Genomic DNA, 72089 nt, shown 5'->3' on the forward strand with positions numbered 1-72089 from the left:
ATTACAAGGGGTGCTGCTACCAGCAAGTATATTTGCCTTCATGTGATAAGATTGCAGGCGATTGTTTCATTGATGCAACACAGCTAATGGGAAGAAAAGGCACAAAAGCTCCTAAGATTTCAATTTCCATAAATCTTGCCTAAGGCTCCAGCTGCAGCTGTCCTAGAGGGGCCACATACAGTATACTACAGTATATTCCCTGACTGCTTCTTTAGCCAAATAAATTTTGTTGATGAGTCATGTGGGCACTGCAGAACATTTCAAAGACCCATCTGGAAGAATAAAGTCACCTGCCTTCAAAGCGTAGTGTATCTCAAAGGGTTCAGCATTTGGATTTGGTTTGAATTCTTGGATCTTTATCTGAATTCCCTGACACTGTATACCAGGCTTTCTTGCAGATTTTCCATCATTTCAGCTTCTAGTTAAAGCCATGTAATAACACAAGAAAGCTTGTTCTCCTGGTATTTGTGTCAAAACCAGAAGTATATGTCAGAAGGTAAGGAAAGAGGAAAAACCTGAATATATCATAACTTTGAGTAAGATTTGGTTCAGTATTTGTTCCATGAATTGGTTGAGGACTCCTCTATATGACTTGGCTATTATTTAAAAATTTATATTATTTTAAGGAGTGACTAATTTCATTTAACAATGCTTTCATATATCTTCTGTTTCTACTAAATTATCAAGTCAATTTCTGTTTATGTTCCAGCCTGGTAGCCATGTCTCCTAGTGTAATGCTCTTTAATTTGAATGGAGCTCTGTGTTTGCAAAACACTGCTTATAGTCTATAATTTCTATCTTGCTTCAGTTCTTCTAAACTATTTCTATGAAGAATGTGAAATGAAATACATAATCTTTGAAAAAATTATATTTGGTAACTCAAGCCTCAGCTAAAATCTAACTATGCTAGCTTTTTTCTAGAAAGACTTAAAGCAACTGATGAATACTTAAGTATTTTTCTTCTTCTAGAGTAATACTTGTATTTTCTTATCTGCATGACTTTGGCTTATCTAGGAAATTATTATAATTTGCTTAGGTTCCTGTCTTGAAAGAACATATACAGAACACTTAAAAATCTGTGAATGAAAAGTACACCTTTGTTTTAAATTCCTTCTATTGACTTTGTGAATGCCTGATCTTTTTTTGATTTTTATCACTTAGAAGATTAAACCTGAGATAAGTCATGGAATAACTGGAAATATATTGCAGGCTGCCTTTCATTACTTCAAGTTCATATGGATGGCTCATTTTGTTCGCAGCTGATGATCAGTAGAATCTCTAAAACCTAATTTTCAGAAGTCCTGGGTATTTTCTAGCTTTACAAAGTGGAAGTATAGATGATTAATGTTAGTTTCATAGTTCTCTCTACTTTCCCCCATAGGACTACAACTGCTCTAGTATACAAATGTAACAAAATATCTATTGGCTCAGGATGATAACAAGTTAAAATATTAAGAGTACTAGAGGGCTAGGTCGTGTCTAGTGTTTCTGAGGGTATATGTACACCAATCTGCTGTATAAAAGACCAGTTCTAACCATGGTTTCTCCTCCAAAAGCAGAATGAACTGTTGCTTTCTAATGTACCAAGCATCAAGAGCTGATGACAAAAGAAAGTATTTCCAAATACCTAATTTTCTATTAGCTGCAGTTAAGGTTTTAAAAATACTTTACTGTGCCCTACCCAAAAACAACCTCTGTACATGTTCCTCTTATTTCAATAATGTGTAAGCAAAAACAGTTTAGAGAAGCATATTAGAGTTAAAGCAGGACAATAGAACATTTAAAGTCTTCAGGAGAAAAGTGGTAACAGGAGAGAGTTTGGTGCTTATATGCTAAGCAACATTTTACTTTAACGAGTTCTGGAATAATGCACTGTTCAGTATAAGTAAAGATAGTGATAACACTATCAACATGGTCATTTGTGTATACTGAAAAAGAATTGTTAGAATTGCACAACAATATCACAAACTGGTCAGTTCTCAATTTGTCATGAGAGAAGAAGAGAAAAAATAGAGGAAAAAGTTCTATAACCTTGATGTAGTCATCCCAAGAAGGTCCATAAATTAATTGTTAGTTTAATACTGTTTTGCGAGGTGCAAACCAGTGAACATTACAAGTACCAAGGAAACCTTAGGAAGGGGAAAAAAAAAGAAATTTGGTTTTCCAAACACCATTCGTTATGATATTAAGTGGTTTCATGCTTTAGTTTCTTCACATTATACTCTCACTTCTGAGTGCAAACTTTGCCGATGGCAAAGGGAAATACAAAGTGTTGACAGTTAACTATAGCTGGCCACCTGGCCTTCCATTACACCCCAGATGTGAATTGTGAATTTTTTATATTCTTTCTATTTGAGGAAAATGCTTCCTCTGATGTTCTTGAACAACACTTTTTAACTGGAGAAATCCACAGATTCTTAGTTTAATGGATTCATTTTTGCAATGTGGATCTATGGAAGAATGGTGGAGGCACAGAAGAACGAAGGATTGTGTGTCATATTTTTGCCATCTGTCTGCTTGTAAATTATATACTCATTACACTAACTCTCTGGTTCATAAAGGTCCATTTAAACTTGCAAAATAGTTATTTCAGAGGTAGATTTTCTTCTTTGTGTACTGCTCAGTGAGTAGTTCACCTGGGCTGACAAAAATCCTTTCTCAAGATGAAATATCTTAAGAGTGAGCAGAAATATATATTTGTTATAAATCTGGCTGAAACAAGAACTTCTGAAGTCAAAAATGTAATCACTTTTCCTGTACTCTATTCAAACACAGGTACACCACTCATCTAACAAATAGAATGCTGAAGTATAGCTTTGCACTCTGGAGGACTGAGACCAGAGACTTAAGCCTTGCCTCCCACTTCTTGCTTTACCAGGATCTGGGGCTTCCTTCACATGCACTGCTGAAGCTGCTAATCTTTGTGACCCATCCTTAAGGGATCAACCTGCTTATCAGTTTTACACCATTAGACTAGGCAATGAGTCTGACCATGGCATGCTGTTGTTTGTTTGATTTTGGGTTTTTTTATTGTTTATAGAAAAAGAAACAGCTCCAATAGGATTCTCCATATGACCCGATGGTAATGGCAAAAACATGGGGTGCCATTTAGTTTCTTGGTCAGAGTGAGATACAGATAAATGTGAATCTTGATGTCCTACATACTGTGTGAATGATCTGTCATCAGGGCAAAGTTACTCTCTCTTAATAAAATAAAATTTCTGACCAGATTGCATACAGAGAAAGACCAGGAAAATGAATGAGAAATTGTAGTATCTGATTCATGGAGTTGAAATAAAGGAATTGGCTACTACACCAAAATGATGCCGGTTTAGTCTGCCCTCTCTCTCTATTCAGGAATTTGTGAGCAAAAGCAGTGCCCCTATCAGCTTCTGAGGGTATAGGGAGGGGTGTTACTTGGATAGGAAGAGAGTGGAAAGACAGATTGGTTTCCAGTAGTTTTACTAAAGTCAGCTTGTTTCTACATCTTTTTAAAATTCAGAGTTTTTTTAAAAATCCCATATGCTATTAACCATTTATTACCTTTAGGATGTGACTCTTGCTCATTACTAAGACTCCTGTATACATTTTGACCTCAAAGCAGAAAAAAAATTGACAAGCTCATTGGCCCCGTGAGTGGCAGAAAGTATCCCTAAAGTAAAAGAGAATGTCATGGGTCTTTCACTTTTAAAATCCACAGTCATGCAACTCTTCATCTGCTTCATGCCTCTTCATCTAGTTTTATTCAGAAGCTCCACTTAGCAGCAGTGGCACCTACAGGATGGAAGGCAGTGGAGGCTGCTATATCTCAGGCAATCGTTTCGCATGATCAGAGAGATGCTCTACTGCATGCTGACAGTAGGCTTGGCATTCATTCCTAGTCATTGCACAAAATTAAAATACATTTTGTAATTTTGATGCAATATCTGGCACACCAATAGCTTTCTTCTGCCTTAACTTCACGCTTAAGTTATGCATAGCGTTTGCTGGAAGGAAAGGCTCTGTTTGTAGGCAAAGCTGAAAATTTACCACAAGACACAAGCATCATCCAACTGTCAAAACCATTTTTTTTCTTCCTGGCAAAGAGGATTTTCTTCCCATTTTTTACCTTTCAAGCTTAACTATCAAATACAGGTTTAAAAAAAAAAAACGTAAGAAGTGCACTGTGGGATAACCTCATGAGATGTACACCTCATCTGGCATGATCTTTTCCCAGTCCTTAGTTTTTTATCTTCACAATATAGTAGCATTTTCCCTGCTGATCACACTACAAGTGAAGCATGAATTTTAGGGTTTGTAACATTAGACCACTTTATTGATCTTCATGAGTTTGCAGGGGGGACTTTAAGGTCATTTGGTCACCAGAGTTAACTTTGCAGCAATGAAAAGCTATTGCTTTCAAAATAGTTGGGTATTTATTATGAGCATTTAGTTTCCCCAGAACTGCAATATTGTTAGAAAGTATAGAAAAAATAAGTTCTTGTTTCCTTTGACACGTCCTTTCTTTAAGCATTCTTCTTAACTTGCTGCCCCTGTGACCTCCTTAGTAGCAGATACAATTCATTTCTTATGCAGACTGACAAAAAAGATGCATGGTATATGGCACTGCATATCTTTACTTCATTATTTCCTCATAGCAAAGACTTGAAACTGTAATGTGTGAGAAAGAAAAGGTGCCAACATGACATTTACTACTGCTAATATGAATCTGATTAATTCTACAACAAGAAACATCATCTTAACTCTTTATCTTCTTGTGTGTGTTTTTTGTTTGAACCAAATTGATAAATCAGAATATTTTGACAAATAACATATACTTTCAGCTCTTGTTGAAGCAAACAATATCACAACCTAGTCATTTGCAGTAAGTTTATTATAAGGAAAGCAAGAGGCTGTCTTTTAACAATATTTACATTCATCTACTAAGCTGAAATCTGTTTTATATAGTACATTTACAATATATTTAGCCATAGTTACACTTTATTTTTAGGACAGCACAGTGAAAGTTAGAAATAGTTTAAGTGTACTTCAGTATGCCTTATTCCACAGTGTTGTGATTCACCACACTCAGCTAAAAAAGACTTTCTCATAAGGAAGTGTTACTAAAGCCCAATTATTCTCTTTGTGCCTTTTTTTTTAGTAACACAGAATGCTTTCTTTCTGTTTGGAACTTGTGCATCCAAAACCTGACCACTTTATATCTCAATGATGAAGCTTTTTCTTAGTTTATGCAATTAAAATTATTTTAATAATGCACTTTTAGTTGTCTCAGTGTCTCATCGATGACTTACTTTGCTTTTGTACATTAAAAGATTGGTTCTCTCTTCCCAGTTATTGGTGGACAGTGTGAGAATACTTAAATGTTGTAGTTTCACATTCTTCAATCTGATTTCTTGCTACTCACAGCTTGGCTGAATGCCAAAAACATAGAAACTGTGAAAAGTACCATAGAATCTGATCATGTATATACTTACAGTGAAAACGTTTTTCATCAAGGGAAAAAGGGAAAAAAATTGCATTACAAGGAAGGAAAAAAAACAAACAAGCATTTGATGTGTATACATATAATGTTTCCCTTATGTATAACATATATATTTAAACATTTACAAGACCTGTAAAGAAATAACCCAGAACATTCAAACACTATGATATTTTTAAATGTAGGGTGACAAACATTGGATCCTGATGTTTGATGACCTTGTGAGTAAAATATTTTCCTTGGATTTATTTTGTTTTCTTCCTTTATTGGATCAAATTTAAAATGTCCATAGAATTATTACTGAGGAGAAAAATAAGCTGGCTGCTAACACAACTGTCTGATCATAAAATATGGAAAAGGAAAAAAAAAGAAAATGTGAGGAAAAGAATTTATGAACCAGCACTAGAGAAGGATAAACAACATTTTACCTAAGTAAAATAATAGCTTACCATGGGCTATTGGTAAGCAAGTGAGGTTAGGACCAGCCGTTGCTTTGTAATACCAAAGCAATACAAATAACTTTGAATGCAAGCAAATGACACATAGGTCAGGATTTTAAATGTGAACACATGCTCCAGAGGAAACCATACAGGAATAAAAGTTGTTCCTGTTTTGTTAGTTTAGATTCTGAAAGAAGCTTTTGTGTGTAAAGATGTAACACGATCCCATGCCTGGAGCCATGCCCCGTGGTACACAGACTGCTGTGTTTGTCCCAGAGTACCAAAGAGAGAGAAACTTGCAGCCTGTCTATCTCCTGCCTAGCACTGGCTTTTGTGAAATTTGATTTACTTTTGCCAGAATAGTACCAAAAGGGACCTTTCTTATCATTCTCTAGGGGATTTAGCAGGGACAGTGTGAGCCCTGCTGAAGGTAAATCTTGATGATCATTGCTTTAAAAAAAAAATTAAAGAGCATTTCTGTTTCAGTATTATAAACTCTCCTCTTTGAATACCTTCCAGAAATCTGCTGGTTTTATTTCTTAGTCCCATCTGTTTCCCTCTCACTGGCTATATTTGTTAGTATTTCCTCAAGCAGCATGTTGTATTGCCCTTACTGTGCTGGAGGAAAAGGGCATAGATTGATCATTTTACAGGACAGGGAAACATTTATTTTGGGCTGAAGTAGAGTGCATTTCCTTGCTTACTGGCCAGAGTCCTAGAAAAAAAAAAAAGTCACCGGAATAAAAAGGAAAAAAGAAAGCACGGGCTGTTTTGGTATACCAGGGGAAAAAAAAAGAAAAAAAAAAAAGAGGCAGCAATGTCAGGAGGGCCATTAGGCTGCTTATCTGTCTTTCTACTTTGGCACGTGAAAGCTCCCAGCTCAGCATGCCATGTGTCAAATCTATCATTTGATATGTCAGGAACCATTATTCCCTCTTTTGTCACCAGTTTTGACCAAAGGATGAAAAATTGCTGTCTTACACAGACAAAATTATTGCTCAAAAAAAAGGGCAACTATGGCACATAGGAGTAGGCCAAGGTGAAACCTGGGGAAACTCTCCTTAGATTAGGTCTGGGTTAAGAGAATATTGATCTGTGTGCTAAAAACTGTTGATCTCTCTCTGAGCAGAGGATGACAAATGGTAGCAAACAAAAAATTGAGTGTCTCCAAGGACATTTGAGCTGCTCTCTGTTTTCTATGAGTATTTGTTTGGTTTGTGGGTTCTGCTCTAGGGATTTAAACTAAAATAAGCAAATATTAAATGGAAAGGAAACAGCCGTAAAATGATACAGTGAGAAACTACAGGAAGACTACAGTCAGTTAGAAATTACACTGAGTATTAAAACTGATAAATGGCTTAATAGTAAGAAAAAGCATGTGTTCACTGCATAATCTTAGTATCTTGTAATTTTTAAGTATTTTATTATAGCAAATGGGATGTCAACATCATATTATTATTTTATATTGGTTTCTGGAACATTCATTTCAAGCATTTTTAGAAGCATAAATTTCATGATGTTCTGTATGGTTGATTCACAAAAAAAATTATATTCAGGGCAGTAACAAACAATGCTTCACAGCAGCTTGAGCATCTCTTGAAACCAGCAGCAACCTCCCCTTTTCTTCATTGAACATACCGAGACATGAGAAGCGTGGAGAAGAGAATCCACCTCCTGTACTCAGATTGGAGAAGTAGCCATATTGGTTGACCCAGCAAGTACCCAAGCATGACAAATAGTTTTTGACTAATAGGAGAGGCAGGTAGAGACCTTCAAGGAGAAGAGAAAACTTCATTGAGGAAGAAAGCTGTGGCCAGGGTTTTGTTTTTCTTCATCTTTCATCTGTAGAGCTTTGAGTTTGAATGAAGTTGAAAATAATGGTCATGAAAGGCCCTTTTGGCCTTAGGGGAGCTGAGACATGCTATAAACTAGTGCCATATATAACCAACTGTGGAAAAGGGATTTGTTTTCTCAACTTTGAGACCCAGGGCAACTGTGACTTACCAAGTTTGTGTTGACGTGAACCTTAGGACTCCTAAGGCCATCTTGTCCTAGCAATGCCGGTGATTGAGTCCCTTCAGTGCACATTCTTTCCCCCATTTCTGCATACAGCTGCCATGAGTCATGCACCTCCTGTGACCTTTCTGAATTTGTCAGTGCTGGTTTGCCACCCATATGCTTTCCCGTTTTCTGCTGCGTCTCATTGGAGATCATTGCAGTAGAGGAATTATGCAGAGTTAATCTGAGTTTCCCACCACTACAGATACCTAAGAGTAGATGGGGGTACATGTAGCTGACAGGTATCATTTTGAACACTTCAGTGTGCATAAACAGTCAAAAGGTACATATGTCTTTTGAATGGATGTGGCAGAATGAAAAGAAAATGCCTTGGTGTTTTTCAGGGTCCCCACTCAAACTGAGCTTGACCAGTTGTCGCAGAGCTCACCTGAATGCTCAGCTGAAGGGTTTGAAATTGAAAAATGTCAATTTATAAAAACCAAGAGTGAAAAATATCAGAGTTGGAACTTTTTTGATACAGTTGCAGTAGATTGTGCACCAACTTCCTGGCAGATCATGTACCTCCTTCCTTGGAAACCTGCCCCTGAGCTAATGGGGAGCCACAACAGGTCCCCAGATCCTAAATTCCCAGACTCTTTCACCATCCAGCAGCTCCCCTTATGAGTTGACACAGAGCAGAAGCTCCTCCAATGGACACAAACACTTTCTAAGAGAGTGCTTATATTCCAAATGAATGTTGTGCAGTTTTTAATGCTAAGCATGTCACCCCAGCATGGAAAAGTAATTTAGTCCCCCAAATCTTTCACAACTAATATTGAGTTTGACTATTTTGAGACTAAACAGATAAGTTCCAGTGCTTTTTGCAATTGGCCAGAAAAAAGAGGCATGTAAACGCTGCAAATGTTGCATCATTGTGAGCAGATACCAAGGCATGTCTCGCTTAAAGTTGGTAGAAATTCTTTAAATAGCTCAAACATATTTACAATGTAAAAAGTATCTCATTTTAAACTGATAATTTGCCCACATAGTTCAGTTGTGACAGTTTCACTCCCCCTCTCTCATTTTCACAAGAGCATTAAAATATGGTGAAAAAAATACTTTATTGCTTAAAAAAAAATCAAGCCAAATGTCATCTCAGAAAAAACAAAACAAAACAAAACAATGACAAAAACAAAAAACCCAAACAAACAAATAAAATGTTTATTTCATTTCTGTTTTTCCAGACCAGGAAAAAAGTTCTAGTCGTTTGGTTTCTTTATGTGGAGAAGGAGGTGCAAATCAAGTTTGGGAGTTTGGGGAGGGGAGGAGTTCCCAAGAAGACTAGGTGAGTGACCAGGAAAGTGTATTTTCCCTTCTTTTTGTATTGTTTGCAGTAAAGTTAAATCCAGGCAGACAAAGTGGGCAGAAGGTAACTCTAAGCATATTTCTACTGGAATGTTTAGATTCTCTAGAAGCTATATAATGTCCTTTGTTGGCAGTGGCTCTAGAGATCTGTGAAGGGTGTTATTTAACATGTTACTTCCCTGTGAGGCAAAAATACCAGTTCACTACACAACTTAGTCATATATGCTTGTGGGCAGTCACTTTCTCACAGATACTGTCACAACTATATTGCAGTGAATCCCAGATAAAGACCAGAAGCAAACAATTGATGACTGTTGGCCACTGGTTTGGGGTATGAAAAATTTTCCTTTCTGGTCTGGAGTCCCTCATATTTCTCTGGTTTCAGTTTCTCTCTAAGCTGATGGGACAAAGCCCTGCAGCACAGTCTCATTGCTGCATTCCAAAAAGTTTCTTGGAATTTCACAAGGGCTTAATCCCTCCCATACAGTCTTGCCACAGTCCTCCCGAAACTCTCAAAGAGATACAGGGAGATCACTGTTGTTGCTTTCAGGCCTCTAAAAAGGTGAAAACATGTTGCCTTATTAAAAATGGCAGAAACAGTTTCCTCAGCTTTGATGCTACTCCACTATCAAGGAGTTTCTCACAAATGCAACATCCGTCTCTACAGTCTGTATTGTGGTGCCACACAGAGCATTGATACCAAACAGTGAAGGAACACGGGCTGAACTGATGCATGTACGGTAAGAAACTGTACAGCTTCATACTTTCCAAAATGAGCTCCATAGGGTCCCCAAATAAAACATTAATGTATGACACAAATTGTATCTTGAAGTCAAATTTTTATATCAGGACATTCTGAAACGTAACTTGAAAATTGCATATATAAGGTGATTTTAGGATTTCTACTGTATTTTAATAAATTAAGAGAGATACTGCAATGTCATTGTTACCCTTACGAGTGTGAGCATGCTTTCTTCGCTTTTTTCTCCTAAATTTCTACCATTAGTCTCATTTTAAACCTATCAGTCTTTCTTACTGTCAGTAGCTTATGAGTTGCATGTGTTTGTTTGTAAGATAAGTCAGCTCTAGATCACAAATTCCCAAATATTAAAACTCACAAAACATTTATTAGACCTTCATGTAAGTTTTCCTTACAGCAAAGGACTGTTCTCTCCAGCTTCTTGGAAGGCTTCCAACAATATGGTTACTGAGTGTCTTCTAGAAGTGCTTAACTGACAGATGTCATGTATGAATCATGATTTCTTCAGTCTTCTTTTGAAGAAAAATATTTTGTGTGCATTTTAAAGAAGCAACAAAAATTGTAAGGAAAAAGATGTTAGCTATATAAAAGTAATATGACCTTCTCTAGGCAAGCAGCACATCAATAAGTCCAAGTATTGTGAACACAGCAGTTCAATGATAGTTTCTCGTAGCTTGCAGTTGTCTACTTGAACATTGAAAATATTTTTCAATATGCTTTTAATGCATATTTCCTTAATTTATTCACTCTTTTATCTAATTTCTGTTTACATGCTATGGTCTTCATGCTTTTTCATAGAATAGAATCGTAGAATCACTGAGGCTGGAAACGACTTCCAAGATCATTGAGTCCAACCTTTGGCCAGACACCACTATGTCATCTGAACCATAGCACTAAGTGCCACATCCATTCGTTTCTTCAACACTTTTAGGGATGGTGACTCCACCACCTTCCTGGGCAGCCCGTTCCAATGCTTAACTACCCTTTTGACGAAAACTTTTTCCTGATGTCCAACCTGAACATCTCCAACCTGTCTCCTGGTACTGCTTCAGGCTATATCCACCTGTCCTGTCACTAGCTGCCTGGGAGAAGAGACCAACCCCCACTTTGCCACAACCCCCTTTCAGGGAGTTGTAGAGAGTGAACAACCTTAAGGTTGTTCCCCTAAATCTCCTTTTCCCCAGACTAAACAATCCCAGATCCCTCAGCTGCTGCTCATAGGACTTGTGCTCCAGAGTCTGCACCAGCTCCAGCACCTCAATGTCCTTCTGGTAGTGAGGGGCCCAAAACTGACCACAGGATTTGAGGTGAGGCCTCACCAGTGCAGAGTACTGAGGAATCACTTCCCTAATGCTGCCTACCACACTATTTTTGATACGAGCCAGAATGCCATTGGCCCTCTTGGTCGCTTGAGCACACTGCTGGCTCATATTCATCTGGATGTCAACCAGCACCCCTAGGTCCCTTACTGCTGGGCAGCTTTTAACACTTTTTTATTGGGCAAAAATAAAAATTTCCAGCAGAAGCATTTACACTCTTCAGAAACTTAAATTTTCACTAATTTTACTCTCATGTATGTAATAGAAAGCCTAAAAAGTATTCCCTGCATGGCATCCTGTCTCATTTAGCAACATGAAACACAAGCACAACTGACATATAATCTTTGACACTTCATTGTTTCTAGATATTCCCTCAAAAATCCTTTTATATATTGTCAGAATCTCCTTATTCTTAAGATAATTTAGATGTCCTAATTTCTATGACAGCTAAAAAATTGCTTTAAGCAATTATTTATGTGGTAATTATTATTATTCATTATAAAGCTATTTATCACCTATTCAAACGTTAACCAGATTAAGAAAAATGATATCATAAAAATAACTCTTGCAACTCATGGCCCTTAAACTCCAAGGACACAAATTATCTATACAGGAAGATATTTTCCTTCTGCTCTAGGCAAAAAATTATTAAAAAGTGCTGCAGTTCATTTTATTGTGTCATTTTTTTATCTGATGTCACACACTGTGGAGACCTCTCTGTATGGATAGAACCAGAAAATGCTTGATATCCCAATTTTAGACCATACAAATGATTTCTTCTTTTACTGGTCTCCCTCAACTCTTATGCATGAGTATATGAATGTGTTCATACTCTGTTCTGCTTTAAGCTTAATACACTGGTATGTGTTTATTGGCATATGATATGTAACATGATACAGCATATAATGAAATTATTATCAGCATTGATGTACAAAACTTTTATTTAAAAACTTGTAAGTGAGGTGAGGAATTCAGTAGTCTAAGAAATGTATAGGAATAAATTGATAAGTTTTTATTTGTGCCTGAACACTTGTGAGATAAAAAAAGTACTCTAATGTGGTTCTACAAATCATTCGATCTAATCTGGCACTACAGTCATGCTGTGTATTTCTGCACAGTACTTCAGAGAGCAGCTAAAATTATTCATATGTCTTAGCTGCATTTCTGTACCCAAGTACATTGGGGTACCTTTAATGCTTAAGCTGAATTTTTGTATTAAATTGAATTTCGAATTAAACTGAATTTCCTGGAGTTTTGACATTTGGCTTGGGGAAACTACAAGAGCCTTAGAATAATTCTTACTGTGAAATTACTGATCTATCTTTGTTTTAAAATAGTATTTTGGACTGGATTAATCTCAACTGATCTTAATTTTAAAAGAGCTGAATATCTGGTCTAGACGTGGTATCTAAGCTTCTTTTTCTGTGGAAAAAGAGAAGTAGAGGCTGGGCTGTTCCATCTATTTTAGAAACACCTATTTTATGAGTAATTGACCCAGAGATTGCTGCCTCCTGCTGTCAATTCCATATATTACAGTACAAGTATATAGAGAAGTGTTGCATTGCCTCCTCTCCACGTCAACATCACATGGGCCAGACCTGTTCTGGATGCTGTGTGACGGTCTCTCACAGCGAGGCACCCCTTCCCCCAGTCACTGTCTTCTTGCAGGGTGGGCAGAGCAAGGGCACCTGCCTCTGTACCCAGTGTCCACAGAAAACTCTGTCAGGTTTGGTCATTTAAGGGCAACATGTTAGTTTGATATTTTTACTTACAGCTGTGTAAACAAAAGTAGATCTGACCTGGTTCCATTTATAACTCTTTGATGTCAACAACTAGACTACAAAATGCAATGTTTTCCCACATAAATGCAAAATCATGCCTTTGAAACAGTCAATTCAGTAACTTAGTTCATCATACTCCGCTCCTTTTATCACTTGAGATGCACCTAATCTCTCGAGGAGGTGGGTTAGTCTTCCTACTCCTGAACTCATCACCTCAGGAAAGTAATTTTTTTTAGAGAGCAAATGAATTTTTAGAGGGTTTTTAAGAATCTTGTTATCCTTTTTGTGTCAGAGCTGTGGGCAGTACATCATTCATGCCCAGAAGCCATGCTGTGGCTTCATATGACATGCTTTCCCATCTTGCCAGCTCATACCTAGCCCAAGGTATGAAGATTCTTCTATATATTCTGGTCCTCTTATCTCATTAACTCTATTACTCTAAATGCAAAGACTGAAGACTGGAACAGGGCAAGGTATTTTGGCAGAAGCTTCCTCCATGTTAAAGGCATGGCAATGTTAGCTGGCGGAGTTGACTGAGTAAGAACCATAGGTTAGTGCAAAACATGGGGTTTTTTTAAAAAACTTGGAGTTTTGCTTTTCTGTAAAAGCTTTCACTGGCTTATCCAGTATGGATCTTTCTGCACTTGTTTTATTGCTCACAAGAATCTCACAGCATAGGGAGTCCTGCCCAGATGTTTCTACCAGCCCAGGCAACTTTGCAAAGAATGAATTTCTTCTGCTTTCATAGAATACTTTGACTGTTAATGCTTTCTATTCAACAGATACTTGTGTTCTCACCATGCAAGCCTTGATACTTTCAATGGCTTTGCTATTCTTTGCTAATTCTTGGTTTGAGGTTCATCTTACCTGATTTAGGTACCAAAATTAGGCAGTTTAAGCTGGCTAATTTAGCAACAAATACATTGCTATCTAGGATAGATATTTTAGGATGGAATGAATGGCCTTCTGAAAGCGTACCCATTAATTACAGACGCGGCCTCAATGACTAGCTTAAAGCAAACACTTAATATTAAGATGGTTAAAGGCAAGTGAAGTGAGTCCCACTCTTGTGCAGGAATGAATTAATTTAGACAATGAAAAACCAGGTCTCTTCTACTTTAGGGGGAACATTTTCCATCTCACACTCTGCAGCTGGCCAGGAAATGCAGTGTCATAGAGACGTATCCCAGCAAAAGCCACTGCCATACACCTCATTTTGTTGGGTACAAGCATAATTCTGGTAAAACTATTCACTCAAAAAAGATTCACTTATCTATATTTTAATTATTTTCACATGTTTAGTGAAGTCACAGATCCTTGGGATATCTGAAATGGAATGTAAAGAAAGCTAAAGATTTGCTTTTTTTATTTTCCTGATATTGTCTCACTTCACTACAAATCAATCTTAGTTCCTGCTTTGAGCTTCAAACTGAATAGCATAATGACTCCATTTTTGAAATTAGAAAGGTTACTCACCTCTTTCTATCAATTACTCCATCAACAGCTTGGGTAAAAAAAGTACCATGAATCAGAGAGGAAGTTCATTATAACCTCTTGTCTCATGTTTACCAAGTGTCTTACAGTTAAAAAAGACTACTGAAGTGTAAAGTATAATAATATATTATAAAGGGTTTGGTTTTGTTTTTATCTGCACTCTTTTTGATTTCCTGTTTGTAAGGCATGCTAGACAGTGACTCTCAATGTATTCTCAGGCTGTAATATTATTTCAAAAAGATCATTGTTCATATGGTATACTTTTACTGATTCAGTTACTCTGTGGAGCATGCTGCTCCAAACAATAACTGATAAAACAAAAACAGGTAAGATTGTTAAGTTTATTTGAATAAAGGTATAATAATACCAATGTAAATCCATACACTTTATACATTCACAATTCTTTGTTGCAAGAGACAAAAATTTAGTGTTTAATGACATCTTTGGGGACATGTATGTTTCAAAAACTAAAGATTGCTTGTGTGTAGATAGAAATCTGTCCTTATATGTATCACACTTTCTATCCAGAAATCCAATCACCGTAATACAGTTCCATCACTGAGAAGTGGAAATCCTCATAAGTAGCTATCCAGAAAACCTCTCCCAAGGCAAGAAATACTGACATAATGTTTTGGCTTGTTTTGGGGGATGGGATGTATTTGTTTACTTATGCAATTTTAAGTTTGATATGTTTGGTTTTCTTTTTTGTGTTGTACCACAGGACCATACTTAGACTATTTTCTTGCATTTTTCTGGATCCATTTATGATTTTCTGTTGATTTTGAAATATGGGGTAATCTTAGGATATTTTATGTGAAACATTAAAGAGGACTGATTTTGAAGAGGTAGGACTTCACAGCTTGGTATAATTTAAAAAGGTAAATTTATAAAATAACTAAAGTGAATTACTATAAATTAAAAAATAATACCTGGTTATACCTTAGATTTGAAACAAAACACATTATTACCAACATTCTTTTTTCCCCCCTTTTTTCAGTGAATCACTGTAAATCATAATATTGACTACAAAAAGTAACACTAGTGAGCAAAATTCTTCAGGAGTTTGTAGGGCACTGAGAGCAGAGAAGAGTGGTAAAATGTGGACTGAATTTTTTTCTCTTGGAGTGACTTCATTTTGGAGGTTAGCACAAACAAAATTAATCCAAGGGAAACGAAGCCTAAGTGGAAAATGGAGCATGGATCTTAGAAATCATCAGTCATGTAAGAGATACAGTCATGTGTGTATCATGTACAATGCAATCATATATAGGTAATATTATGTATGGCAATCATGAAGAGTTACTGAGCCTTTTTTTTCCTGAGGTTCAAACAAAAGTTTCACATGCCTTCATCTGTAGTTGCCTATATCATCTCCAAGAATTATTAAGAAACCTCTAATCTTAATCACACTTGGCTAATTCCTAGGTCCTCTTTGATCTCATCACAACAGCAGTAAGCTCGTGAGTTGAGCCTGGGGCAAGAGCTGCACTATGATCTGATGTGAGGACAAATATGTTCTGGTTTTCCACCTGAAAGGTAGTGCGATATCTAAACTTATTTGCTGCTGTTCACACTCACTCCCTGACACAGTTTGTGTGGACAGATAAAAAGGGTCTCCCCTTGCAATGAGAAGCTCTTCACAGGGTAATCTTCATTCAGCTGCAGAGCACTTCTGTGGCTCCAAGACATTCTGGTTGGGGGGGCATGGATCATCTGGAGTTCATAAATCATGAGCCCTGTAACTTGTTCCTTAAGGAAATAAACTCAATGCCATTGAAGGAACATTAGGAGTCAGGGCAGGAGAAACTTCTACTGAAAAACAGATGTCTTCAGCCTATCTTTCCACTTTCCATTAGATGGTCTGGAAGACTGGTGCTGAGTGGTGGATCAGTCGTTATACAAAGGCCAAACTAAACCACTACATTTTACCAGGGATATGGGCCACTGTCTTGTGTCCAGAAAGTTCTTTTTGAGCAGCAGCAGGGTCTATCCCTTGACCTTCAGAACAGAACCCAGCTCAAGAAAAAGGCAAAAGTACTTGTAAATAATCTCTATCATTTAGCCAGCTGCTTTCAGTACTTAATCTGTCTCTTAAAACTGAAAAATTACAATTGCACCTGATGTTCCATCCTTTCAGGTTGGCTTTCACTGAGGATGTCAATGTGCCTTTCTTGGCTTAGATAGGATTCTGTGTTCATTTCTTCATTGCAGAAGCTCATTTCATTTAAACTGCTATGAGGTGTCCATTCCTGCAATTGACTTCCCTGCATAATTCCCATTCAAAGCAATGGTGGTGAATTAATGGCAGTGCAGATTTCTGGCTCTAGCAGATTAAAAACCATTAATTGATAAAAATAAGGGCTTCTACTCAGCTGTTCCTGAAATTGTAAAGGGGAATTTTCCTGGTGATGCTGCGTGAAAATGTATGTGTACTTTTAGAGGAGTGACTGCTGCGAGAGCCATCCGACTGTGTGGTGTTGCTACGTACCTACCCACTACTTTTCCCTAAGGAGATTTCCCACACTGCAAAGTTTATAAATGAAATATAAGTGAAGACGATGAAAGGCCAGTTGTATCTAAGTTTCTAAAATGTCTAGTACTAACAGAAATTGTAAGGACATTTTCTCCCTCTTACGTTAAGGTCATGTACACAGCATAGGTAAATAATTGCTTCTACATCTGTTTTCTGAAATTCAGCATTTCACTAATTAAAATCCTCCTTGCCTTCTTCCTCAAAATATGGTGTGAGGCTGCACAAAATCATTGATTTAATATATGAAATAAAATCCTGTCCTGGCAAACTGATAATCTGGATGATGGTCACTGCCCATTAAGAAAGTCTTTTAATTCCCATGGCTCTCGCAGAAATAAGGCTATAGCAAGAGGTAGCCTGCAAAATCTACCTTCTTCCTATGTGATGTTTATTAGTTCTGCTTCTTGACTTGACTTCTACAAAAGGAGACATTTTAATGCTCTGTTAAACACAAAACAAGCAGTTACGCTTCTCAGTCCTGGCCTACCTTCAACTACAACAGGATGCATTAGTAAGGTCTGTACAATGCTTGATGGCATGCCTTGGGGCCCATGGGTGGTTCAGACCCATACAAAACCTATGATTGTGCCTGACCAAACGTAACACATCCACATATGTTTGTTTCAGGGACAAAGCATGCGTAATTGACTGTATAGACACAGAATCCTGCTCTCTCTGCCATACTGTCTGCAGAGTGGAGTGATGAAAAAAGAATGAATGAAGCTGATGTGATAGGAACATGGACAACACTTTTCCTGGGGAATTACTGATGCTGGCTGGGAAGGATGGGGGAAATAGAATTTTCACTTTGCTTCCTGCTTTGTACTGAAGAAGATCTCAATCTTCAGCAAAATCAGTTCAGAAATTCAGAAAAAAAAACAAAACTAAAAGGGAAAAAATATTCAGTGTTGGTTTTAGTACCTTTTTTTTTCTTTACTCTTATACTTCTAAACTCTCTTCCACAATATACTGAGATCTGTTGGGCTCTCTGAAATGATTCAGATGCAGATAGCTATCTCTAAGTCCTACAATATGTGAAGCCTCTGAGGAACCTTATTTAAAGTGTTTGCAGAAGAAAGGTTATTTTTGCTATGACAAAGGGTTATTTTTCATTATCAACTTTTTACTTCGATGGCATTCATTGAACAGAACAAGTTCTTTGTTAAGGAAGAGTAAAGTCCACAGCATCTTTATCCTGTAAAATTTATACACATTTAGTTATACAGATGCATTAATCCAATCAAATATGTACCCTTTCTTCTTAAGACAGCTTACATTCATTTTCTGTTTAAAATCCTTGCAGTCAGCTATGGGTCATTATTTTTTTCACTTCTAAACCTTCTGATCAGTCTCTGTGTATAAGGGAAGAGGGTTTTCCTGCAAAGTTTATTTTAACTTACTTTACATGTATGATATACATTATTCAAGTAATGTAAAAGACTACCTGAACAGAACCAACTTCCTTAGGATGGAGGTGATGAAATGCCGATGCTTACAGTGTGTTCTATGTAAAAAATGAGAGCAGACAGTAGGCCTGAATATTTTGCAAAAAATACCACACTACATTTTTTAAATGCTAATGTCAGAACCATACCTCTAAAACATATATAAGCTCAAGCAAAGAAGGTCTGGAGCATTCCTAGAGGTTTTATTGTACTTTAGGTTCATTTCTGAGAGTATGATATCTCTCCATTGGTGGTCCAATCTTCCTTTCATTGATATCAATGTAAACACTCCCACTGACATCAAAGTAAATGCTCCCATCGACTTTGCTGAGAGTGGCATCTGACTTAATATTCATTTGGTGTTGAAGTTAGGCTTGTTGCAATGGGATGTTCATACAGTGACACACAGTTACTTGCTGATGTGTAGGAGGGATCAAGTTAGCTCAGTATTTGTTGGACACATTCGACAGCTTTTCAGATCTCTTTTGATAGACAAACTCCAATGCAAACCAGACAGTTTACCAGATTACTGTGAGAACACAATTTATTTAGACAAGAGTGGTTTCCAGGACAGACTTTATCATGGAAAATGCATGTTCAGAAACGATTTTTTCTCAGGACTGGAGCATAAGTATTTTCCACTTCAACACACCAAAATGTTGCTTCACCTTAGGACCTGAGACAGAACCACAGAATCACAGAATATTCTGAGTTGGAAGGGACTCACAAGGATCATCACGTCCAGCTCTTAGCCCTGCACAGGACCAACTGAAAGAGTCGCACCATGTGCATGAGAGTATCATCCGAATACTTCTTGAAGTCTGTCAGGCTTGGTGCTGTGACCACTTCCCTGGGGAGCCTGTTCCAGTGCCCAATCACCCTCTGGATGAAGAACCTTTTTCCAATATCCAATCCAAACCTCCCCTGACACAACTTCAGACCATTCCCTCAGGTCCTGTCACTGGTCACCACAGAGAAGAGATTAGTGTCTGCCACTCCTCTTCCCCTCATGAGGAAGTTGTAGACTGCAATGAGATCTCCTCTCAGTCTCCTCTTCACCAGGCTGAACAGACCAAGTAACCTCAGCCACTCTTCATACGGCTTCCCCTCAAAGCCCTTCACCATCATTGTTGCCCTCCTTTGGACACTCTCTAATAGCTTAATATCTTTCTTATATTGTGGCACCCAAAAGTGCACACAATATTCACAGTGAGGCTGCACCAGTGCAGAGCAGAGCGGAACAATCCCCTCCCTCGACCAGCTGGTGATGCTTTGCCTGATGCCCCCCAGGACACCATTGGCCCTCCTGTCTGACAGGGTACTGCTGATTCATATTCCACTTGACATCGACCAGGACCCCCAGGTCCCTTTCCATGGCACTGCTTTCCAGCATCTCATTCCCCAGTCTGTACGTACATCTGGGGTTGCCCCATTCCAGGTGCAGAATCGGACACTTTCCCTTGTTGAATTTCGTATGGTTGGTGATTGCCCAGTCCTCTAATTTACTGAGGTCTCTCTACAGGGCCTCCCTGCCTTTGAGGGAGTCAACAGATCCTCCTAGTTTTGTGTCATCTGCACAGTTGTTTAGTATCGCTTCCAGTTCTGCATCCAAGTCATTTATGAAGATGTTGAAGAGCACAGGGCCTAAGATGGAGCCCTGTGGAACTCCACTAGTGACTGGTCACCAGTCTGATATCACCCCATTCACTATTACCCTCTGTGCTCAACCAGTGAGCCAATTGCTCACCCACCACATGATATGTTTATCCAGCTGTGTGCTGGACAGTTTGTTCAGAAGGATCCTGTGAGAGACAGTATCAAAAGCTTTACTGAAATCCAAAAAGATTGCATCAACTGGCTTCCCTTGATCAGCTAGGTGGATTACCTTGTCATAAAGGGAAATCAGGTTTGATAAGCAGGACTTTCATGAAGTCATGCTGGCCGTGACTGATGACTGTGTTGTCTTTCAGGTGTTTTTCAGTAGTTCCCAGAATAATCTTCTCCATAACTTTACCAAGCACTGAAGTGAGACTGACAGGCCAGTCATTTACAAGGTCCTCCTTCTTGTCCTTCTTGAAAACTGGGACAATGTTCACCATCTTCCAGTCAGCTGGGACCTGTCCGGATTCCCAAGACCACCCAAAAATTATCGAGAGAGGTTTTTTGATGACATCAGCTATCCTTTTTGAGGATTTTTAGGTGAATCCCATCAAGCTCCATAAATTTGTAGGGATCCAGCTGGAGCACCAGATCCAGGGTCGACCAGGAGTTGGTCGTTCTCACAGTCATGGTCTTCCAGCTCAGGGTACTGAGACCCCCTTTTCTGTAATTGGTGTTCAAGACAGAGGTGAAGAATGCATTAACACCTCTGCCTTGTCTCTGTCCCTGTTGGTCAGGTGGCCATTCTCATCATGTAATGGGCCAATGATATTTCTATACTGCCTCTTGCCATCAATGTATTTGAAAAAAACTCTTCTTTATCATCCCCCACATTTCTGACTTCAGCTACAGCTGAGCTTTGGCCTCAGGAATTTTTTCCCTACAGAAGCAAGAGTTGTAAGAGATGATTGAAAAACCATAGAAGGCCTGGGATTAGGCTCCATATGTCTTGTTTAGGGTGAGGAAGAGCCATTGTGCCTGTGGACATGAAGCCTGTGAACTTTTGCACGTGAACATTTAAAACACAGATTAAGCAGGTTGGAGTGCACCAAGTTTCAGTTTCCACACAGCTTTTCTGACAGTTAGAACATTGTGATGAAAGAGAAAGATACCTTGTTTATTGTTCATAGCAGCCATTTATAAAGGTGACACAAGGAGTAGTGCCAAAATCTTTAAGAACACAGTGTGTGCTGTTGCTGTTTGCCCACATCCTTGAGGACCATGGTGATAGCATCAAGTATTCAATATACCTTTCAAGAGGGGCTCCGTCTCATCAAAGATCAGACATAGGCTTTAGTGAGGCTCTCTTAGAAACATTTTTCCCCTCATCAGCTTGTCTTTTATTCTATTCAGTAAATATAACACATTAAAATGTGTTATTTTTTGCAAACTATGTTTTTTGCTGTGGCTAATGGGAATCACTGAGAAGTCATCTGCATTTTAACTATTTTAACCCTAGTAGAGGAAGTTAGAGACATTAAGAATTGTGAAAATGCTGTGAAATACTTGTACTATTTTCTTAGTCAGGCTTCTAATAATGAACTTCAGAAAGAGTATGACCTTGTGGTGTCTTATTTATATTTAGTATTAGTTCTGAATGTCAAATTTCTGGTCTTAAAATATATTGAGATATCCATTATTAATCTAACTTAAGTCTGTGGAAGTGTGGATGCCTTCGAAAAATAAAGAAAAGCTGAAAAAAAGGTTGGAAAGGAAGTTGAAGCAGATATTTGTTTCCAGCACAGAACTTAACCAGAAAACCTATATTAGCTCAATTTCTTATACTCCCTTCCTTAGGTATACTTTACTTAGAAAGATAGACTAATGACAGAGACCATGCTTTGACCCCAGATAGCCTTCTTGTGCTCCTGTAAAAGTACCAAGATCATGTCTGCTAACATTTGAAATTCAGAAACCTGTAATTTTGGCAGATTTGTTTGATTCTATTTCCCCTTGAAGCCTGGGGAGAATCCCTTACCCTGGCTCCTTGGGACACAGGACCTTTCTCACTCTAAGAACTGAAAGGAGACCCAGGAGGGCACCTGCAGCTTTCCTGGTCTATTGCAGTGCTAGGGTATGGATTAGCATACGTGGTGATTCCGACAGTCTTAGGGTTAAAGCCAAGTCAACACAAAACGGGCTTCAGTCAAATACAAAGTATATTTGAGATACTACTCCAAGCTTTCTGTTAAGGACAGGGACAGTCACTTTTAAAACATTTCTCTGACCTATTTTAATTATCTGAAATGGACCGAGATGGCTATTCCAAGCCTCTACATTACTTACTAAATTTGGTCATACAAATCATCTCCAGAGTAGAAGAGGCAACTTTACAAAAAGGATATGCCTTGCTAGCTTCATTGCACTTTTTCCACACAGTCAGAAGTGTTGTGGGGATGACATTGGTTGCATACTGGTAACCCACTGCTTTGAGCAGTGGGACAAGCAGAGCTATATGGCAGAAAGCCCTGTATGTGAATGAGCTATTTCTTACATTATCAGACTCTACAGTTCACTGAGGAGAAAAACAAAAATCAAAGCAATTGTTGGCAACTTCTAAAAGCAGTAGTCTAGTGGATAAAAAAGCAGGAAAAGTAGTTTTAAGCTAAGTCGAGTTTGGGGACGTACACAGAGAAGCTGCCAGACTGAAACCAAACTGCAGGTCTGGTGGGACAGTGCAGCACTTCAGCATCTGTTAGTGTAGCCAGATAAAGACTGAAAAATAAAATGGTTAGCAATAGAAGAAAGTTAGATTCCTGGGGGTAGAAACAGTAGAAGGAAAATGTGACAAGTACTGTTGAGCCAATCTTTTTTTGGTGAAGACAGCAGTTGCCACACACACGTACTGCATGCATTTGGCAACAGATATGCCAGATTCATCTAGCAGCTGCCAAACATCATTCTAAATGGAGCTACAAAAAGTACTGAGAGATTAGCTTCAGGCATTGCTGCACATGTGAGGTAAGTTGTGTATGAAAACCCAGAGGGGCAATTATTTACCTTTCTTTCACAGCATTTTCCCCTTTTTCATACTTGCATTACTTTGTTTTCAGCTGAAGAAAGAAAGGAAGCATCTTCCATGAGGCACGCTTTTTACTCTGTATGCTGTCACATTCCCATGTGTAAAGACATATCTATTTAGTAGTCCCAATTGTAACACCTGCTGCCACCCAGGCACTATCAAGGGGACTAACAGCACTGAATTGCTCTCTCTTCATTTCTGTGGTTGTTAGGTATATTCATAAGTCTAATTATTGAGTTACAAGCACAGAGAATTCCTCTGAAGAAAGACACGTTTTCCCATGCAAATATTAGTAATTTAGCTATCTGCCTGTAAGAATGTGTAGCATTAAGGTTAGCCATGAGAACCTGACAATTAAACACATATCTTTGTCTCCTGTAAATCTATTTTTTTAGCTACGAAGAGACAATATGGTATCAGTACTCATTGTGTGTGAGTGGGTTTTTCCCTTTTCAGTTTTTAAAAAGCATAATAAGGAAGCACTTAAAAAGACCAAAGAAAAGAGGCCTGATGTAGCAGGTAGATGTATCACAGGTGGATCCCCATAACTGCAGGGAAACTCCAAAATGCCAAGGCAAAAGCAGTAGAACACATCAAAGTAACTAAACTCAACCGATATTCCAGCAAAGAGCACAGGTACATGCTTATGCAGAGGCTGAATTTAGCAATAACACAGCCCTACCCAAGTAAGGAGTGGAAAGGCGTGGCTGCAAACCAGCTTTGTGAGTTTATTGTTTTGGGAATGAGAAACATTACATTGCCAAAAGAACTCTGAGCTATTATAACACCAGGAGGCAGACAGACAGGCTTACACTCTATCTGTCAGTGTTGAGTTTTGTACATGGAGAAACATAGGTGGTCATCAGAATTACTTGGACTGATTTTAATCACCCAGTGAAATATCCAGGTGTCAAACAGAGACTGTCAAAATATAGGCATGCAACTGGGATCTCAGTCAGGTGGTGACCCCCGTTACCAAGTCATAAGGCTGCTGTAAGAGCCTATGAAGTCAATAACAAGGGTAAATTAGTAGTCTCAGATCCTATTCTAGTTAAAAGCAGCCAGTTCTAGCCGGATTAAATATGCAATGTCACAACAGCCAGTGTGATGACACAGAATGTAAATCAGGGTAAAAAAAATCTGTAAAAGTCCAATCTTATTTCTGTTCTCTGATTCTTATATGCTGCTTATTGTAGTATTTAACATGTAAAACCCCCACAATTACTGTATCATTTTTTAAAAAATTGGATATACGATAGCAGTGACATTGGTAGGAATAACATTTATTACATTTTAGATGATGGCACTCTTATTTGGCTATTGTCAGCGTTATATGCTACAAATTCAAACCTCCTGATTGCCTTGCGGACATCTTTTTACCTTCATCCTTACAATTGTGTGCTGCATTTTTACAGTGCTTGAGATTTCTCAGGATTTTAAGTGGAGTTTCCACCGTACTTTGCATTCTATTTATTCTGTCTCTTCTTTTGAGTATAATAGTGGTCAGAGAGAGGATAATGAAGATTTAGCTAGAACATGATGTTACTCGGGAAAAGTTCATTAATGAGAGAAGTTGGAGAGGTTAAAGACAATGAAACAAAGTTATTTCAAATAAGATCACATATCAACATGCAGAGTTTGTTAATGAAATTTTGAATTTCATTTTAACTTTGTTTAACTTCTTTTAATGTCACCCCAGATGAGATCCATATGATCCACACATCCTCCTTTCTTTCACTATTCTTATTCATCATTATGACAATAACAATTTCTCTTTCATAGTAGTTTAGAGGAAAAATAGCTTGATTCACATTTGTGTGGGTGAAGCTAAAGACAAGTCGGAGATGAGTTTTGCACTGGGCCGTGAGGTTTGAGGTAGATATGCAGTTTCTAATAGTTTTTGTCACCAGGATATGAAACTTGAAGTTTTGGTGTGGCTTCTGTTAAGATTCTGCATACTCCACATTTCTTCCTTCTCTCCACGGTGCTTTATGATTTCAGAGTGATAAGGATATCCAGACAGGTCATAGCCATGTAGAGGGAGGTGATCCTGTAGGCAGAGGCACAGAGATCTCATATCACATTGAGAGGTTTAAATATCAAGATGGAGATCTTGAAGTGGATAAATGTAGCAATTTGCTTTGCTAAGCAGATATTCTGTTGTATTTTCCCCCATGTGGAGCTTTTTCAGGCCAAAAGGCTTAATTTCTAGGTCTGAGTTGCAATAATGCAGCCTGGAGGTCACTAATGCAGAGATAACTGTATGGTATGATTACTGTGCCAATTGCCACGTAGCTATGACTCCAAGCGAAATGAGGGAGCAACGTGGCTACTTGGGCACATAGTAGCATCAAGTAATCAAAAGGGATCTGAAAGCTACAGGATGTTTTCACCAGATATTTATGTACCAGATTGAAGGAACAGTTGATTTAGAAATAAATACTTTTGTTAAACTTTTTTACTTACTATGAATGTATTGAACACTTACAGTTATTATCATAGAATAATAAAAGAGAAAAATATTTCTCCTTCCCTTTTTTAGTTTCTTTTTTTGTACATTTTTTCAGAATTTTTGTGCAATTTCTTTTTGCTTTTCTCCTCTAGCAGACTTGTTCTCATTTTAATTGTGTAGGTCTTAGATACAAAGCAGTTTGGGGAAGCAAATATTTTCTTTCTTTGTTTTCCTGTTGAAAAATGTGATTTCCCAAACCATAAACTTTACTGGGATGTTTCAGTCAGTTATAGTAGCAAGAATATATTTTAAAGACCTTTATGGCCATCACAGTGATTGGAATGCATTCCAAAGTCAACAACATCCTTTCTCACTTTGTTTTCAAGAAGTTAAGCATGGTAAGATTTCTAAAACCTGTTCTTCTGAAGATTTGCAGTAGTAGGACACCAATTGTCTGAGGGAGACAAAAATCTTCCATATGATCTAATATCCTGTTTATTTTTGAGGGGTGCAAAGAGGAGGGGAATTTATTAATTAATTTCAAGAATGCAGTGAGGATATGTATAACTTATAGAGTCCCATTCAGTGCAGCTGGGAATCTTGATCAGGATGTTTTGACTCATTACTCTATGCCTTCATCAGCTGATGGAACCAATTTTTTTTTCATCAGCTGATTAAAATTCAAGATAATGAGTCGAAACATGCCAGAAGTAATTCCCTTCAGGACCGGAGAGAGGAAGTTACCTTTCATACACAGGTATCCAGAAGAAAACACAAGAAGCATAGCCTCTCCAGGTTCTTTTTAACTGGTGAAAAAAGTGAGGGCTTTACATGCACATAAGAAATAAAAAAACAGCCCCAAACTAGAGGACTGAGAAGACTGTTGTATTTCAAGCAGAATATGAGAGGAAAAAAGACAGGTAAAGAAGCAATAGCAAAATACAGATGAGGGAGGAATTATTGCATGTGGATCAACAAAGAAGCTAAGGAAATATAAATTCCAAGTATTTTGGGCTTATTAATAAAGCAGCAAATACTCTTCAGAATGCTTTTGATCTTTTCTTTCCCTGCCTTGAAGTAAATGTATGTAAACCTAAAACCATAGAAGTTTCTTGCAACAACTTTTTTGACTTCCTTCAAATGTTTACCGTGCTGCTAAACGTTGACTTTGACAAAGGAGATCTTTCCATTCAGTTTGAAAACCTTTACTGTCAAAACATACAAATGCCACTATACGTTTTCTTTTGGGAAACATTTGAAAGATTTCCTTCCTATATTATTTAATGTGCACTTTGAAAGGGGGGTTTTCTTCGTCAGTTTCTTGACAGAGCTGTGTTTTTAAGCTGAACCACAGGAGGGAAGGCAGATAGGAAGGGACAAGCAGGACTTGTACTAGGGTTGTAGTCTGGCCAACAGTTCACTGCTCAGTTACAGTTAATGGGGTGAAAAGCTGTGATAAGGCATGTGATCAGAATAGTCAACGTACTGTTCCTGCAGATAGCCAAATTCAGGGCTTCCTAAATGTGGGTTATTATTGCAGAAGTTGAAAAAGGAGTAGTCTCACAAAATGAACCAAGCTTTTTTAGCCTATCCACAGAAATGTCAGCATTATTTTAGCAAGTGATTCATAATATCTGTAATACAAAATCTTGTATTTCGTATAATGCATTTTATATAGTAACTTGCAAATTATAGTATAGCATAAACTGAAAGTTAATGATTTCTACTGCGTATCATGGCTGTGATCCCAGCATCTTCAAACCACAAGGACTGGAAGTATGTAGCAATTTTAAACGCAAGCCTCTGTTACCAGAAAACCGTTTGAACTTACATGTATGATTAAGGATCACTTCTCCCTGCAGTACGCAGCTAATCTTCATGTTTCTAAAATAATCTTCTTGCTGGAATACTTTGTTACAATTGCATACAAGGTTTTGGAAAAAGGCAAAGTGCTGCAGAGCTAGAAACATTTATTTTTTGCTTGTCTCCCCACAGATATATCCATCCTGTAACAATTTCTAAACTGTCAGCTTCTTCAGGCACTATCAGTAGGTATATTAGAAAGCAGGAACTACTACTATTGTGCAATTTACAATGCACAATTGAAGCAGAGCAATTGTCATACAATCTATAAAGACTCATAAACGACTTCAAAGAGGGTCTTAATTGCTGCATGATTTACTACATTGAGAATACCTTCTCTTTTGTGTTTGGAAGTATTTTGCTGCAGGAGAAACCTTTTTAGCCAGGCTTTTATAGGCCAGTTTTTGCCTTGGTAGCATGCATTTACTAGCTGTGTAATTGGTGGCACAGTTCTACTATCATAAACATTGTTATCAGTTAATTAAACTTGAAATGGAGCTTTGTTCCACAACATGTTTTGTCGGATTGTTTTCCTTATTTATTTATCATCATAAAATTTTATTTTATGACTGGCAGCTTCTCAGCCCTCCAATAATAATATAAATCAAAACAAGATTTTAGTCTTCATGCAATTTCCTTTTGGTCTCAAAATATGAAACCAGATGTTTTGGGCATGTTAAAGTTGCTTTTCATCTTTTTTTAGATTCTTTCAATGCAGTCAAAGTAAATGCATTTTTAAAACCGACTTATGAAAGTTAAATTTCCTTTGTTCGCCTGGGTGTAGTCTGGTTTGCATTGATGCAGCAGCAATGAGAGACCTTCCAGATAACACGCAGAATGCCATTGAAGAATTACACATGTGTGTCTCAAACCTCAGACAGCAACAGGAATTGTATTAATAGCAGATCTGTAGATTTATATTATAGTTTAAAACATTATGAACATTATGAAGTCCTTTTCTTTTTTTTCTTTTTTTTTTTTCTTTTTTTCTTTCTTTCTTTTTTTTTTTTCTTTTTTTTAAGGGCTTAGTGAACATCTAAAAGAAGACTGGACTACAGGACAACTCTGTGTGTATTCTGCAGTCTGCAGTATACAGTAAGTGCTAACCTATAATATTTGTTCACATATCTAGCACATTTTTTTATAAGTTGAAACAGATTTTTTTTTATGCCCTAACGAATTGCCATCAGTATTTCCTTAAAGCAGTGAATCCTTCTTCAGACATTAGATCTGGGCCTAAGGCTATTACTAAAGGACCTAAACATTCCCAGGTGGGCTCCTCTTCAATAATAACAGAAGCCTTGAAGGGATTTATGGATACTACAAACAATAAGAAGTAATAAACAGGAACTGGAGCAAAGTGGGACTGTTGTTATGAACATTTGCATGCCAGTCCTCAGAATCCTCTGTCCTATCAAAATAATTCTGGTTTCTAACCCCTGAAAGCAAACGGAAAGGCTTTGGTATGCTTGTGCACAGTGGTGTGTATTGGGCTGGTTTGGGGCTTTTTGTCTGCTTTACAAGCAAGGACTGCAGACAGGCTTCTCTGCATCAGCCTCTACCTCTGAACTCAGTGCAAGAAGTAAGCAGACACTTGCCATTAACCCTTCTCTGGTCTCATACACTAGGAAAATCGTAAGTTTTATAATGAGACTAAATATTCTTGGCCCCACAAAACTGTAAGTGAATCTGAGTGCTGCACAAATTGCAGAAGAGATGCACATTTGCCTGGTTTGGGCATCTGTTAGTTCTCAGAGCCTTTTTTATTCTGAATAAATAAATTGAGAAATCGATATGTTGCTGGAAAAAAGGAAAAAACAAAGGGAGCCTGAAAAATGAAATTAATTTTTTCATGTTTCACCTGCTTATTGAAATCAAATGAGTACCTGTAAAAAGACATATGTATGAAATTCACTGCCTATGAAATATAGTGCAGAAATTTGCTGCATAAATGTGGTGCTTTTCCTGCTGTGAAAGTGTATCTGCCTTCTTACTTCAGTGCTTTTCCTGTCAGTACTTTTGAATGGTAAAAGGTAATTAGGAGCTAGGTCTAGAGTAAAAGAGAATGAGTTTCCAGATAGGACCTAACCAAATGAGACAAAAAACAATGTGCAAATGTTGGGATGAGTGTGGAGAAAATTTGGTCAGGAGGGAATACAGGGATATTTGATAGGGATATTTTTCTTTGCCTTGGAAGAACCAGATGGTGGGCCCAGTGGAGGGGGCAGATAATAATCACTGTATTTTTAAATGTTCAGTTCCTCAAGGTAGGAGATGAAAGGTCTCAGTGACTAAAGCAAAAGCTCAGAAATGTAGCTCACTCAGAGTGAGTTCATTAATAGGAATAAAATAAAGTGGAAGAGAAGTAAATGTGGACGGATGGGCAGTTTTCTAAGAGCTTTGATTTTCAGTGCTTTTATACAAAGAACAACATTTAAATAAAACACTGTTTAGTGACTCTCACTTCCTTTGTGCAGAACTACACAGTCATCATCTTCTCCCCTCTAAGAGTCGTATGGCCATGAAGTTTTTATTTAGAGAAGTGCTCGTGAGGCAGAAACTAAGAAAAGGCCTAACTGGGGGAGTTTAAACAAAACATCTTTATGAGTACAAGCTTGGATGATTTCATATCAAGAATTCTGTACAGGCAGTAGGTACTTACTGGCTTCTGGTATTTCCTTTCAACAAAGGAATGCGACCATAGAAATGTCTGGAAACAAGAAACACACATCATTACCTAGGTCTGTATGAAGCATCAGCTATTTTTCTGTGGACCGCAGGACAGAACCAGATCATCTACTGCATTTAGAACAGCTGAAGATACTTTACTGTTTAGTTTTTTTCTTTCCCTCAAAAAAAAGTGACTGTATTATGTATCATGAGATTGTAAATGATGAGTAGGCATCTTCACTGGCCATTAAGCTGCAAATCTTTTATACATGTTTCTTCACTCCGTTTCTTTGTTGCCCTACACAAGGTCCGCTACTGAAGGAGCTACCAGCAGGTAGACTGATTATAGATATGAAAAATTCCTCTTTACCCATGTAAATAGGGGAGTATATTTAGATACATAGGATATCTTCTAAGTACTCTAGTTACAGCCTTTTTTTCAAGCTAACCATGTATGAAGTAAGAAGCAAAGGGTGTTGCTTACAACTTTTTCATGGGTTTGCTTGCAATTTTTTGCATACATCACCAAGTCGCCAAGCTGTAGGGATGGTTACCTCCTGCTTCATTTTGCAAGGTGGTGTTTACCTTTTTCCCCTGAACTCACTGCAACACCCTATGCAACACTGTGCTTTCTTTAGGCCAGTAAGTGACACCATGATTTGACTCTATATTTCAATATGAAGATTAATCAAGTGCAACCTTGGTTTTGGTCATCAGTGTAAAAAATTCCTATAAGGAAGATGTGTATTAGTTAGAGCCATTGAATACCTGCAAAACCTCAGAAAGGGTTTACTTAGTTTATGAAATGTTCCATTAAACTCTCGCTAAATGCACACTGTTGAAATTTGACATTAACCACCTTCATTTGTCATAATAAACACATAAATTTTCCACTTGAGGTATCAAATCCTATTTTTTAATAAGAAACAACTATGTTTATCATGATTTTTTGAATTCATCACTCATATATCAGATTAGATTCATAATGTTTTGATATTGTCCAGAAGATGTATGTTTTCTTTCTCTAGTTCTTTTTTTTTCCATTTTGTTAAAGTCAAATAACACTTAACAAATACCTCCTGTCATGTGGTGGTAGGTCAGATACCTGTGTTATATAAACCTTTATGCTGAGAGTTTATGACATTTTAAACTTAGAGCTTCATTCAACTTGATGATTTTGGCAGCAGCCAATTATAACATTAAACAGTTCACAGAACTTAACCTAAGACCTAGAATTATATAATTTTTGTAATGACTGATTTGCACCTCTCCCAGTTCATTTAGAGCAATTCAGTTCAAAAGTCTTACCCTTCTTAATCACTCCCTTTTAATTTGAAACTCCAATGTCTCTCTCTATTTCTCTACTGTATCTACTTATTAAAAATTACCAATTAAAAAAAATCCACCAGACTTACAGGAGCTATATGATTGTTCATGTACATTCTACTGACACAAAAGGAAAGCAAAATTGTTGTTGATGCTAAAGAGGCCAAAGACTGAAAAGCATTTTTGACTGTATTATATTATTCAAAATGTGATGATAGAGTTATTGCAACTGTACATTTTCAGCATGATAACAGTGAGATTTCAGAAGATAAAAGATGGAGTTTGAATCTACATAGAGTTCAGTAATGAAAACCTGAATACTGGATGATGCTTAGGCCTTTCCTCAAGGTGCAATATCCTTCCTGTTTTCCTCTGTCCTTCTGGAGACAGTGGCTCTAAAAGGCTGTGCTGGACAAGTCGAGGTGAACAAGGCAGAGTTTGCAGGTTTCTCAGAGTAGATCATCGTCTGAAGTGCCCCTGACAAAATTAAATGGGAGAGGGAGTTCTGTGTGATAAAGTAAATAAAAGAAACAAAATTTTCTGAAACCACAGAAACAGTAAAACAGAAGCTAAAGGATTTGTTTGAAACTTGGAGGTAAAATGGGTTAGAAAGACCAAACCACAGAAGCAAGACATACAGTTCCATGAAATTTGGACCAGTAGCAAAAGATGAAGAGAGAAAAAGATATACACCCCAAATTAGAAGATGTGGCAGCCAGAGAAGACTTTTGTGTACTACAATATGTTTACTTAGCCCTTTCGTCTGAAGCTTAAAATCCCTCCTCCCTTTCTGAACAGTGCCCATTCAGATTCTCCATAACAGATGGAGTTATTTACAGTAATCAGGTTTTAAAACCAGCTTTACCCTAAATGGTTGATATGGCAGCGTATAGCTTTGTTATAAAATAAGCTGCATGGAAAAGAAGACATGCAGGTAGCTTTTTAGCAATTTAGGAATTGTTGTATGCTTTGCAATCTGAAGTATCAACTTTATAGCACTTGTTTTTCACATACACTTCGATAGGATTTGCAACCTGGTTTGAACATCTGCAGCACACAGTTTGACAGATTTTGGTTAAAATATATTGCATCTTGTTTAAAAATAATGCAGTGTCTCAAGTACCTACTGAGTAGTAGGTCTCAAGTACATACTGAGAAGAAAGAAACCCCCCCTTGTTAAATATTTACCACTTGAGTTCTGAACATCTGCAGTTAGCTAAGAATGGTGATGTCAGTGGACACTTCCCAAGGTTAGCTGCCTCAATATTTGTACAGATCTAATCTGAAGTCCTTTTCTTGAGAAGAGGAACACATCCAAACTCAACAAATTGTCATTGACAAATGACCACAATAGTCTAAGGATAAAAGAAGGGCAATTATTCAATAAAGGAAGAGAACATGAACATGAACATTAACAGAATAAACCTGACCTATCTAGTGTGTTTAACTCTCTGTGATTTTTCAGACTTGGGTTATTTATTAGTAAGTAAAACTCACAATTTAGACACAAAAAAGCAGCAATTTAACTGTATGTGGGGTTTTTAGTTATTTGTGGGTTAGGTTAGGGTTTTTTGCCTCTGAAAGAGTGAGGAAGACTCTGTGCACATTAGGATGCAGCATTAGGATTGGATGTTTTCTGGGTAGCACACTGCTCCCTGTTAAATGGCTCAATTAGTGAGTCACATCAATTACATAAGGTTTGCCAACCATACACCTTATTGCAGAAGGGACAATGACAAACTGTGTCAGCCTCATGGCTCCTACTGCATTGCATAGAGAGCCAAGACACACGAATATGAGGGGAAGAAGACTGCGTTTTTCATCACTGCCTGACACTGAGAGGCTCAGAGTGGGCACAAGAGCCACATTACAAGAGGCTGTTGGAGGAGTAGTAGAGGTGATCTCTGGAGAACTCACCTGTTTAGCTGGAAGGAAAGGGCTACCAAACAGCCATGGCTGTGAGGTATTAAAAACAGGGCAACACAGAGGCAAAGTGACAATGGTGCCAGTCCCTACTGAAAAAACCCTCGTAGCCTAAAAATGATGCCTGCTCAGCTGGTGCTACGAAAAAAATTCAGGAGCCGTTAGCTGGGGTGAGATAAGAAAGGGTTTAATTATGCCAAGGCAAAGAGATGTTACACGACGCGCACCCCGGGCTGTGCCCGAGATGTTACATTTATAGCAATATCTGGCCAATCCCAAGTGTGTCCATCCTCTAACTTTTGGCCTGTTCCACCCCCTGGCCCGCCTCCTGGAATTGGGTCGGGGGGTTTTTTGGGACCCCCTCTTCATCATTCTTCATCATCTTCGGGGTACAGAGAGCAGAGTGACCTAGTTCCTTGACTCTGTCCTGCGGTTTAGGCCAAGATACAAGCGTTCTCCAAACAAGACAGGCTTGCCTTGACTAAGAGACTAAACATTTTCTACTGGATATGGGGTGAGAGGATTAAGGAATGTATAAACTAAGGGGTGCTACAGGGAGGAGGGAGAAAGGGGTTTGTTTCTAAAATCTACTTCTGTTACCTATAAAACTTGTAAGGCTTACAAAATTAGAAAAATAAAAAACATTAGGGGCTTAAGGCATCAAAATGAGATTCAGTTTCTTTAGTAACTTCTAGCCAGTGCCTTTCAACCCAGTGGAAAACTAGATGAAGAAACCTAGTTCATTTAAATTAGCTGATATAACCATACAGCTCATCATTTGAGCCCAGTCTGTAAGAACTACAGTGTTTATTTGTCAGAAGAAGAAAGTTAAACCTCTGCTTTTGATGCCGGTTCACTTGTCAACCATATGTAGGCAAACAAGGACAAATGAGAAGTCTAGGTGGTATATGGGATGTAGGTGTGTTTCAGATCTCATAGGTATAGAGTTCAAGCTTGCTACAGTCACCAAGTCTATTAAGGACTCTATAGAGAGAGGCTTTTTCTGTTTGGAGGCAAACTCAGACGATGTTACCTGTTTCTGTAATTCACAGAATAGTTCAAAATACTAATAGTGGAACAGTTTGGGCATTTTGGAATCATTCAATATATAACCTTTTTTTTAATGTGGTTTTTAAAAGAGGTTAAACACAGTTTTAAAATTTTAATATATTTAACCTGTTAACATAACTCCTGTTTAAATCTGCTCTCTAGAATGAAATTGAACAAAACAACAGAAAAAAAAATGGAAAAAAAGGAAAATTATTTTTAAAAAGTTATAAAATATTATGTTATTAAATGCATATATGTACCAAACAAAAGATTCTTATAAATCATCACTTGTGATCAAATTTTCAACTAATTCATAAAAAATATTTTCCTATACTCCCTATGAAATGCCTGTATCCCAGAATGTCAAGTAGTTTTTCTTGTTATACAAATAAAGTGGGGTTTGTCATAACTGTTTGTAATATAAAGCTCCAAATTTTTGAATGTCAAAAGGGGTGATGATTTCATTAAGACTGCAGCAGACTGCCCATTGACTATTTACAGAAAACAAGTCTATAGAACCCTGTATCTGTGGGATGAAATGCTGAAAAGAAGGCAGATTTAATTGTCTTTTTCTTTTCAGTGTTGACTGTTTACTTTCTGTTCCTTGAAGCTCGGAGTAGTTAGCAGTCTATGTAAATATGCATTTTTTCTAAGGCTCATATTTAATACAGTTGAAAAAAACAATCTGTACAGTATATTTAATAGAAAGTAGTGTTATTGGACAGCAGCAGTGTAAGTAATGATATTCAAGAATTTTTTCCTCAGCTATCAATTTTTAAGAAAAAAGGAAGGAAATCTATATATTGTGCTAGTGGCAAAACAATATGCAGTCATTTGAAGGGGAGGGTCCCTTTATTAGAAAGAAACATACTTTAATTAGGAGAAATATGTTAATTTCAATAGTATATTCTTCATATCTGTGCCCCCAAAAATCTTTGCACGCACCTACATTCTTTTTATGGACATTACAAAGGAGGATAATAGATGCCTATAAAAGTAACTAGTGAAATTCTGCATTAGGATAATCTGTCACCCATTTCCATTTTTTCTGAAGAAAGCAAGCATAATCAAAAGCCTAAATGACAAAGAGTTGACAGTAAGATTCTGTAGTAAATGATTCCAGAGTCGCTGGCCTGCGGAGATGCTGAAGAAGTCCCCAGCAGACCTGATTAATTCCAGTTTCTCCAGCTGCCAGGGGAGCAGAGGCTAAGCAGTTTCACAGAGAGGAGCCTATTACCACCACTAGGCTGAAATAGATCTAATCAACTCACAGCCGCTCAAAAGAAAACTTTACAGGTTTAGCTCACTAAGGCAGCGCTTTAAAATGATGACTACAAAGGATCATGGGAGTCTGAAAGCATTTAGTCTTTATTGCAGCTCAAGGAAATTTTCTGCTGTGGTTAGGCCATGCTAATTTACTGAACATGACAATGCCTCCCAGATTGTATGACATCATTTCAATAATGGCCCTTGTCCTCTTAGTTAAATATTTCTACTACTACTTTTTAAATTCTAAATATTTCCTTTGTTGAAATACCATCTATTTTAAAATTAATTAGGTTTACCATTTCAAATCTATGAGCTAACCTGCTTTATCATTCAGTTTGAATGATGATGCTATATAATTTGCCATGGCACTGTCAGAAAAATTATATTTGTATTAATTTATCATTATTATTTTCATAGAATGAACCTCTAGAAAGTACTCTGTACTACAGCTGTAAATTTTATGCCAGTTGTGCACTGCTTCAAACACTATAGTGGGCTTCACAATTATATAATTTGAGTGATTTTAAGAACCAAAATTCCAACAGCTTGAGTATTACTTGACTGACAACAATTATATGTTAAAAAAAGAAAAACTTTCAAAACTTTTTTTATTTTCTTTGTTCATTCTTTCATTCATTATTGGAGGGGTTTTTTTAAGTCCTCCAGTCCCCAGGGAGAATGTTAAAGCAATGACAATACACATGTAATTTGTTAGATTAAGAAAATAAATCCTTTGACTCTTTCTCAGTATTCAATTGAAAAACTTTCCTTAACAGATAAAAGCTGTTTTTTATTAAAAACAATCAATATTTAGAAACTCCAAGTATGAGTAGTTTTATGACACAATATTGAAAGATGTATCTCAATACACACACAGTTTGCAAGGCAGTTCTTTAATGACAGCTAATACATTATTATTTGATCAATCTCCCAGGTGATTTAAGGTAAAAGCACACGGCAGAATGGCATTTGGAAAAAGTAAGTTACTTGTGACCCTGATGGGGAAGAGGGGGGCAGTGAACAAGCAACAATGAATCAGGTAGTGGAGGCTGGCGTCCAGGGCTGGGAACCGAGAGGTGGCTGGAAGCTGCCACTGGCCTAAACACAGCCTGACTCACTTCGCTCCTCCCGGGGTTACCAGCTGCTCTGTGCGTAGTTGCTTTTGTGAAACAAGCTGCGTGTTTGCAACCCATGGCACAGTGGAAAAGTGCTGTTTGTTGGGAGTAGCACCACTTGCATGCATTTTAGTGAGGGGCTAAAAGGCGATGGAGATTGAGCTCTCCCTATCCGCAGACACAATGGGTGAGGTTTAATGAGGTTTAACAATTAAACCAACAAAAGTCCTTGGGAAAAATTAAGAGCTAGAAAAAGAACAAAACCTTTTCTGTTTTACAGCAATTTTTCCATACAAGAAACATATCTAATGTATCTTTCAACTGGTATAAAAAAATCAGACATTCATCTACCTACTACCAGGTCTTTTTTATTCCAAGCACAGAACTTCTGGGAGTTAACCAGAGAAATAAAAAACCAGATTGCAATACCCAGTGATCCACTGCACAACAGATACATGAGGAATCTACTGAAAATGAGAGAGAAGGATTTATTCCACAAAGTTTCTTGTATATCTTTTAAAACTATTTCAATAAATGACTAGAATATGAGGGTAAGACACTGGTTAAAGGCAGCAGCTTAAATAATTTCTGGAATAAAAGAAAAAAACACAAACTTTATCACTCATTCTTCTTCCCATGACTTTTCTGGAAAATTGTAGAGAAAAGTGTGCTGTACTGTGCACTCTAGACACTGAATTGCAGTGGGAATGAGGGACAAGATAAGGACATGTTTTGTCAGAGTCCAGAAAAGTTTAAATGAGAAATGGTGGAGCACTGCAAATACCAAAGGATGAGCAGTCTGTAATTTTGAGACAGCAAAGTAATTTAGTTAGGAGTGAGAACTACAAGGCTTTCAATGTCCTCAGCTGAGTCAGTTGAACTGGGTGGGTGAACTGCGAAAGCTGGAATGAACGAGAACAAACAATTGGAGAGACAGGGCAGGAAGATACTAGTGATATGCACTGAACAAGAATTTGCAGCATTCACCAACATCTCTGATGAAGGTAAACACAGTGAGAGGAAAATATTACTCAACTGGAACAGCCTGTCAGTATTTGAAGTTGCCAAGGTTGTGAGTGTTTAAACAGAGCTGGTGTGGATTCTCTCTGTAATATTTCAGTCAAGAAACAGATATTAATTAGGAACACTACTATCACTTTTACACTGTATGAATCCTTGCCTCTGGTTGATTTTTTTTTTCCTAATTTGCTAATTTATACAGGTATTCTCTGAGAAACATTCCTGTTGGAGCTACAGAGTTAAGAAAATACTTTCGGAATTCTTATTTTTGCTTGTGTTAATGGCGTCTCAAAAGTACACATTGCTGAATTAGATTGCTGACACAATACTTCTCCTGGCTGAGGAGTGCTGGGGCTTCTCTGCTTACTGTAACTGAAGGGGATCAATATTCCTCATGCTGCTCAGACTTGCACATTCTCAAGTAAAGATCAGTGCATTTTGGACCACAGCACTTCAAAGATTTCCATCTATTTCTAGCATTGCAGCTGTCGTTCTCTTGCTTCCTGATTTTAAAGGTCTGAGTCAAAGTTCATTAATGTTAAAAGAAAGTTTCCTTTCATTTTAATGGTCTTTGATTGGACCCCAGAGAGAACCATCACCAAAGAAGGCCATGCTGGTATGGAGCAAATATGGGCAGAGGAGGCTGCCACAAGTTAGCTACCTGTTTCAGAGCACCTATATCATCTCCTTTTCTACTAACGCATGTGAACTACAAGCAGGAGAAAAAAATATTAAAAAATTTTCAGTTTGCTACAGCTTAAGTTGGTAACCAGCCAAGGTGCTGGAAAGGCAGCAGCTCCCCAGGTCTGGGGGTTTACTAGGGGAGCATGCCAGGGCAGGACCCCACAGCCAGGAACCGTCTCACCTTTGGTCTTGCCAGCTCTGAACTGACACTGACCTTGAAGAACAAACCCCCAGGAGGAGGAATGCCCATGGTTCCCCAGTGTGGAGTCTGCAGTGGACTATGCAACATTGTGCCCATTCCTAATACACAATGCAGAGCGACACCTTGTTCATTATGCATGTTGTAATGTTGCTAATGTCTATCCAGTGTCTCAAATCAATGTCATACATAGCACAATAGTTTGTGAAGCAATAGAGCTGTCAACAAAGGAAGTGGCAATGGACCACAATGGGAATTTCAATGCACAACAGGATCCATTACTAGAAAGGTAATGGCCAGTATGAAGGTGGAACAAGAAATGTCAAATACAAATAGATGTGTGTATGTGTGTGTGTACATTTACATGTATATAACACTTATCAATACTTGTGTGTCCATAATATGTTTATACACATATATACACACACACATATAGATTCTCAAAATACTGTGTGCATTGTTTTTTAAGGTACATGTTAATTTACCTCAGTCAGTGAATTTTATGCCGTGGGTTTTTTTTCCCCGACGATGTTATGATATTATCTGTGAATATGTAAATGATCTGTTATAAGCTGTGAAGATTTTGATGAGCTTCTAAGAGATTGGTCTGGATGTATGAGAACGGGGGAACTGCTGAAGGAGGTCAATGTAGGACATCAGCTTTGTGAAAATAAAAAGTAAAACATGGCAAAGAAAGTATCAAACAAAATATGTTCAAAATGGAATATGGATGGCTGATTCCAAAGTTCTGCTTCCTAACGTATATAATATATATTAGCAAATATCTCGCTTCTCTTTTCTTTTAATGCCCCTTATGGAGACTTCCTACTGAGTATAATATAATAGTACATCTACCATCCATCTGTCAAGATTCTTACACTGGTAGCCATGACTGTAGAATTAGAATACTAATATTTAACAGAAAATCACACTTTTCCCGCAGAATCATACAAAACACCACTAAAATAAAATGTTCTATCATCCTTACAAATTCTATTTTATTTTGTCTTCATATCTTTTCTGTGTGGTAGAGTTTTGTATACTGATTTCACACTTTTTATTACGTATATTAAGCATGTTTTCAAGCTGCTATTATGAACACACTCTTTTGGTACTAATTGCACATAAAAAACACATTAGATCAGATAACACTATATAGCTGTTTTACCTTACGTTTGATTTTGACACAGCTCATTAGTTAAGAACAACACAACAAACAAAGAGTTAAGTGTTTAGGACATCACTCAGAAAATCCAGGTGCTGCACAAAGTGTTACCAGAAAACATAAAGATGCTCCTTTCCTGTGTAAGGCCCCAGACAACAGTGTGAAGGGATTTGTGTATGAGCATTGCATCTCTGTACAGGTTTTGCAGTCTTTCAAGAAGCTGTAAAATTAGGCCAAAACAGATACCAGAAGTAGATCTCAAGCTTATTTTAAGAGGCACCTTCCACTGGCTAATGCTGTCTCACCAATGAAGCTCAAGCTAATACGCCAATTTGTGTCATTACAGATCATAAGCAATTTTCACAAGACTATGGGTGTTAATTCTTTTCTCCTGGTTAAGACCCTCCTTGGGTAATTATAGTCTGCCTGCTTAACTTCCCCTGCAGTTTCAGCTCTCTAATGTGCTCTTCTCTCTTTCTCATCCTCCAGCCTGTGCTGCTGAAAGCTGCCAGATATTGTGAAGCCTCACAATTTATCACATTGCTTTCATCATGATTCACATGGTTTAAACACAACTATTGTACATTACTGCAAAGAACGTCACTTTTCTGATTCTCTCCCCTGTCATCAGGTGAAGGACTATAACATTTTGTAAATCCTTTAAGGACTTGAGTTGGAAAATTCAGTCCTTTACATGGAGTAATAAAACACACTTAGGTGTTACGGACCCTAAAACCTTGTTGTTAAGGACATAAAGCATGGTTTGTTCTCAAGTTAAGCTGAGGAATATTGTCAGGTTTTGAAAGAGGAAGAAAAATAATGAGTATCTGAGTACAATATGTATATTTAGAACTCATGGTCTTGTTGCATTTCTGGTTTACTCTCAGTTTGTGGTTTCTGTTCCCAGATTTCCATATTTCCCTGATTGAAATGGAATATCACTACAAATGCTAGCTAACAATTGCCACTTTCTACTTCTTTCTTTTTCATTTGTGAAAAAGGAGAGCAAGAAAAGTAAATTAAGAAAATACGGTGTCTTGGGAAAGCCACTTGATGTTGGAAGCCCATCAGAAAAAGATTGTCAAGATGAAATACAGTTCTGCCCTAGAAGAAAACTCAGAAGTCCTTTTGTTAGACAGCTGAACATGCATAAACAGAAAAACCAGGAATTATCATAGCTAGGAAAAAGCTCCCAATACCTAAAACCAACCAGCAGCGAACAGAGGTTTCCAAGTACCCTTTGTAGTCTTTGTTTCTTTTGTACCATAGACAAAAAGCTGACATATGGCTCTGTCAAATGGCAGATCTGCTAATCAGAACACTCACAACCTCTGAACATCACGATACAGAAGGATGACAAGTTTGGTTGTTATAGGTAATCATATCAACATGGTAGACATATATAGGTTAAGTTTATCAATTAGTCTTGAACATAATAGATTTACTGAAGTCGAGCAATAGAAAGTGTATGACACACCTTAAATAGATTCAAAGTACTTAACTGATCTCACAAATATTGCTGTAAATGGTGTGTTTCTATCAAAGTCTCACAAAGATAAGCTGTGACCATTTACTATTTAACATCTTGTCAACTACCAGGGAGAAAACATGGACTGGTGATTGACAAAGTTTGCAGATGACACAAAGATTGTTGGAGAGGCAAATGATGATAAGAGTACAGCATTATTCCTTAGAGAGATTAGAACCCCTTGGGAAACCTGACTCCAGTTCAAGCAAAATACACTTCACTGCTGCATATCTCTGTAAGGAAATAAGATTGAGTGTGCTTTTAGGATGGGGAAATCTGTTCTGAGAAACAGTGATCCTGAAAAGGACTTCAGGCTACAGTGGGGAATCACCAGACCGTAACTGTCCCATGCAGCACTATGGTTACAAAGAGCAAAATACGAAATCTGAGTAATTAAACAAGGAATTTAGAGAAGCAGAGGCTACATCACCTCTATTTGACATTAAAGACAAGATCACTGCAAGTGGTTTTTGAAAGATCTGTGAGCAGTTTAAGTCCTCCATAGCCAAAAATCTGAGCTGTTTTGAGTAGTCACAAGTGATATGATGTTTCTATCCACATAAGTGTCATCAGAAATTAAGTTTTCCTATGGGACTACTCAGGACTAGGAGTTTGAAGTGCACTCTGTGAAAATTCACTAATACAGGTTTAAATGTGCTGTTCTGAAGACCGTGCCTGTACCTCTTCTCCTCCAGAACTTGTTCTCCCAGCATCTTCTTAGATAATTAGTGGACAAGGAAGATAAAACCAGAAGGGATTTAATTTTTCAAAAGCATACGGATAGTCACATAACATTTGTACTATTTTCCCTTTTTGCTTAAAAAGTTAGTGAGCAACATTTCATCTCCTCAACTACAGCTAGACACTTAAGTTGCTTTGCAATGATTCAGCAAGAATTGTTCTATTTATTTCAGGTATTAAGTGTCTATCACTTTGATAACTAAGCACCTACCTGAATATTACACTTCATAATATTGAAAGAACATAGAAATGTTGCAGCACAATCTGTCTGTATTTACTCTATGGCAGCTTAATCACTGATTAAATACTAGTAACAATATGAAGATTGACGTATGAGCCACAGGAGAAAGAGAAGTTAACTGCGCAAAGGTGAATTATTCTGACTGAAAATTGTTTCTGTCCTATCCACCACAAGAGCTTCATCAAGGAAACCAGCTTTCTTTTTTGAATTGTCCCCTTAAACTCCCCAAAACTGATCAAGTGAGGAGAGTAAACCATTTTTTTGTTAGCAGTAGCTCTACTTGCAGCCAGAAAATCAGATATTGTCCTTCAAAATACCACCAAATATTAAAGATTATAGTTCTGAATGGAAAGGAAATTATACTTATCCACAGTTAGAAGGTTTAACCTTGACTACCTTTGAGTTTACATAATTATAAGGGCATGGGGTTTCCATTCTGTCAAAACAACATATACTTGGGTATTTGGACTGCATCTCCACAGAGCTGCAAGTCATAAAAAAAGCAAGTTGTTTTCTCTAAAATGCCCGCTATTTAAATCTAAACAATGGATCTGATAGAGATATGAAGGATTAAAATATATAATCCACCATAGAAAAGAGAAAAACACATTACTAACATTAGGTTTACACTGTTTTCTATGGACACTAACAAAAGTACAGATTGGTATCACCACTGCAGAATTGATGTTGAAAGGAATTTCTGGCAGGCAGAAAGGACAGATAAGTATATAAATAAATACAGAATTTCAGGGAAAGAGTGGAACGGAATTAAGTTGTTCTGAAAATTAACCAATAATTTTCAGCAGATCAAGTTCTTCTGTGATATACATTTAAGAATTAAATTTAAATTAGCTCTTTAAAATGACCATGTGATTTAATTATTCAAAATGTACACAAATATAATGAGTTTTTTAATATTAAAACTATTCTCTATTGTCACTACTGTGAGCTCTTAATTTACTGAGCAATTAAGTCAGGACCCTCATTCATCAGTACATGTGCATTTGTTGAAAACATAGTCAGTTTTTATTAATTGATGCTATAGAAATACTGAGGTAAAATTAATGTGTGTGCTTCAGAGGTCATGCTGGTGATAGTAGGTAGCTAGCAAGGAGCAAGACGTGAGATAAATAAGTAACTGCTGTTCCCTGATTACACTAGAGATAGCTAAAATATTAAGTGGCACAATGGGCACTATGCTTAGCCAAAATGCTTGCAAACAAATGCCCCCTGAGTTTTCTCTGGCAAGCATCTGTCATGGCAGTAGCTGTGAAATAGGGAAACTTCAAAGCTTCAGTTTCTGATTATTAGCAGTGTGTGTAGTGTAATGTTCTTACATTTTTATGTAAACTCAGCGTTGATGAGCTGAGAGGGTAGAATTAAAAAATACTTCAGCTTGCCTTTGTTCTTTGGGACACGGCTGACAGGAATGTTAGCTGGCAAGAGTCTCCCGAGTGTCTATCAACTGGTGAATTACAGGGAGTATGGGGCCAAATTTGCAAAAGAATCAGGTGAATAGCTACAGAATTGGAACACACTTTTTTTTCCCCATTTTCCCTGCCCCCAGTGGTGCATCTACGAAAGCTCTGTGATGGCAAAAAAAGTGACTGGAAAGTAGGTTAGGCATAAATATGAGCACAGGCTGTGTGCTCAGAGATTTTGGGAGAGCACTAGTGGGCTGCAGAGTGTTACCCCCTTTGTCATTTGTATTGTCAGAACACTCTGAGGCTATCCTTTACATCTCCTCTACTATTCCAGTACTATTTGACCAGTAAATAACAATTTACAGTGAAGACATTCAAAATAAAAAATGCAAGATTGAAAAAAAAAGAAGTAAACCCATGGAATCATGGCACCATTAAGGCTGGAAATCTGGCCAGGCCTTTCTGCTTTGGGTGGTTGTGTATGAAAGACAAACTTTAAAACTTGATGTTTAAAATAGCTAACTGCTGTTATTGAGAGTCTCTTCCATTGACTCAAAAGGCAATTCAGAGTAGAAGTCTTCTGTCCTCTCTGGAACCTCTCTTATGCAAAAGCATAGATTTCAGCTGGATAGGCACTACTCAAATGCCCTCCTGTCCTGTGCTCCAGGACTGTATCACACCTTGTTAATTAGCATGTGAAAAGGTGGGAGAGGGGAGAGATGGGAATCTTAAACTTCCTTAAGCCTACTGGTTAGGGCACATTTTTCTGCAAATCCTGGCAGCTTACTGGAAAAGTTCTGGCCTTCTCTTTAGTTGTTGAAGAATTTCAGATTAGAGAGAAACCATTTACCTTTTAAGAAACCATGAAATTTGGCTTTCTTATGCCATATTCTGTTAAAATATTTCATTTTTAGTTATTTTTTCAGATGATTTCTCTTACATTGAAGTAGGTCAATTGATCTATAATTCTTTAGAATGCATGTGTATTTTGAAGACTTTGTGAGACATTATGGACAGTTTTATGGAAGAGCGTGTTTCTCCAAATTGACCATTTTAATGTTTATTTGGAACTTTTACAATGGATGATCCTAGCGATTTATTTTTTATTATTCTTTGTCAGTTTCTTTAAGTTTCTTTTCTTTTGACAACTTGATCTCTGATACCGCCTTGTGTTTATTATCTGCAAATAATTGGTTTAGAGAAAGGCATCTCCATAGTGAATGCAGATGCAAAGAAATTGCTTCATTTTTATGCAGTATTCTTAATTGTTCTCTTTATCTTTAGTGGTCCAGTGTCTGACCAAACCATTTGCAAGCTCTTTGAAATCGTCTATGTACCACTACATGTGGAGGAAGGATATAAAGGAGGTATTTATAATTCAGAGCTGGGAGAGTAGTATGGAATCCCTCTTTCTAATTATTTCTCCATCACCTTCTCCAACTCCTTTGCCTCCTGTTTATTCACTCCCCAACCTGTTTACTTTTGATTTGAATTATGTGGTCAATGGGCTGCTGCTGATATAGAGGTGAGGTATGATCCTTTCAATCTTCCCACTTATTTGGGGAGCCAAAGGTATGTTGCCTATGAATAATTAACAATAAAGTGGGTTTAATTATTCCTGCAGTTTTCCTTCACATGCAATTGAGAACAATACTAGATCACTTCCGATTTGGAAATGCATCTGTCCAAATGTTACTGTGTACCTTGCTGCATTCTTGCATTTGTGTATGTCATAGCTCCTCTATCCTGATCTCTCCTGTATATATAATTTCAGGCCAGAACAATGAACTCTTAGCTGCTCAGCTGCTAAGGGAGAGACAACCAGTACTTTGGCACTTACTACAGATATTGTCTCACAGTCAGCAGGTGGAGATCATAGTCTTATTAAGCATACAAAAAGCTTCACTAATTTTTTAATTCTTTGCTTATTCTCTGTTACAAAGACCCGTTGTGTTAAGGGCTATATACACCCAAAAGGTGGAGGAGTAAAAAAAGAAAAAACCCAAAATATTCTTAGCTTAAATACTGTGGTTCCCCCCAAATCCTAGGAATTTTGTACTTATTTTTAAGTATCTTCATCCCCTTTTCCTCACTATTGACCTGACTGCTTTGAGATTGGACAAGCCCCAGTAGAGGGCCATGGACACTGAATAGCTAAAGCTGTCTAAAATAACTCAGCTTGGATTTAGAAGGATCGAAAGAACAGGTCTTTTCTCAATGCTGTTATCCCATTCAACAAATAACACCTCTCCTTCAATGCACTTTGCATGAAACCTTGACCTCAGAGCTAAATTTCCCCCTTAAGCTCTGCATTTCAGTGTGTCTCAGGGAATTTCAAATCTTCATCATAAACTCTGAGCAAAAATGTTCTCTTATGCTGGGGCATTTGGGTATACATATACGTCAGGCTACTTTTAAACAGCAGGTGACATACCTCTTTGCAATAATTTGAGAAATGGTTCTCTGCACAGCAGCCTTCATGCTTCAATGCACAGTGTAACCATGATGTCTTAATAGAACGCACACCCAAAATGAGTGCCTGAACTAGGTGTGGAGCCAGACCATTCCCTGGTGATTCCTGCAGCCCACAGGCGAAACCGGACACGTGGCAAACGTCACAGAAACAGACCTTGTTATTTCAAGGAGCTCACAGGTGCAGAAGGATTGGTAAGGGAGGAAGACACATAGCTGAGGTGATTAGTTCAAGGCCATGCAGTGGCTGTGTCAGATCCCGGCATCCAGGAATGCTGTGAACCAGGTCATGGCAACCTGTGCCTCACAAATTGCCTTTCCAGGCAGAGAAATCTCTTTGCCATTAAAGTTCAGTGCATATGTCATTAACATTCTCCATTTACTAAGGATTTTCTTAGTGAAAATAATGTTGATGCAAATAGAATGGAAGACTAAATGGCTTTGAATTGATTTGACACCTACTTTTCTTTGTTAGTCTCTATTTCTTTGGTCTGTGATGTATTGACGAAGATGCACAAACATCCAGCGTCTAGGTCTAAAGGAAAACAGAGATCTGCAGCACAGCAATGATGTTTCTTCACAGAATCACAGAATATTCTGAGTTGGAAGGGACCCACAAGGATCATCAAGTCTAACTCCTACCCCTGCACAGGACCAACTGCAAGAGTCACACCATGTGCCTGACTGTATCATCTTCTTGATGATAGACTTCTTGAACTCTGTCAGGTTTGGTGCTGTGACCACTTCCCTGGGGAGCCTGTTCCAGCACCCAACCACCCTCTGGGTGACGAACTTTTTTCTAATATCCAACCTAAACCTCCTCTGACACAACTTCAGACCATTCCTTTAGGTTCTGTCACTGGTCACCATGGAGAAGAGATCAGTGCCTGCCCCTCCTCTTCCCCTCACAAGGAAGTTGTAACTGCAAAGAGGTCTCCCCTCAGTCTCCTCTTCTCCAGGATGTACAGACCAAGTTGCTCCTCATACGGCTTCCCCTCAAGGCCCTTCACCATCTTCGTTACCCTCCTTTGGACACTCTCTAATAGCTTAATATCTTATATTGTGGCACCCAAAACTGCCACAATATTCAAAGGGAGGCCACAGCAGTGCAGAGCAGAGTGGGACAATCCCCTCCTTTGACCAGCTGGCTGTGCTGTGACTGATGCTCTCCAACACATGGTTGGCCCTCCTGGCTGCCAGGGCACTGCTGACTCATATTCAACTTGCTGTTGACCAGGACCCTCAGGTCCCTTTCTGTGGCACTCCTTTCCGGCACCTCATTCCCCAGTCTGTACATACATCCAGGGTTGCCCTATTCCAGCTGCAGAATCCTTAAGTTTATCTATGTGACCTCTAAAGCATATGATGTCTCACTGCATTTAGATAGTTTTTCATCTGCTCCAGGCTGGATGGTACCCTCCTCCTCATGACATCTTTCACTGCAACCAAGGTTCTGACTAAAGAAATAAAGTGACTCCATCCATTCCCAGCAGTTAAGGTTAAAGAGATACACTCGGTTCTAAATCTCAGCTGCTAACACTCTCTTGACCTTTGACTTGCCTTAGCATGGTGAAGTTTGATGGGCCCATGCCAAGCCATCTCCTGTAACCCATGAGTTGGTTAATATACTCCCATTTCTCATTCAGACAGCCAACAGAGGCAAAAAAGGCAGCAGGGCAACAAATGCTGTCTCCTGCAAATGCTCTGTAATAAATTGCTCTTTCAGTAGTGCAGAAGACAGATTTTTCTTTCTTTTGCTTCTTTCCTCCTTTTGCACAGAAGCCTCCAATGGAAAGCTCGCTTTCCCACCTGGCCCCAGCTGACTGTGCCCATAAATTTGCCTATGCAATGCCTGTTTACGGGTCGCTGCCGAAACATGGAGACGGGTGCATTTTCTAAGCACTGGGTAGATAATCACAGTAATTGATGTTTGGAGCTGCTCACTCCTAGGAGCATAGGGTCTCTTTCTCCCAGTGAGGCCCTGCTCCATGTTATCAGTCCAGCCCATAATTAAATATCACTCTTTTACAATATGTTTCAGGTTCCTTAATGAGTCTAAAGCAGAAATAGTCACCTCTTTCCCCTTTGAGCTTTATTTGCTTGTTATTAAACAATGTTATTGAGCTGCCTTCTTTCTCTGTGTTACCAAACCTGCATCATTTCCGTTTTATAATTGCACAATTAGAGTCAGTGCTTTGCTTTCATACATCAGCAGGACCAGAGAGAGAGAGAGAGAGAGAGAGAGAGAGAGAGGGAAAAAAAATCAGGTGTTCACAGACAACTCAAATGCATCTTATTTTCATTAACTACCAGATTTTGCAAAATGGGAAGCTATTTGTCATGATCTGTTTTCTACCACCAACCACCCCCACCACCCCACTCTGGTGACTTTCGCAATGACCTTGTGCTGTATTGTTAAGGGTCCAATTTGCTCATTGTTACTTGCCTGCATAATTCTATGCACCTCCCCCACCATCTTTTTTTTTCTCAAGCAAAATCCAGTCATTTATATTCTGAGACTAAATGGTATTCCTCCTCCCCTACAGCCTCCCCCAAAAAGAAAAAAAAATAAAACCCTAGCAAGCTGTATAACACTAGTAATTCCTTCTAACAAATTTCCACAGATCCCCCCCTCCTTACACACATGCACACACTCTCTCTCACTCACACACATACTCTCTCTCACATGCACACCCTTAAGCTGCTCTAAGCAGTGTATTAAGTAGCTGAAGAAAATCCATTCACATTCTGCTGTGTCGCTTTCTTCTCAAGTCATGAACCCATCACAGACTTTTTCTAGCTCTAGGTTGCCACGGTGAAGATTTACAATGCCAGTTATTCATACATCTGCCTTCTCTTTTTTCCCCCCTTATTCTTAAATCCCTTGGGCGAGGGCAACCTTGATACTGAGACTCGTAAAATTCATGCAGGCTTATCATCCTTGGTGAAGGCTTCAGGCATGCATTACCGTATCCAACTGCCTGCTCACCGCCATGACAGAACTGGGCCTATAGCTTTTATTTCCAACAGGGGAAAGATGTATTAATGTGCTAAATAGAAAAGAAAGCTTAAGTTTTTTGAGGAAGAAAACAATAGCTAGATTTATCAATTTCTTTTAATGATTTTAAATTTGTTTTAATTACTTTACTTCCACAGAATGAAACCTTTTTTTTTTCTTAAACTTCCCTTTAATTTGGGTGGAATAGTGTTCTGAAAGTCCAATCACACTGCAGTGGAAGTACAGTACTAATACAGCCTCTGAACTTCACATCAAAGTAATGAATACAACAATTCTGGAATGAATTTTAAATGTAAATTTTAAAGCCTTTTCCTTACATTTTTTCTGACTTCCTTCTGTATTTTTAAAGACTTGACATAAAAAGAAATACTTTCTTGAAAGGAGGTAGAGGGGAGATGAATGTATTGATTTTACAAAATAAAACCAAAAAATTAAAAGCAGAAGAACCCCAAACAATTTGAAAGTGTTCAGTTGCAAAGTCACAGGTTAAACATGGAGTCTGCCAAAATGCTAATCACTGTTTATATTTCGATATAACCATCATTTTCTAGATCATTAATCACATTTTTATATGTATTTGTTCTTTTCAGAGGATTACTCCTACAGAATATTGAGAGGTCCTCTATAGGGAGCTCAGGTGTGAAAATCAAAAGGTTTTGTTTCAGAGTTTGGTTTGTTTCTCTGTTTTCTAAAAGCCAAAATCAAGCTAAAACCACTCAGGCTTCCAAGAAAACAGATTGCTGGAAGCTGAGTTTAAAGACCTGCACACCTCTTCTGTTTTCTTTGCATGAATACGTGTAGTTCTAAGTCCATTGTTTCATTTTACTATGGGTTTTGAAGTCAGTCACGATTTTAGGAAGCTGAACAGTGCATCTGAACTATGAGCATCCTGAAAAAAATCTTTCAACATACTTATGCCTGTGCAAATGAAATCAACTTAGCTAGAACAGGTGAGAGTTACAGTGAAAAAGTTATGAAGGTGGAGTGCTGCCTGCAGTCTGCCTAGGTGTGTGGCAGACTTTTTCCGGAAAATGACTTGCACTTTCAAAAAGAAGTAGTTCTGAAGACGCAAAATTATTCAAAGAGAAATGAAACCTCATGTCCTTTGAGAAGTCGCACCCCATTATCCTCATCCTTTTTTCCCCTTTTGCGTTTTATTGTTGCTTTAAATGTTTCAAAACTGTTTCAGCCATTATCCTGTCAAAAGTGTCTTTTCAATCTCAGATCCATATCTTCTGACATCCTAAGACAGCTACAACAGAAAAGAAGACTTGTGTTGATGTTACTCAGTCAGCATTAAGTTGTCACAAGTGCTGTCTCGCTTCTTCTTGGTAGTGAAGCTTAGAGCCCACTCATACCACCATCTGCCTGCACAGAGGTGACATCCCTGTTTGCATGATGAAGCACTATTTACAGGGCTTCACTTTCAGGTCCACAGGACTCTGACAGCAGTGCATCCTACTCAGTGTGCCACCTAGAATCACCTGGAAGCAGCACTTCTTAGTGAAATAGCAAGACTTATAATGTTTTGAATCAGAAGCAAAAAAAGTTTCTAGGTCAATATGTCTCCACTAAGACAGTTGTTCTTCTGCCTAGATTGGTCTTACAAGGGGGTGCAAGAAGCTGTTGTTTCCAGTCACACTGTAATTACCTCAGGGTCATTCATCTTTCGTGGTCAGGGTAGGTGCTTTTTGGCCATCTCTTTCCTACAGAAGGGAGCACTCCAAGGTGCACCCCAAGTCGGAGTTCATGTGCCTTACATGGAAACCACAGGGCAAGGAAGAGTTCTGCTCACCCAATAAATCTTACGCTGATTTATGCTAGAAGACTTCTAGCTACAAGTGTAGATCTTTGCATAAGGATGTGTCCCCGGGTCCCATAACAGACACATTGTTTTGGGGGGTCTCTGTCCTCCAGGCATGCATCCATCCTCCAGGGATGGATACACCTCCAGTGCCTGCAGCAGAGAACACTGTTGCTTTTTCTTGGAGAGGCATCTGGTGGTATCCTGATTCCACCATGCTTCTTGCTGATGCCCTCTTATAGGTCAATGGACTTTGAGGATCATCGAGTCCAATCTCTTCAAGCACAGGACACCATACAACCAATGTGTCTAGCAAAGCAACCCCCCCATTTATCACAGGCCTCCCAGTATCCTGTACTGAGCTTTACACTGTAAGTAAAGAGACCAAAAGTCACAATCACAAACTGAACAGAAAGAAAGAGATTTCAAGGGCATCACAAAGTCCTTAAGTTCCTGCAGCAAGCAGAACTGGCTGAAAGCCTGAGTTCCTTAAGACTGTAGGAGTTACTGACTCTACTTGCTGCCAACTACTCTTTGTATGTGTTGAGTATCCTCCCTCCAACTGACTTACAAAGGACTTACCTCCCAGATATTTCATCTAGAAATACAGGCTGTTTAGCTCAAGCCGTAAAGAAATTCATGTTTTTATTCCTTGAGAGGCTGATATGGTAAGCATTGAGAACCACCAAGACGCTCTTTTCCTGGTAGGATTTACTCCAAATATCAGCAGAAGCTGATACAGATGCCCAGTGAATTTGGCCCCTTACTTATGTTTCTATAAGGACTAGCACTAAGCATAACAATTTGTTTTAGCCAGTCAGCAGTCTTGATGGCTTCCCGACATTTCCTCCTGCTGTTGTCCTAGTCCTCTGATTGATCCATTTAACAAAACTCTCTAGAGAAGACTGTAAACCAAAGAAGACTTTTTGAAATTGCTTTCCATTGAGAGACAGTTAGCTGAAGGTATTTCCTGGCATTATTCCATTCCAGTGAACACTTCATTCTGGGTTGTGGTACACAGGTCAAATTGTAGACCACTTTCAGTGCAGAGATTGTATATATTGTTGAATATTAGATTAAATTTAAAGACCTCAGAATATGGGAATTACAGGCTTCCAGAGGGAAAGAAGCAGACAGATCAAAAAATTAGAGATCTGGATAATTTTTTCTGAATCAGTTTGCATTCTCAGGCATAACCCTTATTATTATTTAACAATGTGAAATGATGCTAGCTTTAATTATTACATTTTAATTTCTGTTTCCATTCTGCTGCATCCCATATGCATTGGTTTTTGCAAGCCTTTTTAAGGAAAGGAATTACATGAAGCAAATAATTTCTGTGGTTTTGTTACACACAGGGTCTACTAAATGGTGGAGATGAACTGAAGAGGGGAAAAACAACAACCAAAAATATCCCAAGCCTGAATCACTATTGTGTTGGCAAAATTTTAAGTTCCTAGAAAGCCAAGGATGATATGATGCTGTTCAAGCTATCTGATTGGGAAATACTGTACCTTATTATGTTAGGCAAAAGCTGACGTGATTATTTGGAAGCTATCACTTCACCTCATTTAACAATGTACAAATATGATAGATCTCTGGTTTCAGTGAGCTGAGGTGGAGGACAAGATGTATTTTCAACAGGTAACCTAAAAGATTGCTTCACATGATGCCCAGACTAGTTTTGAAGGCACCTTTGCCCATATGGAACATGCTGGGGGAGAAAAGGGTTTCTGTCCATGGGAGTTCAACCAAGCCTGCAATGACCTGCTCATGATGTTCAACAACTGCTTGAGTCTTTATTTTACAATATGGTTGACAGCCAGCACTGAAAAACAGATCTACTGGCCAGCTAATAGATTTCTGGAATGTCATGTATGAAAAGCCAGATAAAATTGAACCTGGACATACAGGGAAATTTCTTACAAATGCTTTGTTTACTACAGAATTCTAACTTTTGGAACGGAGGAACATATTGTTTTCTAATAACGTAGTCCTTATTAGTAGTTGCAGAATTATAAATTAATTTAGTCCATAAAGTAAATAACCATGAATGCATGAAATAGTAGAGTTTTGATGAAGTCCCTTGCCCACTATAGCACCCCTTGGCAGTATTTTGTTTATGTGGTAACAGGAAAACCACAGCGGAAGCTTACCAGTCACAGAAGGCTTTGTACCATTTCAGTAGTGACAGCCTAATAAAACTTATTGTGAATCTTGAAAAGGCTTTGTCACCTTGAAGTAAAAAAGTCAAGAGTAGAGAGTTTTGAAAGTTTTCACTTATAAAAAACAAGGGGATCGAGTATTAAGCTGCTTTGTCATGTATTCAGATGTTATAGTTGTAGCATTCTACGAGCAGGTTGTGGTCACTCAGAACAAAAGCATACAATTCAATATCAGTCCCTACCCTTAATAAATAACAGTCTATTTAAAGGTAATATTCTCCCAGAAATGCTTCTACATGGTGGGTTTCCTTGTTCATTGAGACCATTTGCACATTTAGAAACAATTACATGCATTTCTTGTACAGAATATAATAAAAAGCCCCCCAACTGTTATTCAGGTGTGGTTCAAGAATGTCTTTCCCTTTTAGATTTTCTGTATATGGTAGATGTGATTGTTTTGTTCTATGTTTTCTAGTAAAGAGGGTATTAGAAGTCCAGTGTTTAATTTCCTACCTCAAATTCACTTCGGCAAGTCACCTTCCTTTCAAAAGCTGCACTTCAAGCTAGATTTTGTCAGAAAGCCCACATCCTTTAGGCTTGGTCACTTGCCACATGTCAGTAACAATTATTTTTTTTCTGGGGTCTCAATATGCTTTTTACCATTTGATTTGGAGTTTTTTCTTTGTTTTTATTTTTTTTCTGTCCCACATTTCCTGTATCTTTATTTCAACATTGCAAATATAATTAATAGAACTTAAGGCACTGTCATAATAAAAAAAACTAGCAAAGAAGAGAGAGGGAGACAGTTGATCACGAACTTGAGGTTGGATTCTATAAATAAAATAAAGCAAGATTTTTTATGGCCTCTGCAATGGGAGTTTAGAGCAGCACCAATGCAAGCTTGTAACTGCATGGGTCTCCTTTGCACAGTTTGTGTTTCTGAGGTGTGAGACACTGAAGAATCTGGCCCTCAGGGAACATTCAGCAAAGATGGCTTTAAAAGGTGGCTTTAAAAAGCAGCATAGCCACCCTTTGAATTATGGGCATGTCACAGGTGGGCTGGAAAGAAAGATAGGACGGACCTATTCCTGGTTTCTGCCGTGATTTTTTACATCAGGGCTCTTAGAAAGGCAAAAGTGTAAGTGTAGGGCTGCTCTAATTTACATCGGCTTTTAAATCCAGACTGCAGAGGGAACAAATATGGCTTCTGGCCATCTTTGCTCTAGCTTCCCCACCCTTAACAGATAATAATAATTCTTTGCTTCGAAGTGTTTACTCATAGGAATAAATTTTGTTGAGCAGATAGCATTTGATGGATAAGGTTTTGAGATTAAAAGGTGCTTTTTAGGGCATAGGCTATGTACTTAGCCTGTCTTTTATAGCAACCCTGCACATCAATACCTCTGAGTAGAAAATAAATACATATATGTATACCATATACTGTCCATATACTTATTTTTACACAAGTACACACCCCTGCAAATATACATACGTATGAGAAAGACAGAAATGCAGAGAAACATAAAAAAAATATATTAACATCTAGATATTTTGAACTGATGGGTGAGACAGACTTTTGCACCTGGTATTTCATTTACTAAACTTTAGGTGATACTCTCTTAGAAAGTGATAATTTTGGCTTCTATTTCTTTTTTTGCATTACAGCACACCTGGTAGAAAGGATATTTAAGCAGTGAAGGACTTGCAGCATTAGTAATTAATAGGTCCCATTATACTAACTCTCATGCAAGTTTAGGACATCTTAGATGCTAGATAAGAGATGGATAATTTGAAGTAATTTTCCTGTAATCATGCCAATCACTTCAGCAAAGTAGTTATTAAATGAAACAGTATTATGATGAATTACAGGACATCTATTGAATATCTTTTCTTGTCATCTACTTATAGTGCCTGATGTTGAAAAGAGGCAAACATGTGAATGCTTCTTCCCAGTAAAATATGCACACTTCTCACTGTAAATAATAGTTTGTTTAGCAAACCTTGTTTTTAATGAGGCCTAGAGACACATTTGTACTAGTCTCATACTCTTTTCTGCTCCAGAAGATCATCTAGTTTTACTAGATGGTAGGTATTAGCAAGAATGAGTCACCACCGATGACAAGGAATTTTTCTAGTTCAAATTTGCTGAAGTGATTAAATATTATTTATCTAATTAAATGCTCAAAACAGATCATTATTGAAAGGAATAAATTTAGTGGATTTGTTGAGCAGTGTTAGCTGAAATGTAACTGCACATCATTTGACTTTTTAACATTTTATTATATCTAATAAGTCTTTCTGTGCTTAATTAAATCAACTTATTTTTTACAGATAATTTAACATGATTTCATTTCAGCTACAGCTTTTGCATCAGATATGTAGAAAGCCCACTGTATACCCAAATTTAGCTTGTGCTACTCAGGTGCTCTGCTGTACTTTTACCTCTCTAGCTGCTAAGGATGCTCAGATTATTTTTTAGTGTTTTCTTGTCTTTTACTGGGGAAAGGTTACTCATTTGTTAATTATAGCCTATTTCAAATACTACAGTAAAAAAATTACACCATATGGTCATAAAACATTTAATAATTCTGTCATATGTAACGAGTTCTGAAAAATCAACGTTTTTCTTGGCATAGGACTTCACATGGTGTCAGAAAAAGCCAAATAAGGAAGTAAGATTAATTCTACTCGTGGATGCCCCAGCAACTTAATCTTCATGTGTTTGGCTGAAGATAGCAGTGGACCTGCTAGTGAGCATAAAGCTTTCATTTTTCCCAGGGTACATTGTATCTTCATAGTTTTGCATGTTGTTCAAAGACTTTTGAATCTGTTTTTGTTGTTCTATTAAAAACATTTCATTGGCTTCATCCTTTTAAAACTTCTGAGACATTTGTCTCTGCTGAACAGTATTCCACCGTGGGGGTAGGCTAAGGTAGGAGGTGAGAAATTCAGTCAAACTGCCAGTGATTGCAGTTGGCTTGAATCAATGTCACTCCTTTGACTTCAGTATGATTATGCTGGACCACACTTGCATCTATGAGATCAAAACCAGACTGAGAACATCTCTATAGCGACTAAAAATGTGTTTTATGGCTTTTGGTCAGGCTGTTCACTGGCAAGTCATTTCCACTGAGTTGTTTTCAGAGACATTGTCCCTCCAAAACCTAAATGAAGAGAGCAAAGTTCACTGAGTGAGTATTTGGGAGGTTTTAATAGATGATTTTCTAATCTGAATATCTATTTTTCCCTCCCAAATACCTGAATATTTTTCAGAAAAGCTTAGGAATGTTTTTAAAGCAGGCCCCGAAGCATAATGAATTTCTACATAGTGCATAGTACCAGGTTTTAGCAGTGTAATTAGTTTTTAGCTTAAGTAAAAATCAAACCACCAGTAGTTTTAAGCGCCTGTGTGAAGGACTGCACAAAGATACATTTTTGCCCATGTACATGTAACACATTATTATTCCCGTGGTGGCTACCAATAACCATCTCTGCATATGGAGAAAACTCCTAATACTTGGGCTTAAATTCCCCAGAGTAACTGTTCATGATCACAAATTTGGCTAAAGGATTTTTTTCATTACCCTCAAACATTTCCTTTCACCTCCAACCTCTAGGCAGAGCCATTGCTTTCCCTTTAGAGCTGGGAACATAAAGCCATGGGGCCATCGGGGCTGGCTGTGCCTGACCCCGAGGGCCCTTCTGTCAATCACTGCCTCCCCATCCCTTGCTCTCTCTTTCACACCAGGCAGCTGTACCCATCGCTGTCAACCAGGTAACAACCAGCAAACAATAGGGGCCTGAATGCCTGGTCTAGACACTCTTTTAGCCACTTATTTGCTGCTCTTGGCAGCTGTTGAAGCATAAATAAGCAGTTTGTAATCAGAAAGCTGACATCATTGCAGCTCAGCTGAGAGGGGGAATTGTTGCTGTGCACTGAGCTGCTTTCCTCCCTTTCCACCCTTCCCGGCCCAGCCCCCTCCCTCCTTCATTTTGTGACAACAGATTCTGGGGTGGGGATGCAGATTTCTGCCGGGCTAAGCTGGCTTTTCTTTTTATTTCTAGACTACAATGAAGTAGATTGAAGCAAATGGCATGCGTGATGCAATGTACTTTGCAACTACCAAAACTGAAAAGAAAAAAAACACAATAAAAACATGGAAGACCTCACCTGCAAATAAATGGTGGAGTTCTGTCCTGCACATTCAGAAAGCATGTCAAGCCTCACAAATATTTTGAATTTGAAGGGTAGTATTTCAATAGATTGACCAGGAAGTGGGCAGATGGAAAGAAAGTGTTTTCCTGTCCTGAGTGGTATTTTTACCCTTTAGTTTTCTTTTTCACCCTCTGGAAGGGGAGAGGAGGTAAAAACAGTCTTACCAGAGCTGAGCAAACACTTACTAACATACTTTATTTTGTGCCAGCATGCCTCTGTTTCTGCTTTCAAAATGCCCGGCTATGCATCTCCCATCTCTGCAAACATTTGTTGTTAAAGTACATTTCATACACTTTTAACACTTCTCTTTTTTTCTACTTTAGGGCTCAATCGTAAACAAGTTCACTAGGCAAATTTGACACAATATTTGAAACTCAAGCTGGATTCCTCGGGCAGGATTGGTGGGGTGAGACACGTGGAAGTGCTGCTGCTCCCTGACTGGGGGAAAACGACAGCATACCCAGTGCAAATATTTGCACATGCAAATTTAGAATTCGTTTTCCACAAACACTCACACGTATGACTTTCAAATTAGCTTTCTTCAAGCATTCATGCTGCTGAGAAACTCTAGTTCAAATATTCATAGAAAGTGAACATAAAGGGGCCACAGGTTTAGGTGATTTCTGGTTTTCTTTAAAGAAAACAGACACCAAGTGAATACTCATGCCAAAGTCTTTGCAATGTTTGTCCACTTCTGTTGTTTTCTGGATATCCTTTAATGCTGAGAACCAATACAAGTTCGTGTGGTACCAAAAGCCATGGCAAATTATGCTGCCTCAAATGTATAGTTAAAGTATAAACTTTATAATCTGCAGTGCATTTTCTGTTCTTTATTGATGGTAAAATACTGTCTGTAACCTTTACGATATATAATCCCAAATGTTCTCCCCACATTTCATTTGGTCTGTTCTGGTGATGACTGTGGGAATAATGGGAAAGAGGCAAAGGGATTTTGAGGGGCTTTCCCCCTCGTTGTTTATTTATTTTTCTGTGTGCACTTTATGCATGCCTTGAATAAGGAAGTTAAGCTTTCTTATTCTTGTGGAGCAGAGCACACCTTCCACCAGTGATATGTCAAAGTCTGATCTGACTGCCTGTTGGTACATGGAGTTAGGGTGAATGCCAGTGTCTATGGGGTTCACTAACTATCTGAAATATCTTCAGGTAGCTCAGTCTGTCTCTGGTTTGAACAGGAAAGAAGGCCATTTCAACAAAAATATTGACTTTGTATCTCCCAAAGGCTTTCTAGTATTAGTTTGCTCTAAGTAGCTCATGATTTAGAGTACAAAGGCATTTCCAGAATGCATGTTTAACAAAATGACATAGCAGATAATTGAAATTTATTTGCAATTTTCAAACTACAATAAACACAATTCTCCCTTTCTTTCATTAATAATCGCACGGCTAATGCATAACAATCCCTCTGCAGCTTTTACAAGCAAACTTGAGCTGCTGTGTTGTAATAGCTGGAAAAGTTAATGTAGCTTGAACAAGGTTCCTAATTGTCCCTGTCTCTGTCATATTTGTCTACTTGAATGGTCCTAAATACCACAGCGATTAATTACTACAGAGCAGGTATTACAAGATGTTATCATCCTTCCCCAACTGTCTGGGTGAATGGAGAGAGGCAGTAGATTGTTGCAGTGTTTCATCTTTGCACTTCCTGTAAGGCACTTTAACCAGAAGATTTAATGTGTCAAAGTTAACTGCGTTCTCGTGCAGATATTCACATTCTAATTAAAGATTAAGAACGTAGTACATTACACTGTGATTTGTCATACATGGCTTGTTAAATAGGAAACCTACCGGGATTCCCTAACATTTTATAAACATTATTCAGGGCTTTTAATGTGGGCAAAGGAAAAGATTATTCAGCTGCTTTGCCGAGTAGGAGGCAGGTCATTTCTCCCCCACCTCCCCCATCCTGCCCAAGCTCCCCCCTTTCCAAACAAATAAATAAGAAAACTCAGATGGTTTTAAAACTGAAATTCTGTTGAGATCTCTTTAAACTATTTATCTTCCCAGCATGCATGTGTGCACATGGAGACATAGATATATATTATATATGTCTTAATTATTTTTTGGCATTTTTCAACTTTTGCTGTCAGCTATGTAAACTGAGGTAGGAAGTCTTTGTTTGAATTACAGTGGCAAAGGAAGGAAGAAAGATGAAATAGTTTTTCAATATGTAGAATGTGCGTTCAGATGATTCTAGCAATGCTGAGCGGCTTACCACTTCCAGTATTAGTAGCAGAGGACTAGTTCACATTCTTTGATTGCCTGAGGAATAAATTAATGAGGTTACTAGAGACATTGAACATTTGCATATTCACGGATGCTTATTAGGTATAAAGTGAATGCCAGGTGCATTGAATTTTGGGAATACTAGCTTTGTATTTGGTCTTCTGTTTTAAAAGCAATCACATCTTTCTTTTTTCCTAAAGTAGGAAGTTCTGCAAGAAAAAAAAAAGAAAGAAAAAGCAGCATTTATAAAAATAATAACACTCCAAAAAATCAAATTAATTCAATACAGTTGAAGCTTCACTATAAGATATGCATCAGTATAAATATGATACAGCATGAGGCTAGGGACTATCTGAATATCTTGTTTGGAACAACAGTTAGGATGACTACAAATATAAAAACAGTTGTTCCAAGACATAAGGAAAACAAATGTTATATTTTTCACTGTGGTCTTTATGGATTTCTAGCTTTAAATAGCAATAGAAGAACTCATTATGAAGTTACCTTCCATAATGTCCAACACTTAATTTTAAAACACCAATATTCTCATGTATTTTGTTAAGGCAAGTCTCAAACTCAGCCTGCAAAGCACAGGAGATAGAATTACAAAATTTGCTTGACTGTTTCTCCAAGGAGTATCTGCACATGGTTGCATTGTTATCAGTGACTTCCGTCATTGCTGTGTGAAAGCATACTGTGTGACTGATTTGCACTCTATCTCCTTATTGCTGCAAGTTTTTATCTATATTGTTTATTGGGGATCTTGCATTTTTGCATTCTGAAAGATTTTGTGGTGTTGGTTTTCTGGGGTTTTTTTCTTTTCCATTCTTTGGCTGTCCATATGGTATAGACATACAGAGCACAGTATTAGCACTGCTTGTTTCAGCACAGAAGTATCTATCAATTGAAAATGTGTATTGTTTGTGCTGCCTTTTGCTTGTCTTTTACAGTCTAAGAACCAAGCGTGTACATGTGCACAAACTACAAGCTTACATGCCCTGCACACAGATAAATATAAACACATGCCCACACAGATGTGCACTTACAAAATTATTGATATCACCTAGTTCCAAGTAGCTGGTGTAGCAAAATCAAGCCGTGATAAGTGTTTTCTATGGATAATAATATGTACCTACAAACAGGCTCCCTTCTGCCCCCTTGTTTCACAGAATACTGTGCTCAACTTCCCTTTCCTGGATGTTGCACTGTGTTGATCACTACCCTGCCTCTGCAAATCCTATTTGAAAATCTCATTTGCAGCATAACTGACAACAAAGGCATTACATGGTGTATGCCCTGCATATTCAGCAGACTATTCCGTGCCTTTGTAAGTTATTTCTAACTTTTACTGAAAATACTGTGTGATCAGTTGATGATCTTTTTTATTTATTAATAGTCTGTAAAATTAAGTGTGTCTAATCAAAGAATGTATCCTTTCTTAAAAGTGTAAGGTGGAATGCATTAGAACAGTGGCACAAAACCCAGATTTTTTTACTGCAATAGGCCTTTCATTGGGTACTCTAGGAAACAGGACTTCAACAAAACATTAAATTGAAGAGAATTTTGAGGTGCAATCACACCCACCCAGTGTAAGACACAGAAATTCTCTTTAGATATACATTTTCTCTGCATTTTTTTCCAAACAGTAATTCTGCTCCATGTTTAAAAAAAAAATAAGAAAAATTATTTGATATTTCAGTCTCTCAGGGCAGCTTCTGAATAATTACATACAAAATGATCTAATATATATTTATTGAAAATAGCATTGCAGAGCACAAATGTGCATTTTTTTCAGGAAGGTCATTTTTTAAAACATCCATTGTAGCTGATTCACTAACGTCCAGGGGTTTTTGCCATCCGCACGGCACAGATTTTTTTGATTATGTAGATTTTTTTTCCCCCTCTATTGCAGTTTCATATGCAAAGCATGCATCAGCCACATCCATGCTATCTCCTAAAGCAGTCATTCTGAAACCCAATCTGGGGATAGTGCAGACTAAATAAAATTTCATTTTGATTTGGCCTCCTGCTGAGAATGGGACTGCTTTGTTTCAGCCGACAGAACCAGCAAGCCAGAAAGGTATGTCCTGTTTTGCATGGCTGATAGTGTGACTTGAGGATCACAATCAGGCCGTTCATGCTCTCAGGGCTCGGCATCTCATCCACATCCTGTACCATCTTTCTCTTTTCCTTGCCATTTGCTTTCCTTCTGTGCCGCCTGCCGTCTACCTGCAGGGCAAAGCTATGGCAGACCCTCACACTATTGTTTACTTTGGCATATGTTTAATAGCTGCATGGCTGTTTCAGGGCAGGGTTTGTCTATTTTTTTTCCCCTTCCCCCCCGCCCCTTCCCCCTTCGCCTTTGTTTTTTCCCTTCCCTGTTCCCTGTCCACATTCACTTTCCTTAATTTCTAGATGTTGAATACACAAATACTGACTTAATGGAAAATTATGTGACTATCACTTGCAATGCTTCAGAGATTTTGCTAGGAGATCTGTAATGCGGAGTTTTCTTGTGAATCTGAGGAAACATTAAACAGCTTTGAAGGACTTCAGTTTTCATAGCCCTTTAGAGCTGTTTAAGCAGAAAAGCAGTCATGTTACAGTTAGAAGAGAAAAAAATAAATAAACACACTTTTAGGAAGGGGTCTAGCTGCTTTGACATCTTCATATCCTTTATAGTTACAGCTGCAGTGTTTGGCATGGAGAATATCAGTAAATATTTCTTTCTCTAAATATTAGTATTGATCTTAAAGCCAGTTTGCATTACAGGAAAGGGTGAACAGCATTCTCCTTGCTGCTGCTGTCCCATCTTTTGGAGGAGGTGTTGACAGTGGGGAATGACCTCACTTTTAGCCTCTGGAACATCTTTTGTACAGGGCAGCAGGACCTCTGAAAGACTCCTTACAATGCAAACTTACTCCTTAAAAGTGTATTTATCTGATAAAGCTGTGATATCCCTTGTCTGTGAATATTCTTTTAGGGGAAAAGAGTTTTTATATGAAATAAAGTTAGCATAAAATTTATCTCAGACAAAGAGCAAATTTTAATTTTGTTTGACACTTGTTTTAATATGGACAATGTCCTGTTTTCCTAGGAAGGTAGACTACAATTGTAACTCCAAAGAAAAATTCAATTCTTAAAACAAAACAAAACACACAAATGAAAGTAGCACATTTTATAGAGCACTGATGGCATATGGAAATGTATATTTTCATGGTGATTTATAAACACAAAATTATTATTATTGTGTGCAACATGCCTTTGTGGTAGGCGACATTAGTAACAGCAGGTTATTCAGCAAAGTCTGATGGAATGTAGGTGGTCAATTATAACACTCTGCTCAATTTAGCAAATTCTGTTCCCAGCTTTTATATGTTACTTCAACTCCACAACTTTCATCAGTTTCTGACTCTCTGAGATGGCCAGGGGTGAAGGTCCTTGGCATAACCATGTAGATCTTTGCATAGCAGAGTTTTGTGACCTGAAAATTCACTTTCTCTCCATCATCCTTAATTAAAAAAAAAAAAAAAAGTTATTTGGGAAGCAAAGGTTCATCCAACCAAAGTTTGGAGAAAAAGAGAGGTAAAAGTAAGATGACTTATTGTCCTCCCTATAAAGGAAGGTAGGCCAAATTTTAGTTTCACCTTGGTAAACTCCAGCAGGATTTCCTGCTCGTAGCAGGATCTAGTCTTGCATTTCTGTTATTCAAAGATATTTACAAAGTAAAATGTAGTTTAAGAACACTTTAAAGAATCTATCTGTAGTGATGTCACATTTCTTTAAGAAATTTGAGGCAGTAAGAAAATTATAAAGAGGCTAAATTTATAAGAAACGAGAACTGCAGCTTTTTAAAAGGATACAGTGGAGGAAATTATCAGTTCTATGGGGTTTTGCTCAGTATCTCTAATCCTCCTGCTTCGCCCCTCACGTATCGTTGAGATGTTGTCCAAGTTACAAACTCTGCATTTTAATCAGAGTTTATAAAATTGAGTTCCAATTTTACATTTACCATCATTTCACTTTAACAATTAAACACCTGTTTTAAGAAACAAAACTCAGTATTTTGTGACAGTATATTTTGTTTATGTCTGAACTCAGTCTTGGCAAGTTTTTTGTTGCATAAAGAGTATTCTATATTAAGTCGATAGTTGCATTGGAAAAAATAGATTAAATAAATTGCAACACATACATCACTTGAAAATACACCATATTTTTAAATGAAATACTCAAGGAAATTAACAGAAGGATTGTGCCTTTATTTGCAGGGATGAACTATCTTTTAAAAAATGATGTTCATTACGGTAAAGTAAAATAATCTTGGCTCCAGAATGTGCTAACTGTTCTGGATACTTTTTTATTAATTACATAACTGTTGTATGTAACCAGGAATTACTGCAAACTTTATTCTCGTGCTCTTAGGAGATCAGAGTTCCTTTTTTAGATAGGTTTATTAGAGCTGTATCTTAGAGTCATATTCTGGATAAGTAAAAGAAGTGAGCGAGTTTTGGAAGTCAGTTTTGCATTTGTCACTTCCACAGAAAGAAAACTATAAAAATATTAGCCCAAAGTCCAGAAACAAAGACTTCATTCTTTGATAGACTTATAAGGCTTTCCTCAGTGGACTTCTCGGTGTTCTTCCTTATTTATATTTGTGTATTTAAGAAATTAATCAGATCCAAAATCCCAACTCAGATACCTCCAGCACACTGTAACTGAAAACCAAAAAAAAAAAAAAAAAACAAAAACAAAACAAAAAAAACCAAAACAAAAAAACCAACCAACCAAACAAAAACGCACAAAAAACCCCCCAAGATACTTTGGCACATGGCATATTTACTTATGTGTTTATGTTTTAATGCAAAGGATTTAATAATTCTCTATTCGTTCACTTTTTCTCTCACTTTTTTTACTTTACCTGAATGAGGTGGTGTGATTGAGATAAGTCATATCCATGCCCAGAATCCTATGGAGAAAACAGATCATCTCAAATGGAGAATATATAGCAAATCGGAAACTAGATAAACACACTCAGGAGACAAGTATATATGTATACTTGCATGTAAATTAGTCACATGAAGCTACTATATATGTGTATGCATGTGTTAAGTGTGTATGTACAGATCTAGAGAGAGAGAGAGAGAGACAGAGGACACAGTCACCAGGGTCCCTGTGGCCAACCAACATCACAAGAGCAGATGCTGCTACTGTGACCATATAGAAGACAAAAACCTGCATGATCAGTGCATTTCCTGATCTGTAACTATCTGAATTTCTCAGCAGCTACACAGCTGATTGTCTCCTGGAACAAATTCCTGTTTGTCTGAAGTTAAAATCTGCTTAAAAACTTGCTGAGTTCAAAATGATCCCAAACATGAAGATTTGACTGCAGGATCAGGGCCTAAAGATTTTGCAGTATCCCTTTGGGCAAGCCAGGACAAACTAGCTAACAAACCTTTGGAAAAATATGTCAGAAATCTGTCATAACACTGGACTTGGAACCTACCATCAGAATTAATGGACAACTCATTCTCATTCAAGTCAAACTTCTCATGCTGATGTTCTTGCTTTATACACCTGATTTGACCAACACCAATAAAAAAGGTCTAAAAAACTGGTAGAAGATACTATAAAATTAAGTATCAAAGGGCAATTGACTAGCAGCAGATACTATAAAATTATATATCAAAGGAAAGCAGTAACATCCTGTCAGCAACTATGAGCATAGGAATCCATTGTATTCACAGCCCTAAAGGGGTGAGGAGTAGAATTACTTTGGTTTGGGATATTTTTACCCAATCTCCTTAGAAATAAAAAAGCAAAAAATAAAAGTTGGATTTTTATTTAAGAGAAAAGTTAATCATAGGCTTACTGTTCAAGTTCACTGAAGCAACAGTATGTTATAAAAATCAATGCCATCACTTAACCCTTCATTTGATAATGTTTTAGGCTTTCAGAAAGTTGCCTTTCTTGTTCACAAAAAAAAACAAAACACTAGCTTTCTTAGCTTTAAGGAGATATTCTCTGCTTAAGAAGGTATTCTTCCTATAATTATTGTTTTAAATAAAAATTTAATAAAACCACCTAAGTAGCTGATCAAATGTCTGAATGTAAACAGAAAATCAGCTTTGGACCAAAGCTAAAAAAGCAGAGACAACAAGCTAGCATTAACTTTGTTTAGGAGTAGAGGCAAAACCAAAGAGCTCAGCCCAGCAGCTACTAGGAAATCTAATATTTTCTGAGTGGGGAAAGAAGGCACTTTGGAAACTGTAGGAAAAAAATGAACAGAAAATCATGTTATTTGTATCACAGAATATTCTGAGTTAGAAGGGAGCTACAAGGATCATAACGTCCAACTCTTAAACGAATGGCCCTTAATAGGGATTGAACCCACAAGATTGACGTTATTAGCATCAGGCTCTAATCAACTGAGCTAATCTCAGGGTCTCTCTAATCATCCAGTGGGATTTCTGCCAAAGGGTTGACTTTATCAGAAAAAAGCTACACCCAGGGAAACTGCTTCTGAGAAATACAGTTTGACAGATCCTCAAAAAACAGAAGTTTGAAGTACTGGTAACGCACATCTTTAAAGATTTTCTAAAAAAAAAAAAGCATGTTGGCTTCCCACATAACAGGGAATGTAACTGTGTCAAGATCTTATTGATTATATAAAAAAACCCCAGACAATGTGTATTAGTTAACTGTTTATCAGTCTTTTCTTATCAAAGGTTGAAAAAGTATTTTTGTCTCTGAAATAAGGGATAGAGGGAAGAAATTACTAGTGAATGTCTAATGAATATTATATAACACAGAAATGGACTACAGATTAATAAAATCATCCTCTCTCTCATTAAGTGTTCTTTACCCTATGGGGGTGGAGAAGGTTAGGTTATAGCAGCATTATGTCCTCACAATAAAAATACATTAAATGTCCTAGAGTCTACTGCAATTGGTTATTCATTGCATACAATTTTCTTTATTTTTGAAACCCTTTTCCTCTACCAGCTGTCTAACAAAGGCAAGAATGAAACATTCTGAATATAAACTTTTGGAATAATTTACATTCAATAGGAAAATTCCACTAGTAAAATAGTGTGCATTAAATTTTTCTAGTGATGGATGAATCTCAGAAGATTCAAAGGACTGTTTCAAACAAGAATAACAATATCAGTGTTTGGCTACGACATTTCAAAATTCTGTCTCTCTCATCATTGTATCCAGGAACCTCCAAATAATCACAATTTTTTGTTATTCTTTAATGATGTCTAGGTTTACTTATGTCCTCTTAAGAGGTTCCTTTGCTTTACCAAGCAGAGCAATGTTTCCTCATTGGTGGCTACATTTTGGAAGAAATTAATTCATTCTCCAATTCATGTTTCTTTCAGGAGAAACCCACAAAATCTTGATGCAGAGAGCAGCTACAGGAAGTCAGGAGGTACTGGGAAACATTTTCTTCCATAGGTTTTTTGGTTGGTTAGTTTGGGTTTTTTTCTTTCTCTCTCCCCTGAATTAAAATTTTCCTAGATACATGTATTGCTCTTACCTCTGTGGAGGTAATAAAAGGGGATTCTTGCATCTTAAAATTGGAACAAGAGAAGTAGTGCCATAGGAAGATTTACAGCATCCTCACAACCTCTTTTTATTTCAAACAGGAAATCCAAAGTAAAGCAAAATAAACAACTTCAAAAGGGGATAAAAACCCTAAATAAAAAACAAGCAAACAAAAACCAACACCCAAAGGATATGGTTAAATAAGATCCACCACTATCTCAATTCTATTGGCCATACTGTAAATGATAAATAGATTTTCATCTAATGGAACTGAAAACTTGGAATTATTTTTTAGCAGGTTGGTGGGGAGAGAAGGGATCTGATTTTTTATGATTCTTCTCTCTCACTCTTTTTTTTTTTTTCTTAAGAGATTCCATTAAGGTCCAAATTTGCACTTTAGGGTGGTAAGACAAAAAGACTAAAAGCTATCTTAGTAGGATAGCTAAAAGATCAAAATAGATCTGGATGTTAGCAGGTTAACAATGATAACTCACCTTAAGGTCCCTAAAAATAGGAGTGAAAGGAGCACATCAGTACTGAAGAGCAAGGGGGACAGAACAAAATTCTGAAGATCCCCATAATTAACTGGCAGAGGGTCAGATGAACACTTATTAAAATGCAACAAAGCACAATGGAGTGTCTCAAAGATGGAGTTTCAGTCTTAGCTGCGAATTTCTTGGTTTTATCAGTTCTAGTCAGGTTTGCAATATTATTTTAATAAGTACTTTTCTTTACATATTACCTTTGAGAATTTGGGGGGAATATTTATGTTAAAGGGTTAAGAGGGCAGTTTGTAGACAATTCAGGGAACAGGCCTTCTTAGAAAATATAGGAAGAATGACATTATGGTGATACTTTAAGATTAATTTTTATCTGATATTTGAATGCTATGAGATAAATTCGTCAATTTACCTTCTAGTTTCAAAGGCAACAGTAAGTCTTCATTAAGAAATATTCTTCTCCCAGTGCGATATCCATACCATACCATAATGCTGTTAAGTACTACCTATTGTCAACTCCTCTTTTTATGGTATGAGTACAATACTCTTTATCTACCTCTGAGACATGGGAGATCTGAAGGGGTCAGGACAAAGGTAGGGAAGGAGGAGGATGAATTCTTCCTCATCTTCAATAACAGATGGAAAATTGCACCTCATTTCCTAAAACTCAGACATGCTGTAAGTTACAGGTTTAATATATTGGTTATTGAAAGTTTTTTGGGTGAAGTATAATTCATGGTACATCTTATATCAGGATTAACAAATGCTTTCTCGTATCAAATATGTTGGCAAAACAGGAGAACAATGAGTAGCTGGCCTGACCGAAGTCCTCAAATACACTGTTGTGTGGCAGTGAAAGTTTGTTAGTGTAGTTAAGTCCAGTAAGGTTTCCTTCTTCCCAGGTGTATTTTGAAGTGCAGTACTGTTTAGTGTTCATATGTGAGAGGGGCTTTTTGGTTTCTTTCTTTATTTTCTTTAGTAAATAAGATTATGGCATCTTGGATATTGTAATTCCTTCATAAATTATTTTAAGTTTTCTTTGCATATGTGCATACCCCCACACACATGTTTACCACTTGGAGGACAAGTTGGATAAAGCAGAAGTGTAATATCACACCTCCACTCTCCCAAATGAAGGACTGGCCGTCAGCGGATAACCAAAGTGCTATGTACTCCCTGGAACATAAAGAACAAAATGCTCTATAGGCAACTGTCAATAAATAATCCAGCCTCAAAATCTCATTGCTGGGTGACTCCTAGTTCTCTTGTAGTCATGGCTCAAGCAGCAGTGTTGTGGTGCACTGACAAAAGGACTCTAGTCTTCCAAAACCCTGCCCTTCCAATCCGTTATGTTGAAAAGCATTCAAGTAAACCCTGCCCCCAAATATGCAACCACAGCCCATGATAAATGCAGTGTGGGGTTTTCTAGTGGGAAAATCAGGGGTTGTAGGTTGTTTAGAACTGATTTTTGCTTCAGTGAAAGAGGAAACAGACTAGGAGAATAGGAGGAAATGAGAGAAACAGTCATGAGAAAGCTCCCAAGACAAAGCAGAGACAAAAGTCCTTGGGACACAGAATTGATTATGTGGGTTAAAAAGAAAGAAAGCTAGTGAAGGGAAACTTTTTGCTCCAATTTCTCATATGACCAAGGGAACAAAATTTTGTGGAGTCTTTGCACCAGCTTTGCACTAAAGGTTATACTGCCTTCTTTCCAGCCACTGCCCAAGGGCTGCAGTTCTACCAAACACGAGTATTTGAGGATCCACTTGAACCAGAGCTTCATAAACACCTCTCTGAATTTCACCTCTTCTCTATATCACTCATGCATTTTCTGTGGGTCCTTCTCATCTTCGTTTGAGGTACTCTAAGTGTGCAATAAAGAAGCAAGATGAAAGAGACGAGTCCTTGTGTGGTTCTGCTAAGAGCATAGGTGTGGTTACAGCGTTGGGCCCATGAAAACAACACTCGTTACTTCATGTGGATAGATTGGATGTCATGTCAGTCTGTTCTCTGAGATTCCAAAAGCACATCAGAAAGCAAGATGCTCTTAACACGGAGGGGTTCCTGAATTTATTATTGCAATAAATGCACCTTCCTAATCAAGATTCTGGAAAGGCTGTCAGTTTTGTGTGCAGCCCTAGTGCAGGACTTGCTTCCTTGAGTAGGGATGCAGATTTCCGATATCTTCATAGTTCCTCCGACTCTCTAGTTGTATTCCACCTTCAGGTGAGACAATAAGAACATCCCTTATGATACTATTATCATATTACTTGCTCTCTCCTAATCCTCTACAGGCCCTCACCAGTCTCTCAACTGTAGATTTATTTATACATGTTAGTTTTTACTGATGCTACACTACATTTTTGCTTAGGTTTTCTTTCCACTGTGCGCAAGGCTACCTTTGGTAGTTCTGTGAACAGCCATTATGCATTTAAAAAAATCAAATTCAGTACTACCATAGACCTGAAAAGAACCTGCTGTGTCTTATTTTCCTGTTCTAAGCAAATCTCATGGACACTAATCATTTGCTCAGTATTTCCAGGCATTCACAATTCAGTTAGAGCAAGGAGCTACTGTCCAGAAATCCTAGATAAACAGCCACTACCCATGGAGAGGGTATCTGTACAGCACATGAGCTGTAGACCCAGTGATCCTAGACCCACTGGTTACACCATACATGGACCACATACCCCAAAAGTCATGGTAGCCTGACTTCTCTGATCTCCCAGACAAACCACAATTTTCCTATGAGGAGCAGGTGACTCTTAATTGAAACTGTTCCTCTAGCCCAGGTTTATTCATTGAAAGAGAGAAACTAAAATATGTGAGTCATACCATGTGGCAGGTGCAGGGCACTAAAGCTAAGTAGAAATCCTGGCTGAGTACAAGTCTTCCATAAGGCATGCTTTCCCTGCAAAGTTCCTTTCTCTTGGCCACTTTCCAACCCTATAGTCTCTGCTTCACTCTGAAGAAGAATTCAAAGTGCTTTCAAGCCAGAGAGTAGACCTCGGTGCAGACTCTCAATAACTTGTCTGTCATAGCGCAACAGAACCCTTCCTCTGAGGGTTCGAGTTCCTTCCTGTACTCTTGGAGCACAAGTTCACCAGCATTCCAACCCATCTACCATCTATTCAGTGTGCAGTAAGCTACTTCCCAGTAGACACTTGTAAGTAGGAGAACAACCCTGGAAAAGTCACCCTGTAGGCTTGACTACTTCATAGAAGGAAATTTCCAGGGAGAATTAATGTTGTAGACCTCTTCCTGTCAGTAGAGCAGGATTCCTTTAGCCATAGGTTATCACCTTCCCACACCGAAAGGAAGGTGAATATTTTGGAAGATTCATTAAGCTTGCTTTTCATTAATGGCTTCCACCCATTAAGCAGCTGGTCTCTAGCTCTCACACAAACAAACCATTTCTCACTATCTGTACATATTACACAGTACAACTTAGAAACACAGGAAACAGAACTCTCTCCATCACTTAGTCCATGTAAATGGCAGAACCTTGAATGTGCCTGAAAGATATCTGCATGATTTGTTCTTGAAATCGCCCAGCAGTGGAGATCCCACAGTCTCCTCAGGTGAACTGAGTGTTCTTCTCCAGTGCTTAACTTTCCTTACCATTACAATTTTTTTCTTAATCTCTAACCCAAATCCCTCTTGCTGTGACTCAAAGCTATTATTTCTTGTCCTATCCACATTGGGCTTGTCATACAGATAATTCTCTTTCTCTTACATATCTCTCAGCTGCTATCATTTCTCTCTCAGACTTCTCTCAGACTCTCTCTCAGACTTTTAGACAGAATAACTATGATACCCTCACCTTTCATGCACAGATCATGTTTTCTGATCATTCTCATTCTCTTCGGACCTCTACTCTCCAAATTGTCCACATCTGTTTTTGAGGACAGTGGTCAAAAGTGGACACAGTATATATCACTGGTAGTGTCACTGGTTACAAGCAGAACTCAGATCATGATTTTGTTCTTTCTTCCCTAATAAAAGGGTCTTTTATTTGGTTTAATCCACACTGCATCTGCTCTTCCGGCTGTAAATGGTTGCTACCTAATAGAAGGTAGATTTTTTACACACTGTTTAGGCTGTTAAGGAATGGCTTTTTAGCATTTCTAGCATTTTAAATGCTCTCCAAGTA

Source organism: Neopelma chrysocephalum, unplaced genomic scaffold (genome assembly GCF_003984885.1).
Source record: "Neopelma chrysocephalum unplaced genomic scaffold, ASM398488v2 Primary Assembly neopelma1_25, whole genome shotgun sequence".
Classification (NCBI taxonomy): Eukaryota; Metazoa; Chordata; class Aves; order Passeriformes; family Pipridae; genus Neopelma; species Neopelma chrysocephalum.